General features: G+C 43.8%; 1 protein-coding gene across 1 annotated transcript; it reads right to left on the reverse strand.

Moving 5' to 3' along the window:
* Positions 1 to 7,628: 7,628 nt before the first annotated feature.
* On the reverse strand, positions 7,629 to 59,208 carry LOC143986891 (uncharacterized). Its single transcript, XM_077485297.1, has 8 exons — positions 59,116 to 59,208; positions 36,368 to 36,496; positions 36,106 to 36,240; positions 35,893 to 36,013; positions 35,679 to 35,776; positions 35,469 to 35,589; positions 28,289 to 28,375; positions 7,629 to 9,409 (listed from the first exon to the last, which is right to left on the reverse strand). Exons 1-8 carry the CDS (start codon positions 59,206 to 59,208, stop codon positions 7,932 to 7,934), a joined length of 2,262 nt encoding a protein of 753 aa, XP_077341423.1. The 3' UTR covers positions 7,629 to 7,931.
* Between the last annotated feature and the right edge of the window lie 1,740 nt (positions 59,209 to 60,948).

A 60,948-nucleotide genomic window follows, 5' to 3' on the forward strand; every position in this document is an offset into this window, starting at 1 on the left:
GTAGTATAGCCGGGGGGAGAGTTTTGGGGGCTGTGGCTCAGCCGTAGCCACCAGTCTGCATTGGCTAAATGATTAGCACATTAGGGGTGATGACAGGGTGGCTGCGGTGTGGCCCACCTTAAGGGTAATGAGGTAGGGGCACCGGGTTCCTTCGGATCTGATGGAAAAAGGGGGGGGGGGAGTTGATAATTTAGCCACCAAGGTTGGGTGGACCAAGATGGCTAGGCCAGAGCCCCGGGCTTTCCTAAATCCACGTCCCGGGGCCTGGTACCAATGAGGGTCGGGATCCGGGGGAGCCGAGCGGCGTGTGAGCCCGGGTCTGCCGTGGCTCTAGGATGGGGTGCACAGCGGCTGCCAGGTAGAGTGAGCGTAGTACGGGCCGGACTAGGCCGAAGCCGCTGTGTTGCCTAAGCACCTACCCGGAGCGGGTGGCGGGCAGTCCGCGGCCGCAGCAGAAGACTGAACGGGAGGTGGATCGAGTGGCTAGGGGGGATCGTTCCTAGCCCCCCGTGCCACTGTCCTCACTGAGTCCGGGTGAGGATGCTAGTAGCTGGTGGAGTCCCGGGGGAGAGCGGGGAGGGCTGAGGGGAGATCTGTGGCTGGAGCTGGGACGGAGCCTCTGTCGGCACGTCTGCTCTGCTCAGCATCTGCTCTGCTATAGTGCCTGCTTTCTGGACAATTACTTTCATTGTCGCTGACCACGTCCCTGCCTGCTGCCTGGACCAATGCTCTCCTCTGGGTACAACTGCACTACTAAAACCACAGGTAATCTTTTGTTTACCCTTTGCTCATCAGAATGTATTTTGAGGTGAAATTCTTGGTATGTGCACGCTATGTGTTAAAAATATGAATGTGGCCAGGCTGTGTAAAAATCTCACATTTGGTATCGCCATACTCAAGAGGAGTAGCAGAATGTATTTTAGGATGCAATTTTTGCTATGTGTTGGACATTTCTTATAATGGACATGTAAAAAAAACGATAATTTCATTTTCTTAACAGTTTCTGAAAACCTGACGTTCAACATACTCATTGTGTCTCATAGAATATACGTTGGGGTGTTTTCCTTTCAAAATTGAGTCATTTTGTGGGCGGTTTCATTGTCCTGGTGCTCCAGGGCCTTCAAAAATGTGATCAGTAGTCAAGAAAATGGATGTGTAATTTATGTCTCTAGAACAGTGTTTCTCAACTCCAATCCTCAAGGCGCGGCAACAAATCATGTTTTCAGGATTTCCCTCAGATGAAACAGCTGTGGTAATTACTAAGGCAGTGAAACTGATCAAATCACCTTTGCAAAATAATGGAAAGCCTGAAAACATGACCTCTTGGTGGCGCCTTAAAGACTGGAATTGAGAAACACTGCTCTAGAACACCTGACAGCGCTCCTTGGATGTTGGGCCTCTGTGTGTGTAAAAGTCTCACACATGTGGTATCGTCATACTCAGGAGGAATAGCAGAATGTACAGTGGTGTGAAAAAGTGTTTGCCCCCTTCCTCATTTCCTGTTCCTTTGCATGTTTGTCACACTTAAGTGTTTCGGAACATCAAACCAATTTAAACAATAGTCAAGGACAACACAAGTAAACACAAAATGCAATTTGTAAATGAAGGTGTTTATTATTAAAGGTGAAAAAAAATCCAAACCATCATGGCCCTGTGTGAAAAAGTGATTGCCCCCTAAACCTAATAACTGGTTGGGCCACCCTTAGCAGCAACAACTGCAACCAAGCGTTTGCGATAACGTGCAATGAGGCTTTTACAGCGTCCTGGAGGAATTTTGGCCCACTCATCTTTGCAGAATTGTCCTAATTCAGTTACATTAGAGGGTTTTCGAGCATGAACTGCCTTTTTAAGGTCATACCACAACATCTCAATAGGATTCAGGTCAGGACTTTGGTTAGGCCACTCCAAAGTCTTCATTTTGTTTTTCTTCAGCCATTCAGTGGTGGACTTGCTGGTGTGTTTAGGATCATTGTCCTGCTGCAGAACCCAAGTTCGTTTCAGCTTGAGTACACGAACAGATGGTCGGACATTCTCCTTCAGGATCTCTTGGTAGACAGCAGAATTCATAGTTCCTTTTATCACGGCAAGTCTTCCAGGTCCTGAAGCAGCAAAACAGCCCCAAACCATCACACTACCACCACCATATTTTACTGTTGGTATAATGTTCTTTTTATGAAATGTAGTGTTCCTTCTATGCCAGATATACTTGGACACACACCTTCCAAAGAGTTCCACTTTTGTCTCATCGGTCCACAGAATGTTGTCCCAAAAGTCTTGGGGATCATCAAGATGTGTTGTGGAGAAATTGAGACGAGCTTTGATGTTCTTTTTGCTCAGCAGTGGTTTTCTCCTTGGAACTCTGCCATGCAGGCCATTTTTGCCCAGTCTTTTCCTGATTGTGGAGGCATGAACGCTGACCTTAACTGAGGCAAGTGAGGCCTGCAGTTCCTTGGACGTTGTTGTGGGGTCTTTTGTGACCTCTTGGATGAGTCGTCGCTGCGCTCTTGGGGTAATTTTGGGCGGCCGGCCACTCCTGGGAAGGTTCACCACTGTTCCATGTCTTCGCCATTTGTGGATAATGGCTCTCACTGTGGTTTGCTGGATTCCCAAAGCTTTGGAAATGGCTTTATAACCCTTTCCAGACTGATAGATCTCAATTACTTTCTTTCTCAGTTGTTCCTGAATTTCTTTGGGTCTCGGCATGATGTGTAGCTTTTAAGGATCTTCTGGTGGACCTTACTGTGTCAAGCAGCTCCTATTTAAGTGATGCCTTGATTGTGAACAGGTGTGGCAATAATCAGGCCTGGGTGTGGCTAGAGAAATTGAACTCAGGTGTGGACAACCACAGTTATAGTATGTTTTAACAAGGGGGGCAATCACTTTTTCACACAGGGCCATGATGGTTTGGATTTTTTTTCACCTTTAATAATAAACACCTTCATTTACAAATTGCATTTTGTGTTTACTTGTGTTGTCCTTGACTATTGTTTAAATTGGTTTGATGTTCCGAAACACTTAAGTGTGACAAACATGCAAAGGAACAGGAAATGAGGAAGGGGGCAAACACTTTTTCACACCACTGTATTTTGGGGTGTAATTGCAAACATGCATGTGCCATGTGAGAGAAATAACCTATTACTATGATAATTTTGTGTCAAGAAAAAACAACAACTTCATTTTGCAAAGAATTATGGAAAAAAATTACAACTTCAAAAAGCTCACCATGAGCTTTTTGAAGGCCGTCAGTACATCAGGTGTCATCAATTTTCAATGACTGGCACCATAGCTTGTAGATCCTGTAATTTTCACACCGACCAAATAATATCCACCAATTTGGGTTATTTTTGCCAAAGAAAAGTAGCAGTATAAACTTTGGCCAAAATTTATGAAGAAACATTACTAATTTGATAAATTTTATAATAGTAACAAAGATTTTTGGTAATTTTTTTATTTATAGAACAAAAAATAAAAAGCCCAGTGGTGATTAAATACCACCAAAAGAAAGCTCTATTTGTGTGAAAAAAAAAATTGCATAAGGGTACAATGTTACATGTCTGAATAATTGTCGTTCAAAATGTGACAGCACTAAAAGCTGAAAATTGGTCTGGGCAGGAAGGGGGTATACGTGCCCAGTAGGCAAGTGGTTAAAGCGGAGGTCCGGCCGCCCCTTTAAAAATTAAGTCAGCAGCTACACATTAGACATGAGCGCCGTCAATAAATTAGTTTTGTTCTGTTCCGTTACGGTTCGTATTAAAATTAATTCGTACTTCGTGTCCGAAATTCTATTTCAATTCGTACGAATGTCGCTAGGCTCGTTAACGTGTACAAACATTCTTTACGATGAATTTAAAGGCAAAAATATACCTCAATATGACAGTCGATGTTGATGGAAGTTTGGTTTTCATCCAAAACACGAAATTCAGTTGAAGAATTTCCTATCCGAAATACTAATTTTCGTTAGATGAGGGGCTCCCACCATCCCTGTGCTGTGCTAACTTCCTCCTGGGGTTGTACTCCTGCTGTGCTCAGTATGTCAGCACAGCACTGGGATGGTGGAAGCCCCTCATAATGAGCACAGCAGAGGTACAGCCCCAGGAGGAAGTCAGCATAGCACAGGGATGGTGGGAGCCCCTCACAATATCAACAACTGGTCCGAAATTCGTAAACAAAATTTCGTATTGCGTACAAAATTCAGACGCATGGCAATTCGTATTTCGGATCCTCCCGAACGTACGAATTTAGGGAAATTCGTAAGAATTTGAGATTGGTACGAGACGAACCGCACATGTCTACTACACATATTGTAGCTGCTGACTTTGAACATTAGGATAATTACCTGTACTGGAGTCTAGCGATGTCGGCACCACAGCCAATGTTTACATCAGCCATCAGCTAGTCGGGTGCTGTCGCCGCCATTGCTGATAAGGGAACCCGGCAGTGTAGCTTTTTGGCTTAACGGCCGCGTCCATACTGCACATGTGTTAAGCTCGCTGTGCTCTCTCATTGGCCTGGCAGAAGAGAAGGGAGGAGGAGGGGGGCCGATCTGCTGACGTACTTCACTGAGGCCTGGTGTCTCGCAAGTGAGGAAGGGGACCTGTCAAAAACAGGTCCCCATTACCCCCCATGCCCCGGAAAGTTGCCAAATGTGGCACTGGAGGGGGGAAGAAGACGAAAAAGCAAAAGTTTCATTTTTGGGTGGAACTCTGCTTTAATTTGAGTATAATACACAACGTGTTACATTATTATAACAAAGTATTGTAGAAAAGATCACACCATAGAAAATAGGGGAAAGTGGAAAATAAACCCGGATATGAAGGTGACATTTGTGTACGAGGAACACCTTAACACAGGGGTCTCAAACTGGCGGCCCTCCAGCTGTTGCTAAACTACAAGTCCCATGAGGCATTGCAAGGCTGACAGTTACAAGCATGACACCCACAGGCAGAGGCATGATGGGACTTATAGTTTTGCAACAGCTGGAGGGCCGCCAGTTTGAAACCCCTGCCTTAACAATTACCACCATTTTATTCTCCAGGGTCTCTGCCTTCAGAAAATATATGTTTGGGGGGGTTTTATCTAATCTTCAGGACCAAACTCTGCATTTTACCATGTGAGCAAAAATAATGCAAAAACAGATCTGGCAGTGAAGGGGTTAATGTGAGCTATATGGGATCACTCTACTGTGGTCACACTCTAAACATTAGAGCTCCCCCTAGCTGCAGCCTGGTAATAGCATTGCTAGGAGGTCTATTCATTTATCTGCTACATACTTTCCATCTTTATATAAACGTCTCCTGACATTTAGGGGTCTGTTCATAAATAATTTACAGAGCAATTCTCCCACTAAAAAATGCATGTACAGTGCACCTGCAAATTTACAGCGCTTAACTTTTTCCACATTTTGATATTCCTTCATAAAAGGCACAGGACAGCCTACCTGGAGTTTTCCAAAAGGCACCTGGAAAGACCCTCAGACCATGAAAAACAAAAATCTCTGGTCTAAATGGCAAGCGTCATGTCTGGGAGGAAACCAGGCCCCGTTCATCACCTGGCCAATACCATGCCTACAGTGATGTATGGTGGTGGCTGCATCATACTGTGGGGATGTTTTTCAGTGGCAGGTACCTGGGAGACTGGTCAGGATCAAGGGAAAGATGAATGGAGCAATGTGCAGAGACATCCTTAACAAAAACCTGCTCCAGAGTGCCCTGGACCTCAGACTGTGGTGTCTTCCAACAGGACAACGACCCTAAGCACACAGCCAAGATAACAAAGGAGTGGCTACAGGACAATTCTATGAATGTCCTTGAGTGGCCTGGCCAGAGCCCAGACTTGAACCCAATTGAACATCTCTGGAGAGATCTGAAAATGGCTGTGCACCGATGCTCCCCATCCAACCTGATGGATCTCGAGAGGTCCTGCAAAGAAGAATGGGAGAAAATGCCCAAAAATAGGTGCCCCAAGCTTATAGCATCATAGTCAAAAAGATTTGAGGCTGTAATTGGTGCCAAAGCTTCCACAAAGTATTGAGCAAAAGCTGTGATACTTGTACATGCGATTTTTTTTTTTTTTTTTTAATACATTTCCAAAGATTTCAAACAAACTTCTTTCATGTTGTCATTATGGGAAAATAATTGAATCCATTTTGAAAAAAGGCTGTAACAACAAAATGTGGAAAAAAGTGAAGCGCTGTGAAAACTTTCCGAATGCACTGTACATTCCTTGTGTGTGAACGGGGGTAAAAAACAAAAACAAATGTTATTAGACTATCTGTTGTGCTGGTCAAATGTTTGACATTGATTTAAAATTGAAGATGTTGCATTCAACCACCAGATAGCATTCATTTCTGTTATACTTAGTGCCATCTATTGGACAAATGTGGTATTTTCTGTTATAAATCAATGTTTGGTTTAAAATGGTTGGAAAAATTAATTTATGTTCTCCGATTTCTACTGTATTCATTAAAAGAGGAACTAAAGGCAAAAAAAAAAAAAAAAAACACACCCTGTAAGGCAAAGGCATAATAAGCTAGTATGCATTGCATACTAGCTCATTATGAATAACTTGCCTGAGAACGAAGACCCCCGAAGCAGTCCTCCGTCTTCCTCTTCGCTGCTGCCATGTATCCTGGAGCGACTTCCGGGTCTCGCTGCTCTGGCACTGTGATTTGCTGAAGCCGCGATGACGTCACTCCCGCGCCTGGGAGCCGACACTCGCGGCATATCGCCGCAATCTGCAGCCTGCCCAGTGCGCCGTAGACAGCGGTGGCTGTCTTTGGGTAAATATCTCCTAAACCGTATAGGTTTAGGAGATATTTCTTGGACTTACAGGTAAGCCTTAATCTAGGCTTACCTGTAGGTCAAAGTGGTTTGTAAGGGTTTACAACCACTTTAACCACAAAAGGAAATTAAAGGTTCTTTTTATAAAAAAAATAAATAAAAAAAGCTGGAAGAATGTCACATGCATTTACCCACCAAATATGACAAATTCTTCCGTGATTTCCTATGATCATCAGATCCATCTAGCGGCCATAATGTGGCATTTTTCTTGAAATACATCATTCAGAAAGAATAGTGCAATACTGCACTATGGACACTAGATGGAACAAAAGATCATAGGAAAGTACTGTATGAAGTAAAATATACCCAACATTTGTCAAGACTAGATGATTTTTCTCACATTTGTACACAAATAATTTTAAAAATAGACCTCTGAGGGCCTGTTCCCACTGGTGCAATGTCCGAGATCAGATGTGATTCATGCCGCACTGCAGTGCAAATCATATGTGATCTCTGTGCAATGCAATTTCAGACATACATATAGTAAGGCTGAAATCGCATTCAGACCTTTTTTGGTCTGCAGCAGAATCAGATAAAATGGGTGTGAACACCCATGCGATCCGATTCCTGTCCGAATTTGAAGTTCGCACTGTGGTATGCAAACTGATTTGGGGATGTCTGGAACTTTCCCTTGACACTCCTAGCAGTTCGCAAAGGGCATTTTGAACTGCCACTGGGAGACATGCGATGCGGGAACCCGCAGTAGATTTGCAGGTTTGCCACATTGCTGCAGTGTGAACCGAGCCTAAGTGCTTGTAAAAGCTTACACCACAAAATGTACTCAGCCAATGAAAGGTAATGACTCCATTTTTATTTTTCTACTGCTATCAATGGTCAACACGGTACAACACTTCATCCATGTCTTTGGTGATCTCTGATCTCCTTATCAACTGTTTCTTCCATGATGAAGATCAGCCATGGAGTATATCTGAGGTGTATATCAGGGTGTGCTTCTTCCCCACATGAGAGCTGTGATGTCCAGCAACATTCATATACAAGACATTCCCCACACTCAAGGCACTAATACACCTCGAGGGTTGTGTGGGACCCCTGATGTACAGGAAGGCAGGACTTCAGTGAGGAACAATTCCCTCACTCAGGACAGGAAAGTGGCTTCTCCCCCGTGTGAGATCTCTGATGTTTGTAAAGATTTGACTTCAGCGAAAAACATTTCCCGCACTCAGGACAGGAATACGGCTTCTCCCCCGTGTGAGATCTCTGATGTTTGTTAAGATCGCACTTCCGTGAAAAACATTTCCTGCACTCAGGACAGGAATACGGCTTTTCCCTTGTGTGAGATCTCTGATGTCTGACAAGTTCTGGTTTTATTACAAAACATTTTCCGCACTCAGGACAGGAATACGGCTTTTCCCCCGTGTGAGATTTCTGATGTCTGACAAGTTCTGATTTTACTACAAAACATTTTACGCACTCGGGACAGGAATACGGCTTCTCCCCCGTGTGAGATCTCTGATGTGTGTAGAGACTGTACTTCTGTGAAAAACATTTCCCGCACTCAGGACAGGAATACGGCTTCTCCCCCGTGTGAGATCTCTGATGTGTGTTAAGATGGGACTTTACTGAAAAACATTTCCCGCACTCGGGGCAGGAATACGGTTTCTCCCCCGTGTGAGATCTCCGATGTATGTAAAGATGGGACTTATGTGAAAAAGATTTCCCGCACTCAGCACAGGAATATGGCTTCTCCCCTGTGTGAGATCTCTGATGCTGGTAAAGATAGGACTTCACTGAAAAACATTTCCCGCACTCAGCACAGGAATATGGCTTTTCACCCGTGTGAGATCTCTGATGTCTGACAAGTTCTGATTTTATTACAAAACATCTTCCGCACTCAGGACAGGAATATGGTTTCTCTCGTGTGTGAAATCTCTCATGTATGGAAAGACTGGACTTCCATGAAAAACATTTCCCACACTCAGGACAGCAATACGGCTTCTCCCTCCTGTAATCTGCTTTTTCTACAGACCATTTCCCGAATTCAGGACCAAAATACAGATTCTTCCACGTGTGAGTTCTCTGATGTGTGGAAAGACTGCTCTTCTGTGAAAAACATTTCCCACACTCAGGACAGGAGTACGGCTTCTCCCCTGTGTGAGATCTCTGATGTATGTAAATTTGGGACTTCTGTGTAAAAAATTTCCCACAGTCAGGACAGGAATACGGCTTCTCACCCGTGTGAGATCTCAGATGTTTGGATAGATTGGACTTGTCTGAAAAACATTTTCCACACTCAGGACAGGAATACGGCTTCTCACCTGTGTGAAATCTTATATGCACATTAAGATGGAATTTAGAATTGAAACCCTTCCCGCACTCAGTACAGGAAAATCTCTTCTCTGTTGGAAGGACGGCACCGTCCCTCACAGTCTGAGGTTCCTCAGGATAAGAGGAATACGATGGTCCATCTACACTGTGTGGTGCCGGATGGACATTTGAGGTAGTCGGGTTTTCTCCTGGACTATACTGTGTGATGTCCTCATCTTCTACTTCACAGTCTGGAGACAAAGTGAGACAATCCTCTGAGGTTTTCCTCATCTCCCGTCCATCTACTAAAATAGAAATAAAAAGATTATTACTAAACATGAGCTGATTGGTTCCCCTAAACCAGGACTCCGCCCACATCAGGCGTTTTTGTCTCTGAGGATCTTACAATTCCCCCCTCAAGGTAACTAGTAAATGGGTCCTCTGATCTCCTACCAGATCATTTCTTTATTCATGGACCTTAGTCAGAGAGAGAGGAAACAATGAGAACTGTCTTTTATAGGAGTGACAGTGATGAGGGGATTATAGGACGAGTGTCCCCTCCCCCTCTATCACTCATTGCCATCTTCCCAACACAAGAAGTCCTGCACTTCCTTATTTAGTCCATGATTTAGTCATGAATAACAGCGGGGCTGAGCCCCACCAGAGGTCAGAGAGTGAGGATGGGGGGAGGACAACCAAGATGAAGACTGGACTGATCCTGAAGACCACCATCATTGGGTTATTGACTCCTCCCTCATTATCACTTTCTGTTTAAGGTTCCAAGGTTTGAGGATGTTATCACATTATTATCAACATGTAAAAGTCTGTGCTCCAATCAAACCATCAGATAAAATGTCCAGCTGGTAGGAAATGGGTGTAACAAAAGAGAATACATATTTTGTTTATATATAGCAGTGGGTGGAGGGGAGAGAGCAGAAGTCAGGACTATGTAATGTACACAATATTGTATAAGATACAGCAGATAGGATTATATAGAATCAGAATGATGTAATGAACAACAGAGTATATAGTGCAGGGGTCAGGAGTATGTAATGTACAATATAGAGTTCAGTCAAGTCAAGTTGTAGGGGTCCCACACCGCTGCCTACCATCTACTGAGACTGCACTCATTGACTATACCCGTCTTATTCTAGGCTAATAAGAACCCAGGACAAGCAGAGGAATGTATTTAGTGATAATGACTATGTTGAGTTTGATATAAAATACGTTTTATTATAGGACTGGAACAGCATTCTGGTTTCACAGATACAGAACTTCTCAAATTCTGTTGCATACAATGGGAACGTAGATACCATTGTGGTATTCAATTGACAGTTTGAAGAGTCTATTGTCTCTATAGCTACAGTAAACAGGTAAGAGAGTATATCTCAAACTGAAGGCTACGGAGATGTCTGTTAGTCGGTTTGTTATGGTAAATAACCTGACATACGTATAAAACGACTTATGCCTTAAACACGAGGGACTTCATCATGAATTAGAACCAAGGACAGTCTGTAAGACCAGAAGACTTGCATCATGCCTTAAGACCAGAAGAAGGACAATATGTAATCAGCCAAGAAGAAGGTACCTGATCTCCTAAAGAAGAAGAGTCCTAGTTGTCAACGGAGATCACAAACACACAGTAACCGGAGTTAAGTAACTTTTAAGCATATTTTTACTGTTACAGAGCATAGTTTATTTGCTAGGCATTTTTCTTGTTATAGATATCTGTCAGCCTTGATGTGTATTTGCTATAGATATATGTCAGTCTTGTACTGTATTCCTAATATTGTAATAGTTTTGTATGTACAGCATTTTTGTTTAGTAAAAGCACATTTACACACTGCAGAGGTCTGAGTTTCCTTGCTTACACGGCAATATCTAAGATCGATGACCTAGAGAATAGGTCTCGCAGCTATAACTTCAGGATTAGGGGGCTCCCAGAGACTGTAACGGATGTCCACGTGGTGATTCATTCTCTCATTCAAGATTTAATACATAACATACCCATCCACAGATTGGAATTGGACAGAGCTCAGAGCACTGGGCCCACCCCGATCAGATGGACTAACGAGAGAGGCTTTTTTTCCTAGTGATATCAAGAATATTATGCTTTTTTTTTTTTTTTATTTGACCAAGTTACCATTATCCCATAATTTTTAAGATCAAAGATACAAATATGTTGGTGTCCCTTGTCAATTTTACATTTTTTTAAATGTAACTGCCTACTTCCAAACTGCCATTTGAAGCAAAACACATAGCCAAGTATTATTCTCCACAAGTTTTTTATTGTGCATTAAAAAAATAAAATAAAATTAGACATGCCATCTGCCAATAGAACGTAACCAAAAAGTGCATTCTATGCATCCAAAAATATAGAAAAGATACCAAATCAAATCATTAGTCAACCAAAAAAAGTCAAAGCAATAACTCCAAGGCCGAACATAAATAACACGTTATCTCCTCCAATTCCGCAAAACATGTATGGTTGACGAACAGCCGTTCAGAAACAAACTGAAAAGCACAAAATGAAAAGCGCAAACTGAAAAGGGCTAAAAGAAAAGTGCAAAAAAAAAGCAAATCAACACTCAAACTTCTACTAACACGAAATTAGCAGAAGCAGCCCAAAGGGTGGCGCTAAAGAGCTAAAAAAAAAAAACACACCTAGTACGTCACTACGTTCGTAATTGTTGGCCAACAATTGTGTGGCCATGTGTATGCAAGACAAGTGTGGGCCAATGTCCTTCGGACAAAAGTCTGCGCTTTTGTTGGCCAACAATTCAATCGTGTGTATGAGGCTTTAAATCGCTCCACTCAGTGCTAACACAAAAGGACATAAAATACTGGTGGCTATTTTGAAAAAAAATAATAATTGTGGCTATTCCCCTTCAATCTTAAATTCACCTATAAGAACAAATCATACACATTTTCCAAATTTACAGATGGGAGAAGCTTCTCCTCTGCCTGGGCCTTATCACTCAGAATCTGCCTACTCAACAACCTGGAACCAACTTGTGATCCTCCAAAAGACTGATGCACACTAGCCCGCTTAATTCAGTCTGGCAAAAACCAAAGCCCAAGAGGTCCAAGGACTATGAACCTACCTGAAAGAACTGTGCCTATACAGGAATCCATTAGCTCATCAAGCACACGGTTCACCGGAGACCTGACTTTTTGAATGCGACCTACATATGGTCTCCCCGAGACTCTTGAACTTCTCTGCTTCTCCCCCCTGTTTTTTGTTTCTTTTTCAGGTCTGTGCATTGGTGTTTTGTAGGTATGGGCCATAAATGGCGCACCCATTTGCCCTGTTACCTTAGCACAATATTATTCTCACTGAGGTCTGGAAATTTAGTTATTGAACAACCCTTATTGGTTTAACCTAGTGCTCCTCATCTACAAGGGGTTTATATTCTCTCCGGTGAGTGGTTGGTCCAGTCCACCCTGGTCAGTACTTGCCAATCATTGAACACTCCTCAGAGCCTCTAGATTGGTTCTACTATAGTACCAGGCTCCGAGGCCTGGGCATGCGGTCAGTGAGATTTAGACTCCCCTAGGAAGCTTCCCAGGAGGGAGGGTAATAGGGGCTACATCATTGGTTGAGATGAGGGCCGGACAAATCCAGACAATCCTTTGAACCTAAGCAACCCTTATAAAGATCCAGTGCTGAATTCACATATTCGCATCCATTGCTAACACCCTGTTTTTCCCATATCCCCAACCCATTGCCCCTACACAATACCATTTACTCGATCCCCCCTCCACTAAGTCCATGGCCCCCTTGTATTTTCCCTATCAGATTTTGCCCTCATCAGGCAGTTGAGGTTAGAAGGGACTGAGAGACGGAAATGTTTTTAATATTACCATAATCAAAAGATAGATGTGATCCTGCTCCAGGAAACACACGTTCCTAGCTCGTACAACGCTAAGTTCATCCACCCTAAATACCCTTCCTTCTTCCTAGCTAACGCAAAGGATAAAACTAAAGGAGTGGCAATATTCTTCTCACGCCAATGCAAATTCACACTTAAGTCAGAGAATAAGGCTGGTAGGTTCATCCTGGTCAAGGGATTGTTATGCCCCGTACACGCGATCGGAAATTCCCCCAGCAAAAGTCCAATGTGAGCTTTTGGTCAGAAATTTCGACCGTGTGTATGCTCAGACTTTTGCTGGTGGAATTCCCGCCAGCAAAAGATTGAAAGCATTTTCTCTATTTTTCGGTCGGAAAAAGTTCCGATCGGAAATTCCAACAGACAAAAATCCTACGCCTGCTCAGAAACAATTCGACGCATGCTCAGAAGCATTGAACTTCATTTTCTCGGCTCGTCGTAGTGTTGTACATCACCGCATTTTTGACAGTCAAAAGTTCAGAGAACTTGTGTGACCGTGTGTATGCAAGCCAAGCTTGAGTGGAATTCCGTCGGAAAAACCATCCAAGTTTTTTCTGACGGAAATTCTGCTCATGTGTACACGGCATTAGACCATAAACTACTCATTTATAGCATATTATGCCCCTAATCGAGGCCAGGCAAAATTCTTTGATAGTATGTTAAAAAAGTTGGGGCCATTGATCGAGGGCACTGCCATACTTTGGGGAGACTCCAACATGGCCTTTGACTCGGAACTTGACAAAAAGCACCTGCCGGGTGCACAAACAATTCGTCCTCACAAACAAAGCCTCCACATAGCTAGGACCATGCATCAATATGGCCTAACAGATATATGGAGGGAACTCAATCCCCAATCCTTCTCTAGAATTGATCACATATTTCTATCAGCGACACATATACCCTTAGCTCACAAATATTTCATCAGAGATACCTTTTTGGTTGGACCACTCTCTAGTATTTCTCCTAATACAAAGAACTCAAGACCAAAAAGGAAACAGTTATTGGAGGCTTAATGAATCAATTCTTAGTGATCCAGTGCGGAATTGAGAGAGCCATCAATGAATATTCCCCTCATAAAAACACAGAAGGTGTAACTCCAGAAACTCTCTGGGCAGCTCGTGAAGCTACCATCAATGGTAAACTCATCCAGATCTCTTCTCAAATCCAACGAGCCAAAAGACGGATATAGATAGGCTGTAACAGGAATTCCTAACTATTAGCAAGCAGCATAAGAAAGATCCTAAATCTACACCAGCAAATAAATTAGATGAGGCCAGACTGGCACTGAATCTTATTCTCACCTCAAGGGCAGAAAAGAGTTTGAGTTGGAGTGGAGCTCGCTTTTAGTATGAGAGACAAGATGGACTCAATGCTAGCATCAGGTCTAACTCCCAAACCCCACTCTCATGCGATACCTAATATTCACCTCCCAAACGGTTCAGGGACTAGGGATGAGCCGAACACCCCCCAGTTCGGTTCGCACCAGAACCTGCGAACAGACCTAAAATTCACGTGAACTTTAGAACCCTATTAAAGTCTATGGGACTCGAACGTTCAAAATCAAAAGTGCTAATTTTAACCACTTCAGACCCGCAATACGTCTATTGACGGCATGGGGTTTCGGTGGTTATATCTAAATGATGCCTGAGTCCACAGACATCATTTAGGTATTGCCGTTTTCAGCCGGCGATTCCCTACACCATAAGAACGATCATAGCGGCTGTTCCGCCGCTTGATCGTTCTTACGGGCGGCGGGAGGGGACGCCCCCCCCCCCTCCCGCCGCCCTCCGGTGCTTCTACCGACTCACCGTTTCCATCGGTGAGTCGGTCACAGGATCCGCCGGCCCCAGCATGTGATCATAGAGATTTCCGGTGGACTAGATTGTCCCCGGAGTCTCTATGATCGTTCGGAGGCCGGGCGCGATGTTATGACGTCATGCCCGGCCTCGTTATTCAAATTAACGGCGCCAATCTGGCTAGGAAGCCAGGATCGTTTTTTTTTTTTTTTTTGTTTTTATTCTGCCCAGCCTAGAGGTGAGATATGGGGTCTTATTGACCCCATATTTCACTGTAAATAGGTCCGATCGTGCCATATTCCTATTACAAGGGATGTTTACATTCCTTGTAATAGGAATAAAAGTCATCAATTTTTTTTTTTTTTTTTTTTAAGTGTAAAACGAAAAAAATACAAATAAAATTAACAATAAAAAAGAAAAAAAAAAAAATTTTAAGCGCCCCTGTCCCCGTGAGCTCGCACACAGAAGCGAACGCATACGCAAGTCCCGCCCACATATGAAAACGGTGTTCAAACCACACATGTGAGGTATCGCCGCGAACGTTAGAGCGAGAGCAATAATTCTAGCACTAGACCTCCTCTGTAACCCAAAACATGTAACCAGTAAAAAAATTTAAAGCGTCGCCTATGGGGATTTTTAAATACCAAAGTTTGGCGCCATTCCACGAGCGTGCAATTTTGAAGCGTGACATGTTGGGTATCTATTTACTCGGCGTATCCTCCTCTTTCACATTATGCAAAAAAATTGGGCTAACTTTACTGATTTGTTTTTTTTTTTAGCATGAAACTGTTTTTTTTTCTGAAAAAAACGTGTTCGAAAAATTGCTGCGCAAATACCGTGCGAGATAAAAAGTTGCAATGACCGCCATTGTATTCTCTAGGGTCTTTGCTAAAAAAACATATATAATGTTTGGGGGTTCTATGTAATTTTCTAGCAAAAAAATTAGGAATTTTACATGTAGGAGAGAAATGTCAGAATTGGCCTGGGTGGGAAGTGGTTAAAGGCCAATATGCAAGTTATTGTCCTAAAAAGGGTTTGGGGACCCGGCTCCTGCCCCAGGGGACATGTATCAATGCAAAAAAAAAAAAAACTTTTAAAAACGTCTTTTTTTTCAGCAGTGATTTTAATAATGCTTAAAGTGAAACAATAAAAGTGTAATATTCCTTTAAATTTTGTACTGGGGGGTGTGTATAGTATGCCTGTAAAGGGGCGCATGCTTAGAACTGTCCCTGCACAAAGTGTAATTTCTGCAAGGAAAAAAAGAGTAATTTAAAATCACTGGCGGCTATAATGAATGGTCGGCTCCCCGTAATACAGTAAAAACAGTCATTGAATGTCATTGATAAAAAAAAAAAAATGGGTGGGGCTCCCCCCAAATTCAATTACCAGGCCCTTCAGGTCTGGTATGGATATTAAGGGGAACCCCGCATCAAATAAAAAGAAAAAAATGACATGGGGTTCCCCCCAAATATCCATACCAGACCCTTCAGGTCTGGTATGTATTTTAATGGGAACTCCACACCAATTTTTTTTTTTTTAAATGGCGTGGATTTCCCCCCAAAAATCCATACCAGACCCTATTCGAGCACGCAACCTGGTAGGCCGCAGGAAAATATGGGGGGGATGAGAGAGCGCCCCCCCTCCTTCCTGAACCGTACCAGGCCACATGCCCTCAAAATTGGGAGGATGCTTTGGGGGTCTGTTACACCTCAAAGCACCATGTCCCCATGTTGTTTTTTAACAATTTTTTACACTTTCTTTGTGAAATGGTAGGTACAATGTACCCGTTACCATTTCAAACGGGGGGGGGCGGGATCTGGGGGTCCCCTTGTTAAAGGGGGCTTCCAGATTCTGATAAGCCCCCCGTCCGCAGACCCCCACAACCATCGGCCAGGGTTGTGGGAATAAGGCCCTTGTCCCCATCAACATGGGGACATGGTGCTTTGAGGGGTCACAGACCCCCAAAGAAACCTCCCAATGTTGAGGGCATACGGTTCAGGAGGGGGGGTACTCTCTCGTCCCCCCTCTTTTCCTGCCAGGGGGCCCTGCCAGGTTGCGTGCTCGGATAAAGGGTCTGGTATGGATTTTTGGGGGGAACTCCATGCCATTTTTTTTTTTATTTGGTGTGGAGTTCCCCTTGAAATCCAAACCAGACCTGAAGCATTTAGAAGTCACCCGGACATCCATGGGGTACGCTGTGGCCCACATACGCACAAGTGTGCGCTCTTTGCTGATGATCTACTCCTCTTCATCACATCTCCACTCATGTCTGTTGCCTATTGGCAGACTTTGGAAATATATCAGGCCTCAAAATCAATCTATTAAAATCACAAGTCCTCAACATAAATATACCAGATCCACTAGCTTATAGTCTAAAAAAAATCACTTTATTTTCACATGGAATGACTCCACTATTCCCTACCTAGGGGTGAACCTGCCATCCAAGATAGATCACATATATACTACAAATTATCCACCAACTCTTAAAAAACTGGAATTGGACGTGCAAGACTTAACCTATCATGGCTAGGAAGGGTGCATTCAATCAAAATGACTTTACTCTACTATGCCTATAGTATACTATACCTTTTTCGGTCCCTACCCATCAACACAACTCACTTGAGACGCTTCCAGGCAAAAAATTATCGCTTTTATATGGGGTTCAAATGAGCACCGACTAGTCAAAGGGGTCCTATTTAGAGCCCGCAAAAGAAGGGGGCTACGGTTACCAAAGCTTCTCTGGTGCTACCAGGCTTCCCAGTTAGCCCAGATATCAACTTTCTACTGCCGACTAGTTAAGTCTGATTGGGTACTTATGGAAAGGGAAGCAGTTCCACAATTCACACTAGATTTCCTGATGTGGATGCACCCCAAAAAATGGGCAACGTTGAGAGAACACAGGGGAACTGCTAAAAGAGCCTCTTCCCATTGGTCCTCCTGAAATGCTCCGATGTCCCTCTCCAACTTTGATATGATGCCTGCAGTGTTGTCAGGGAGGAATTTGCTGAGGAACATGGAGTAACTGCATGAAATGAAACCTTAAAACGAGGTTATTTCCCTCATGTTATTAAAGATCGGCGTGGGACTCTGTATCCAGTCTTCTCTATCCGATTATTTTACAAATACCATATTTATCGGCGTATAACACGCACCCCAAGTTTAGGAGGTAATTTTAAAGGAAAAAAAGCTTTTAGGATGGACTTTTAAAGAAAAAAATCAATGCAGCTTTATCAGTGTCCATCTGCAGCCTTGTCAGTGTCATTGCAGCCTTGCCCATCATTTGCAGCCTTGTCATGCATCCTTGCCCATCATTTGCAGCCTTGTCATGCAGCCTTGCCCGTCATTTGCAGCCTTGCCCATCATTTGCAGCCTTGTCCATCATTTGCAGCCTTGTCATGCATCCTTGCCCATCATTTGCAGCCTTGTCATGCAGCCTTGCCCATCATTTGCAGCCTTGTCATGCAGCCTTGCCCATCATTTGCAGCCTTGTCCATCATTTGTAGCCTTGTCATGCAGCCTTGCCCATCATTTGCAGCCTTGTCATGCAGCCTTGCCCATCATTTTCAGCCTTGTCAGGGTCATATGCAGCTTTGTCATGCAGCCTTGTCCATCGTTGAATTCTTGTCAGTGTCATTTGCAGCCTTGCCCATCATTTGCAGCCTTGTCATGCAGCCTTGTCCATCATTTGCAGCCTTGTCATGCAGCCTTGCCCATCATTTGCAGCCTTGTCATGCATCCTTGCCCATCATTTGCAGCCTTGTCATGCAGCCTTGCCCGTCATTTGCAGCCTTGTCATGCAGCCTTGCCCATCATTTGCAGCCTTGTCCATCATTTGCAGCCTTGTCATGCATCCTTGCCCATCATTTGCAGCCTTGTCATGCAGCCTTGCCCATCATTTGCAGCCTTGTCATGCAGCCTTGCCCATCATTTGCAGCCTTGTCCATCATTTGTAGCCTTGTCATGCAGCCTTGCCCATCATTTGCAGCCTTGTCATGCAGCCTTGCCCATCATTTGCAGCCTTGTCAGGGTCATATGCAGCTTTGTCATGCAGCCTTGTCCATCGTTGAATTCTTGTCAGTGTCATTTGCAGCCTTGCCCATCATTTGCAGCCTTGTCATGCAGCCTTGTCCATCATTTGCAGCTTTGTCATGCAGCCTTGTCCATCATTGAATTCTTGTCAGTGTCATTTGCAGCCTTGCCCATCATTTGCAGCCTTGTCATGCAGCCTTGTCCATCATTTGCAGCCTTGTCATGCAGCCTTGCCCATCATTTGCAGCCTTGTCCATCATTTGTAGCCTTGTCATGCAGCCTTGCCCATCATTTGCAGCCTTGTCCATCATTTGTAGCCTTGTCATGCAGCCTTGCCCATCATTTGCAGCCTTGTCATGCAGCCTTGTCCATCATTGCACCCTTTTCAGGGTCATATGCAGCTTTGTCATGCAGCCTTGTCCATCGTTGAACCCTTGTCAGTTTAATTTTCAGCTTTGCCTTTTAAAAATGGCGCCGCCGAGATACAGAGCCAGATGTCCTGTGTATCTCGGCAGCGCTCGGTAGTTCTCGGCGGCTTTTGGCTGTTCTCGGCAGCTTTTGCCCTTGGGCCGATAGCCGTCAAGATCGCTAAAAGCAGCCGAGAAGGGCCGAAGGCAGCTGAAAGCCGCCCAAGGCCCCCCAACGGCGGAGATCGGCGTATAAAACACACACCCTCGATTTTCCCCTGATCTTAAGGGGGAAAAAGTGCATGTTATACACTGATAAATACGGTACCATGGTTTGGTCCTCCTTAAAACTTCTTGTCCCTTCCCCGCTTGTTTCCTAATCTTTTGTTAAAGTAGCACAGTTGTGGAGGTACCCTGTCCACATGGACGAATTGTTCTTTTTTGCTTGACACTGTCAATAGTTTTAGAACCATCTTTTATGCACTTTTTTGAAATTGTCTATTGGCAAGGGATCAGGATTTCGGACAAATGCTTTGATATCAGTTACCCGAAAATATTCTTGTATGTGCTTCAAGGTCAGTCTATTCAGACTGAATGGGGTACATTCGCATTTTGGTATGCTAATAAAGCGTATCTGGTTAAGGCAGTGAAGGCTGTGGTCAGAGGTCATGCAAAATGGACCGCTGTCTACATTCATTTACCAGAGAAGCCAGTCTGTCTCAAGCAGTACAGACTTCCTGTAGCCCACAAAGAAACTGGGGAGACTATTCAAGAACTGTTGAGAGTAGGGATCCTTATGCCACATACACACGACCGGTTTTGCCGTCGGAATAAACTCTGAAGGTTTTTGACGGAATTCCGGCGGAATTCTGCTCAAGCTGTCTTGCATACACACAGTCACACTAAAGTCCGACTGTCAAGAACGCGGTGACGCACAACGCGTACGACGGGACTAGAAAACGGAGGTTTAATAGCCAGTAGCCAATAGCTTCCATCTCGTACTTGCTTCAGAGCATGCGTTTTGGTGCGTCGGAACAGCATACAGATGAGCGTTTTTTTCAATAATAATTAAAAAAAATATAGAACATGTTCTCTATCTAAGTCCATCTAAATTTTTGATGGAAAAAGTCCGCTGGTATACACACGGTCAGAATATACGATGAAAAGCTCCCATCGGACTCTTTCTGTCGAAAATTCTGCTTGTGTGTACGCGGCATTAGACCTGCTGTAAGTCCTTTCTCGTCCCCGGTGTTCCCAGTAAAGAAACTCGATGGGACATAAAGAATGATTGCGGATTACAGAGGTCTAAACAAAGTGGCTCCTCCATTGAAGTACGCTGTACCTAATATGATCTCAGACATTGAGAAAATGGCTAAAGAGGCAGGATATGCTGTGATAGACATTAATGGTTTATTTTCTATTTTGATAGACCCATAGTGTCAGAATTGGTTTGCCTTTGTGTGCGACAACCACCAGTACACTTTCACCGTGCTTCCTGAAGACTATGTTCATTCTCCAAAGATTTGCCACGGACTAATTGCCCGAGATTTAAGTACTCTGAATTTAAAAGTCCCAACGTTGATGACATCATGATCTCTGGAATAAAAGAAGATGTAGCTGAAGCACTGCACCTGCTAATAAAGTACATGGAGAACAGAGGGTGGGCTATCAACAGAGATAAGTCCAAGGACCTACCACAGAGGTGAAATTCCTGGGAATGATGTGGGCTGAGCCACAGAGGAAAAGTCCAGAGACAGTTGTGCAAACAATCCAGTCACTGTCGCCCCCTACTACCAAAAATGAGGCACCGAAGTTCATTGGAGTTGTGGGATTCTGGAGATCGTTCATCCCACATCTTGGACGGATTCTGAGGCCTATATACAATGTCGAAAATGAGATACTAAGCCGCGCTTAACTTGTACAAACGACTAATTGTGCAAAAAATTGAAATAAATAGTAAACAAGGTATAGCGACCATATATAGATTAGTGTATATCTATAACGTGCGTGATATAAAATACACATAAATTAATAACTCAAAAACATAGAGATTAACCCTTACAATAAATTTCCATTCCGTAAACCTATATCAACATAAAAAAGGATGAGACAAAAACACCCAGTGTATGAACAATAAGTCCGTATACATGAACCACCAAACTGATTGTCACAAAGCTGTAAATAAAGTCCTCTGAAAATGAGCCACAATATTCATAAAAAATCCGCCACTAAGTCCAATGGGAAAAGGAGTGTTCAATCCACCACCAACATGTGATAAAATTTGCCGCTTACCAGAAAGCCATGACCCCCCACTACAGAGGGTCACACGAGACTTGTGAGAATGGATACAACTTCCAGCCAAGGGGGGGGGTCCTCAGTGTCCTAGTTCCACCGCTCCAGTGGGGGTTGGAAAGAAGACTTACTCCCGGGCGTCTTCCTCAAAGGTCCAAAAAGGGACTCAAAAGCAGGGACATCGAAACCATAAAGGGAAAATAAAACTCGAAATAGTGTAAAACCCTTTATTATTAAAGATAAAAAAGTAAAAATGCACTTACAAATGTGTAGAAGAAATTAAGCCTTAAGCCCGTTGCGCCGGCCGGATGCACACAGACAGACCCGTTCTCCTGGCAACCGTCACAAACACGAGGTGATATATAGCGTACCGCTCAGCCCTACGCGTTTCGCAACAAAATTGCATCATCCAGGGGCGCAATTTTGTTGCGAAACGGACTTAAGGCTTAATTTCTTCTACACATTTGTAAGTGCATTTTTACTTTTTTATCTTTAATAATAAAGGGTTTTACACTATTTTGAGTTTTATTTTCCCTTTATGGTTTAGATGTCCCTGCTTTTGAGTCCCTTTTTGGACCTTTGAGGAAGACGCCCGGGAGTAAGTCTTCTTCCCAACCCCCACTGGAGCGGTGGAACTAGGATACTGAGGACCCCCCCTTGGCTGGAAGTTGTAGCCATTCTCACAAGTCTTGTGTGACCCTCTGTAGTGGGGGGTCATGGCTTTTTGGTAAGCAGCAAATTTTATCACATGTTGGTGGTGGATTGAACACTCCTTTTCCCATTGGACTTAGTGGCGGATTTTTTATGAATATTGTGGCTCATTTTCGGAGGACTTTATTTACAGCTTTGTGACAATCAGTTTGGTGGTTCATGTATACGGACTTATTGTTCATACACTGGGTGTTTTTGTCTCATCCCTTTTTTATGTTGATATAGGTTTACGTAATGGAAATTTATTGTAAGGGTTAATCTCTATGTTTTTGAGTTATTAATTTATGTGTGTTTTATATCACGCACGTTATAGATATACACTAATCTATATATGGCCACTATACCTTGTTTACTATTTATTTCAATTTTTTGCACAATTAGTCGTTTGTACAAGTTAAGCGCGGCTTAGTATCTTTCATTTTTGTCTGTTCTGTATTTATGTGACACAGTGAAGCCGCAGCTGAACATTTATCCCTAAAAGCATTACACAAGAGTTTATACATCTTATACCTTTTTTTTTCACCTTAGCGCAGTTTTTTCCCCATTTTTTTCTATATACAATGTCACAAGGAAAAAGACTGAGTTCTCATGGGGTTCAGAGCAGCGGACCACATTCCTTGCTGCTAAAGAAGCCATTTTGCAGCATCAGGGATTAGGACCTATGAGACAAGGAGTACCATTTCAGCTGGATGTAGTAGAGCAGGATGGTACCATATCTTGGCGTCTGTGGCAGCCAAATGAAAAGAAAGGCCTGAGAGCAATAACCATTGGATTTTGGTCCAAACAACTGACAGGGGCACAGAAGAGATACACACACCTAGAGAAGTACCTGTTTGGGGCCTACACAGCACTTCAACATGTAGAGACCGTTATAGGAAAGGACACAGTCACCACCCATACTGCATTGTCCATAGCAGGATGGGTGAGAGATAATGGACTGACCACTAGGGCAGACGTAGCCCAGAACAAGACACTGATGAAATGGAAGTGGTACCTTCAAGAAAGAGGGGGTATTGCAGCTGGGGATGACAGAGACATTTCAAAACAATTGGCAGTCATCCCCCATTCAAGAGGCTCCCCCCTTTGAGTCTCTGTCAGAAGACATGAAGGAGTCAGCATGGTTCACTGATGGTTAAGCCATAGTTGCCTCGTCTGGGTATAAATGGACAGCAGCAGCCTACAACCCAAATACAGACACAGTCCTGCAGGAGACCGGAATCAGAGGGTCCAGTCAGTATGCAGAGTTTAAAGCTGTAGAGATGACTCTTCAGGAGGATCCTTCTTCCCATGTCACTACTCTGACAGCTGGACGGTCTTTAAAGGACTGACAACTTGGACGCCCACATGGAAGTCCAATGAATAGATGATTCATGGAAAGGTGGTGTGGGGAGGCAAGGGAGTCAGGAACTACATCTGGAAGGAAGCTCACTCCTGCACCATAAAAGTAGAGCACATTGACGCACATGTGCCCCTAATCCCAGACTTTGAGAACTAGAACAGAGTGGCAGATGAAATTGCCAAAGTGAATGTAGTTGTGCCAATTGATCCTGTCTTTATGAACTTGGCCAACTGAGCCCACAAGCAATCTGGACATGTGGGGCAGAAAGCAACAAATGAATGGGCACAGCGGAGAAGATTGCCTATATCCATGGACACGATAAAGACTGTAATAGGGAACTGTACAATGTGTGGAGTAGTGCAACTATGGCCATTGCAAAAGTACTCCACCGGGTCGATTAAGAGGGGTGAGAGGCCTGCAGAGATCTGGCAGATTGACTTCATCTGTCCCCTGCCCCTGGGGGAAACAATGGACTGGGATATTGTTGAACTGCAGTGGACACCTATTCAGGACTTTTGCTTGTTCATCCTTCAAAGGTACAGATCAAGCTGCAACGCTTTAACTGCTCCAGAAACTTGTCATTGCTTATGGTTGTCCCAAACAAGTCCAAAGTGATAACGGCTCACACTTCACCGGATCAACAGTACAGCAGTGGGCCAAAGATTCTGGAGTGTACTGGTTGTGCCACATCCCATACCATCCACAGGCAGCTGGTTTGATTGAAAGATACAACAGGCTATTGAAGGACCAGATACCCAAGTTTACACCTACATATACACGAAGGGGGTGGGATCGGGTCCTCACACAGGCAGTCATGTTGTTAAATTCTAGGCCAATAGCCAAAAGCACACCATATGAGAGGATGGTGAGGGCTGGGGTGCAGAGTTCAATATTTACATAAGGTTCCTGAAAGAACAGCCAGTTACCAGCTGTATAGAAGGGACAGACTGCACCTAAATGAGGAAGGTGCAGATCTGCTGGGAGTGAAGATGGCCGAAAAGTTAGAGGGGCGTTTAAACTAGGAGAAGGGGGAGGGTCAAGAGATAGAGCTAGTCCGCGCGGAACATATTCCAGAGGGTAGTATTGGGGGCATTAGTGGTAGGTTGACTAAAGCACCTAAACCAGAGGTAAGTATAGTTACAAGACCTTGCAACCCCAGAGCACCCAATGAGGAGATAGTATACAACCGGTCTAAACTACGTGGCATGCTCACCAATGCCAGGAATCTGGCGGACAAGATGGGAGTACTAGAGATACTGTTGTACGAGGAAGATTTTGATTTTGTAGGAATTAAAGAAACTTGGTTCGACAGCTCTCATGATTGGTTGCCAACCATTCAAGGGTATTCCTTATGTTGCAGGAATAGAGAGAGTAAAAAGGGTGGAGGGGTATGCCTGTATATCAAAAATGATGTACAAGTGAATGTGAGAGACAACGTCACTAAGGGAGCTAGGGAGGAGGCGGAATTCTTTTGGGTAGAGCTACAAAAGGGAGGAAACGAAGGGGAAAATTATACTGGGAGTATGCTATAAGCCCCCTAACCAGAGGGAGGAGGCAAAAGCGGATCTCCTATCACAATTTGGATTAGTGGCAAGAATGGGAAGTGTCTTTATAATGGGGGATTTTAATTATCCAGACAGACTGGATGGAAGGAACTGCGCATTCATCTAAGGCTTGCTAGCTCCTAAATGTATTGCAGGACAATTTCATGGGTCAGTTGGTAAATGCACCAACAAGAAACAAAGTGTTACTAGATCTACTGATTACCAACAATACAGACCTGATCCCGGATGTGGAAATATGGGGCAATTTAGGAAACAGCGATCAAAGGTCAATTCATTTTAGTATAAATCACACAAATAGGAAACATAAGGGTAATATAAAGACACTGATTTTCAAAAGAGCCAACTTCCCTAAACTACGATCCTTGCTAGAAGATAATTGGGATAGAATCTAAAGCTACTTTCACACTGGTGCGTTGGGAACGTATTTTTAGCGACGCTTTACCGTAGTTTTTGCAGAGGTTTTCGGCTGCTAGCGAGGCACTTTTAACCCCCGCTTGCGGCCGAAAAAGGGATAAAACCGCCCGCAAAGCCGCGCTGCAGCAGCGCTTTGCTGCCAGTTCGGTGGTGCTGCCCATTGATTTTAACGGGCAGGGGCGCTTTAGGAGCGGTGTATACACCGCTCCAAAAGCGCTGCAAAAATGCGGCTTGCAGATCTTTTTTTACCTTCCTGGCAGTACACTGCTCCAGTGTGAAAGCACTCGGGCTTTCACATTGGAGTGAGAGGAAAGGTTCTTTACAGGCGCTATGCAGGTGCTATTTTTAGCGCTATAGCGCCTGTAAAGCGCCTCAGTGTGAAAGCAGCCTTAGAAACAAAGAACACAGAGGAAAAATGGGTATGTTTAAGAGCATATTAAATAAAAGAGCATTAGCCAGTGCATCCCAATGGGAAATAAATTTAAAAGAGCTAATAAAAGTCCTGGGTGGCTTAACGCCAACGTAAAAATGCATATAAAAGCAACGGAGAAGACCTTCAAAAAATACGCTAATGCTGCGTACACACGAGCGGATTTTCCATCAGAAAAATCTTGGATGGTTTTTCCGACGGAATTCCGCTCAAGCTTGACATGCATAAATGCAAACACACGGTCACACAAAAGTTTGCTGAACTTTCGACCATCAAGAACGCGGTGACGTACAACACTACGACGAGCCAAGAAAATGAAGTTCAATGCTTCCGAGCATGCGTAGGAATTTTGCGTGTCGGAATTCCTACAGTCGATCAGAATTTCCGATCAGAACTTTTTCCGACCGAAAAATTTAGAACATGCTCTCCATCTTTGGCTGGCTGGAATTCCGCCAGCAAAAGTCCAATGGAGCATACACAAGGTTGCATTTTCCGACCAAAAACTCTCACCGGTCTTTTGCTGGCCAAATTTCCGATCGTGTGTACGCAGCATAAGGGATCATCATCAGCATTCCAACTTTACAAAGAATGCAACAAGAAGATATTGTCCCATCACATTGGTCACATAAAGAATGATGAAGGGAATCTGGTTACAAAGGATGGGGAGATAGCAAAGGTATTGAATTTATTCTTCTCCTCAGTCTTCATGAGGGAAACAGGGGACTTCAGTAACCAAAACTGCAGTGTTTATCCTCATGACACATCATAGGAAGCACCCTCATGGCTAACAGAGGACAGAATTAGAAATAGACTTGAAAAACGTAACATTAATAAGTCACCGGGACCAGACGGCTTGCCCCCAAGGGTCCTTAAGGAACTCAGTCAAGTAATTGCCAGACCATTGTTCCTAATTTTTACGAACAGTCTACTGACTGTAATGGTACCAGCTGACTGAAGAAAAGCCAATGTAGTACCAATATTTAAAAAAGGGCCAAGATACATCCCTGGGAATTACAGATCAGTTAACCCAGGGGTAGGGAACCTTGACTCTCCAGCTGTTTTGAAACTACAAATCCCATCATGCCTCTACCTCTGGGAGTCATGCCTGTGATTGTTAGGGTCTTGCTATGTCTCATGGGACTTGTAGTTTCAAAACAGCTGGAGAGCGACGCTCCCTACCCCTGAGTTACCCTAACATCAATTGTATGCAAGCTCTTGGAGGGGATGATGAGGGACTATATACAAGATTTTAGTAATGACAATGGTATCATTAGCAGTAATCAGCATAGAAGCATAGATTCATGAAGAATCGTTCTTGCCAAACCCATCTATTAACTTTCTATGTGGAGGTGAGCTGCCATCCAGATAAAGGAAGGCCCGTAGATGTTCTGTATTTTGCTAAAGCATTTGATACAGTTCCCCATTAATATAAACTGTACAAAGTAAGGTCCATTGGCATGGACCATAGGGTGAGAACATGGATTTAAAAGTGGCTACAAGTGCGTGTTCAGAGGGTAGTGATAAATGGGGGAGTACTCAGAATGGTCTGGGGTGGGTAGTGGGGTCCCCCAGGGTTCCGTGCTGGGACGATCCTATTTAATTTATTCATAAATGACCTGGAGGATGGGATGAACAGCTCAATCTCTGTATTTGCGGACGATACTAAGCTAAGCAGGGCAATAACTTCCCCTGAAGGATGTAGAAACCTTGGAAGAAAATTGTAACAAATTAATGGTGTGGGCAACTACATGGCAAATGAGGTTTGATGTAGAAAAATGTAAAATAATGCATTTGGGTGGCAAAAATATGAATGCAATCTATACACTGGGGGGGGGGGGGGAGAGACCTCTGGGGGAATCTAGGATGGATAATTCTCCCGCTCTACAAGACTCTGGCCCACCGAAACTGGAGTATAATGTCCAGTTCTGGGCACCAGTCCTCAGGAAGGATGTACTGAAACTGGAGAGAGTCCAGAGAAGGAAACAAAACTAATAAAGGGTCTGGAGGATATTAGTTATGAGGAAAGGTTGTGAGCTCTGAACTTATTCTGTCTGTCTGAAGAGAGACGCTTGAGAGGGGATATGATTTCAATGTAAAAATACCGTGCTGGTGACCCCACAATAGGGATAAAACTTTTCCACGAAAGGGAATTTAATAAGACATGTGGCCATTCACTAAAGAAAGAAGAAAAGCAGTTTAACCTCAACTACTTCAGCCCAGGAAGATTTTACTCCCTTCCTGACCAGAGCACTTTTCACAATTTGTCACTGCGTCACTTTAACTGACAATTGTACGGTCATGCAATGCTTACCCAAACTAAATTTGCGTCCTTTTTTTCCAACAAATAGAGCTTTCTTTTGGTGGTTTTTGATCAACTCTGCGGTCTTTATTTTTTGCGCTATAAACAAAAAAGTGTGCGTCAATTTTGAAATAAAAGCAATATTTTTAACTTTTTGCTATAATAAATATCCCCCAATTAAAAAAAAAAAAAAAAAATGTCTTCATCAGTTTAGGCCAATATATATTCTTCTACATATTTTTGGTAAAAAAAAAATAAATAAATAAAAATCACAATAAGCGTATATTGATTGGTTTGCGCAAAAGTTATAGCATCAACAAACTATGGGAAAGATTTATGGCATTTTTATGATTTTATTTTTTCTACTAGTAATGGCAGTGATTTTTAGCGGTACTGTGACATTGTGATGGACAGATCGGACACTTTTGACACTTTTTTGGGACCATTGATAATTCTACAGTGATCAGTGCTATAAAAATGCACAGATTACTGTGTAAATGTCACTGGCAGGGAAGGGACTAGGGGAGCGATCAAGAGGTTAACTGTGTGTTCCCTCAGTGTGTTCTAATTGTGTGGGGATGGGAGTGACTAAGAGAGGAGACATATTGTTTTTTTTCTACTTAGTAGGACCAAATGATATGTTTCCTCTTCCTTGACAGCACAGGGATTTGTGTGTTTACACATACAAATACCCCTGCTGGTGCTCGTGCACACGGTCATGCGTGGACGTCGGCGATCGTGCCTGCCAGCCACGAGCATCGGGTCCCCAGACGTGCAGTGGGTGTGTGCCCTCTGGTGGCCGAAAAATAGGATTTTTTATACTCACCGTAAAATCCTTTTCTCTGTAATTCACGACTGACACAGCTCCTCTCTTTAGCCATTGGGTTGTTACGCCACCTTTAGGAGAGGACTGGGAATAACATGTTAACATGTAATGAAAAAACTCAGAACTTCTAGTTCCGCCCAAGGGGCGGTCCCTTAGGTAACAACCCCTCAGCCTGCCACACAGCTTCAGTACGTCAACAAGCAGTATAACGTAAAGAAAAATAGGAGGGGCGGGTGCTGTGTCAGTCGGTGAATTACAGAGAAAAGGATTTTACGGCGAGTACAAAAAATCCTATTTTCTCTTATATTCACCGACTGACACAGCTCCTCTCTTAGCCATTGGGACGTCCCCAAGCAGTGCCAAAACGAGGGGTGGGAAAACAGCATAAACTTCACCCACTATGGCATGTGGGAACTAGTATAAACTTTACCCACAAAAACGACAGTGTGTGGGAACAACTAAACTTTTTTTTCCCCCAAAAAAAACAGGGTGCTCCTCAGCAGAGAGGCACTACCTTCAAACTGCACCAGAACTGCGGTAACAAATGCAACAGTACATTCACCTAAAAGTACTGCGTTTTTACAAAAAAAAAAAAAAAAAAAACAGGAAAAAAATGTATATGCATTTGCAATTATACAGCCGCTTGCAAAACTTTACGTCCAAAACAGGCATCAGCCGATGCACTGACATCTACCTTGTAGAATTTTGTAAAGGTGTGAACAGACCACCAAGTAGTCGCTTTACACACTTGAGTGGCAGACGCTTAATGTCAGAAGGCCCAAGATGTTTACGATTGCCCTTGTGGAGTGGGCCATGACCGGAAAGGGGGGCACCTGCCCCTTCAAGGCGTAGGCCTGTACTACAATCTGTCTGATCCACCTGGAAATGGTGGCCTACGAGACCGCCATGCCTTTTTTCCGACCAGCCACCGAAACAAACAAGGAGTCTGACTTCCGAAAGGGAGCCTTGGCACACAAATACACCCTCAGAGCCCGGACCATGACCAGGGAATGGAGGGCCACCTCCTTAGGATGTGTCGGCTTCGGACACAGAGATGGTAACACAATGTTACCAGGTGAGAGCCCCCCCCGGAGAGCCCCTGCATCTGACACACACACCGCTCAGCAGCCTCATGCAGCATTCCCCACAGGGAGGGAGGGGGGAGGAAAGATAGGGACAGGGAGAGAAGAGAGGGAAGTGAGGGACCCCAGAATCGACCTCCCAGGGAATGCCCAGCTGCTCAGCCCCACCGAGGCAGGGAGAGCTGTACTTACCAGTCCTGCAGGGCTGGGAGACATTCCATCACAGACCCACTCTCCAATCAGTATGGGGTGGCTGTTGGCCCGGCACACTGTGACGCAGACATCAGTAGCCCGGTCATATGTGTTTTCCCCCAGAGCATTAACACTCACGACCACCTCTGGAGCTGAGGTATGTCGTGGCCGACCCAGCACGTAGCTCTGGTCTGCACACGCTCGTCACCCAGCCGGCTGTTGATAGCAGATTAAAGGATCTTTAGTCTTACGCAAAAAGCAAAGCTTCTGCAGAAAAAACATGGACTGATGGGCCCGCAGGGTTCCTAGGTCCTTCTCCTTCACTAGGCAAAATAAAACTGAAGCTGCACGGCAGGCTGTGGGGTAGTTACCTAAGGGACCGCTCCTTGGGCGGAACTAGAAGTTCTGAGTTTTCTCATTACATGTTAACATGTTATGCCTAATCCTCTCCTAAAGGTGGCGTAACAACCCAATGGCTTAAGAGAGAAGCTGTGACAGTCATTGAATATAAGAGAAAAGGGTAGGACGTAACTGTACAGGATTTCACCCAGGGGAGCCATTCTGCTGCAGTATATCTACGTGAGCTGGTCGGGAACCGGTTAAACAGCGTAGAGGGTTCTTTACTGTAAGAGCAGTTAGGATGTGAAATTCTCTTCCAAAAGCAGTGGTTTCAGCAAGGAGCATTGATAATTGTCAAAAAACTAATAGATAAGCACCTGAACGACCACAACATACAGGGATATACAATGTAATACTGGCTGGAAGGTTTGAAGTTATATTTGCATTGGCAGATGAGCTTCAGGATAGTGGCTGGGACTCCGTTTGGTTAGTGGATACCTCTCAGCCAGAGTGAAAAGTGAGGCTGTATAACAGTGATGGCGAACCTTGGCACTCCAGATGTTTTGGAACTACATTTCCCATGATGCTCAACTACACTGCATAGTGCATGAGCATCATGGGAAATGTAGTTCCAAAACATCTGGAGTGCCAAGGTTCGCCATCACTGCTGTATAACATCAAACCTTCCAAAATAAACAGCAGTGATCTTCTGGGAAATATCAGTATATTTCCTCTCCTCCGTATTGATGTTCTTTGGGGGGGTCAGAAGTGGATACAGGCAGGTGGCAAAGTGTTGGTCAGAGATCCAGGCAAGATAGATGGAGACCAATGTACTGTTGTCGTGGTCTCATGTAAAGTCCCAACCTATTCTTCTTTAATTGAAAGTATTAGGGATGGAAACACACACACTATCTATCTTACTTACCATATTTATTGCTGTTGTCCCCCATCAAGTGCCGATATATTCTAATTGTTTTATTGGAATTCCTGTATTTTATTTGTTTAATTATCATTTCGGTGGGAGTAACACCCGGGGGTCGGTTTTTCATCCACTCCCAGGAGCTGCGACGCGCACCGGGTCTTTTCCTCCCCACCCCCTCCATTGTTGTGGGGTTGAGGTGATCCGGCCCCGCTGTGCGTAGACGCCACACGCCAGCACTTCTGACATCAGGGACGCAGCGTGCTGGCGTTGTTGTTTTACTTCCCTGGCGTGCACATGACGGAGGTACCAGTGGCCTATATTAGGTGTCTGTCGCCTGTGTATGGTTGCTTCCGGCTCCTCCTTCCTAGCACGATCCGGCGTGATGTTGGTGCACGGAACCTTTAGGTTTCTACGGATTTCACCCCTATGCACCTTGGTTCACCAATTTTTTTTTTTTTTTTTTCAAATAACATTTTATTTATTTTCAGTTGTTGCATAGGAGGATAAGCAGTACAGGTATACAGTGGTAACAGTGTGTCTGCAAGACTGTGCAAGGTCAAGGATAAATATGCAGTATGTAGTAACGGATCGCGTGCATATACAACAGTTTTTAATAAGTTGGTCGGCAGAGTGCTGGGGGACAGGAGACACCAAAAGTCAGCTGTCCGCTCCAACACCCCAATAGCCCGGCAGGATCTGCTTTGCGACCTATGCAAAACACTTGAAACGTAGTAGAAAGAGTCTGCTGTAGAAACAAAGAGGGTTAAGAGGAAAAAGACAGAGAAAAGAAAAGAAGAAAAAAGCCAGAAATCCATGTTGCCATACCTAACTCAGATCGCCCTTAGTCCTCCAGCAGCCGCCATCTCCCCAAGACCAGATCAAATTCCTCCAGCCTGTCCCGTATTCTAGCAGTCATTTTTTCCATAAGTTCTATGTCCTTTATCCAGGAGTAAAGGGCTTCCATAGTTGGGGCCGTTTGACTCTTCCAGTTAAGGGCTATCAGGCATCGGGCTGCCGTGAGGATGTGCCGCAGAAGCTTCCGGGAAGGCTTAGGTATCTTTGGTTGGGACAGGCCGAATAGGAAGAACTTGGGTTCAAACGGTATAGGCACCTCAAATAGACGGATAAGGAGCTGTCGGGTCAGGTTCCAGAATGGGGATATCAGAGGGCAGGTCCAGTATATATGGAACAGGGTGCCCCTGTCTTTTAGGCAACGCCAACAACGGTCAGAGATGGAGGGATATGGTTCACCAATTCTTTTATTCTCCACGGTTTGGTGTCTGTCACACTTATGTATATTCACTGTCTATCCCTGACTATTTTGGTGGAGTGTTTTTCTTCTTTTCCTAGCCCCTGCACAGTCTTAGCATGTCTCCATAGGTGGTTGGGTTCCACATTTACTTCTTTCCTGTTTTCTTTGCCTCATCTTTTTTCCTTTAATCTTTATACTTTGGGAGTGTTTTCTACACTTCCATCTTACTATCACTCATTATTATTATTATCATCCCAGCTACCCTCTCAGGTTCCGAGTCTACACTAATCCCTATAGGGCTATTTCTTCAATCACTAATCTTATACGTGGTTCCTGTTCTGCTACGCCATGTTGCCGCTTGGTCACCTCCTCAGCTCCTGGGGTGATGTCCAGCCTCCCCATGGGTGCCTCCCACCCAATGAACAGCAATTTTCTATGCCTCAATACCATCATACTATCTATTTAAGGGTAAGAGCGCTAGGACTAAGGTTTTTGCTCCTCCTCTTCCCGATGTAATTAATTACTAATTTATATTATATTTAAGGCACTTCCAATAAACTGCTCCTGATGAGTGGACAATGTTCCACGAAACGCATCGAGCCTATATACATGCTGCCATGCCACAGCATTATTATATTCATCATGGGTGCCTAATATTTGAGTCATTAACCCTACTTTGGTTTTTCTTTATTTATATGTTGGGGGTAGTGTTTATGTTATTATCAATGATCAGGTGCTACATTGTTTACTATGCTACTATTTATTATTAATGTGATTTAAATAATACTATGTTTTACTGTATAATATATGTATGAATTACAATGTTTGTATCATCAAATGCACTATGCTCCCATAGGGTATTAATAAATATCCATCTTTTTTTACCCTATGTTAATGACTCATTATGCCATAGTGTTGTGTTTCATGTAAAGTCCCAATTGCCCCTCTTGCCCCTATTTCCCATCCTGATCTTAAGATAGAGGAGAGATTGTAGCTGAAGGGCCAAGGTCTACTGTTTATGTATTATTAGAAGGAACAGAAAATCTGCTTTGTTTTCCACTCCACAGGCTGTCTCCAATTTGATCCATAGGAAGACCAGAGAAAAGTGGTTACACGATGGACAGAATTATGGAAGGCCACAGGAGCTGTGGACAGCAAGGCCTATGATGTATTACAAGCCTGGACTTGTTTTTAAAGAGCTTTAGAATAGACTTTCTAATGATCTTTTCGCCAAAGACTGAAATACCTGTTGCTAACGCCCCCCTGGTCATTCTCAGTGGCAGAAATATGGGAGAGGGTTGAATTCAAGGAAAATTTATGTTTAGTATGAGTTTTCTTAGTAATGAAGTGATTTTTCTGTGTGCAGTTTGACAGGGGGAAAAAAATCAAGGGCGGAATGTGTTGTGTTTGATATCAAATATGATTTTTTATTCAGCATTCTGGTTTTACAGACACATAAACTTCTCAAACAAATGCTGTTGGATACAATGGGAACATGGCTACCATTGTTATATTCAATTGACAATCTGAACAGTCTATTGTCTCTATAGCTACAGTAAACAGGTAAGAGAGTGTCTCTCAAACTGAAGGAACAGAGATGTCTGCTAGTCGGTTGTTATGGTAAATAACCTAACATATAAAAGGAGTTGTCAGGCATAACCACAAGGGACTTCATCATGCATTAGAACCAAGGACAGCCTGTAAGACCAGAAGACTTGCATCGTGCTTTAAAACCAGAAGAAAGAATCTGTAATCAGCCAAGAAGAAAGATACCGGATTTCCAAAACAACTGCTTAAGAAGCCTGAGTCCTAATTGTCAATGGAGATCATGAACATACAGTAAACAGAGTTAAAGTGGTTGTAAACTCTCCAGGTTTTTCACCATAATGAATTCTATGCATTAAGGTGAAAAACCTTCTGTAGTGCTGCAGCCCCCCGTTTTACTTACCTGAACACTGTCATCCTCCGTCTGGGAACGAGCATAACATCTCTAGCTGGTGTCTCATGTCCTGACTGGATAGATTGATAGCAGCATAGCCATTGGCTCCCACTGCTTTCAATAAAATCCAATGACACAGTTTGGGGGGGTGGGACCGAGTCCTGTATTCTGTGTGAATGGACACAGATGTGGGACTCTGGAGTGTGCCCGTACGGGTGTCCACCAAGGAGAGCGCTTCTCCAACGTGGACACTCGATGCGGGGAGGAGCCACCAGTACCGCTGAGGACCCCCAGAAGAGGAGGACTGGGGCCACTCGGTGCACAACTAACTGCATAGTGGAGGTAAGTATGACATGTTTGTTATTTAAAAAAAAAAAAAAAAACAACAAGGGTTAACAACCCCTTTAAGTAACTTTTAAGCGTTTTTCTACTGCTACAGACCATAGTTTCTGTTTATTTGCTAGGCATCTTGCTATAGATATCTGTCAGTCCTGATTTTTATTCCAAATATTGTAATAGTTATGTATGTACAGCATTTTTATTCAGTAAAAGCACATTTAAACACTACAGAGGTCTCAGCTTCCTTGCTTATACCATAAAGTAACCTTGCTAGATAGACGCAAGCGAAACAATGACTCACCTGTGCTGATCTCTGAAGGAGTCCCCATTATTCTATCCTCCTCCATAGACTGCTGATCATCCCTCACATACCTCTCTTCTTCTGCTTCACCCCCAACTTTAGAATCTTTCAGGTTTCCACTCTGAATATATAATAAAAATGACATCAATGGACACAGTGCAGATAATGTACAGATCGTAATGATACTATCAGTGATTGTTCCTCATCTACCTGATAATGTTTTGCATAGTTATGATCTTCCTGTGTCGAATCCCAGGAATACAGAGGAAGGGGACTTCTCTCTGGTGGGTTCCCATCACTGGATCCATCTGTAGGAAACACACACACTGACTGAATACATTGTTTCTATGTGTTTATCAGATGATGGGGGATCTAGGTGGACTCTCTGTACTGCTCTCTCCTTTACAATAAAGTCTCCTCTTACCCGGAGATGTGAGGGGTGGCCGATTCTCCATTATGATATCCTTGTAGAGATCCTTGTGTCCTTCTAAATACTCCCACTCCTCCGTGGAGAAATCAGTGACATCCTGACACCTTGTAGGAAGCTGGCACACACAGATACACAGATACAGTCACCATCCAGACACATCCCTTGTCTGTTACTGGATAATGTCCCAGAATTCCCAGCACCGCTCACCTCTCCTGTCAGCAGCTCCATCATCTTCTTGGTGACTTCTAGAATCTTCTGCATGTTGTGTCTTTCGGGTTTTAGTGAGTCACATGGAGGCACTGTGATGGTCATATGATCACCCGACTTAAGAAGAGGAAATCTCTATATTGAGGAACAAATAGGAATATCATGTTAGAATCCCAAAATCCACCTCACCTCTCCAGTCAGGTCTGTGTTATATTAATAGAGATAAGAGTGATGTCATGTGACCTCCCAGAATCCTCCTCACCTCTCCGGTCAGCAGGTAGATGATCTCCAGGGTGAGGTTTAGTATCTTCTCAGTCATGCAACTCCGGTCCTCCTCCATACTCGTTGGTGCCATCATTTGATCTATACAGGTCTCCTTGTAGATGGATAACTGGGAAATGAAAGTAAGAATTATTTGGATGTTATTGGTCACACAATAATAGGATGTGAGGGGGTCAATAAGAGGGTTGTTGTAAATTTAACAATGACTGCCCCCATTCATTTGCACTGTTTAGTGTTTGCTAGGTCTTCAATGTTACGGGACCCTCTTGTCCTGCCGGATTAGAAATTCCCTTTTCTCTGTTGGGTTTCTTTGGTTTATTTTTTTAAACTCCCTTCTGCAAAAAAGTTTTTTTTTTCAATTTTTTTTTATTGATTTTCTTTATATCCAATATATCAAAAAATAAAAACAATTTCAGTCACAATCACATTTTACATATATTATAACCCACCCGTCCCTCCCTATCCTCTCTCGTCCTACCTTTTATTCCTTGCCGTCTCCCGTTTCTCCCTGCCTCTCCCCTTCTTCTGCTACCATCACTTTTACATATCTCCTTGAACTCTGTCCAAACTTTCCACTTATTTTCAAATCCCTCCATTCCCTTCTCTCCACTACATCGTAAGTACTCCATGTTATACATTTCTTTTATTTTTTTTTACACCAACTCCCCATTGTGGGGCTTTCCATCTCCTGCCACTGTTCGAGGTATTAGACTTTAGGCTGGGTTCTCGTATCGTATCTTTTCAATATTTTTTAATTGTTGGGTATGCCCACCTTAAGTGGGCCATAGTTCCCACAACGTTGCACCCGCGGCAGCAAAGCCGTGATACCCCGTTTTGGTATTTATGTGCTTTATCTGGCGTTATATACCAACGTCATAGACATTTGTAATTAATTTCTATAGTGTTACTATCTTTTGCCATGCTATGTACCATCTTCAATATTTTCCCTAGATGTGGATCTTTCTCTCACTTTCCCAATTCTTCTTCCCATTTTACTATGAATGACAGTATTTCTGGGCCCTTCATTCCCATGAGTACTTTAGATATCCGTGAGATCCCGTTCTTTGTGCTTGCTGCTGACCATAAACGCTCAAATGGCAGAAGATTCTCCCCAAATCTTATTGGTTGTGGCAGAAAAATGTTACAAAATGCTTCAGCTGGGAGTACTGCCATTCATCTATTACCATGAAATCTTTTTTGTGTTTTAGTTCCCGTATAGTGTATATTTTCCCTTTATCCATTATATCTTTTTAATTGTGCATTTTCTTTTTTTTATCCATTCCCGCACAGTTTCCCTTTCACTGGTGGAAAATAGTTAGTTTATCTTAACGATATTAGAGGTTAATTGAATTCCAATTATTCCTGTGGGTGCATAAAATCCCATATTGTAAGTAGGAATGAGCCGTTCCCCCCCAGTTCAGTTCACAGCAGAACATGCGAGCAGGTAAACAAATTTGTTCGAACACACGAACATTGTTAAAGTCTATGGGACACGAACATGAAAAATCAAAAGTGCTAATTTTAAGGATTAATATGCTAATCATGTTTTCCAATTTAACCCATTTTCCCCCCATTATTTTCTACCCATTCTAACACACCCGTGACAATAATATTGCGTTGTAGTAATTTTTGAGATCCGGTACCCCCCCAGTCCCCCTTGCGTTACCATTTTAATAATATTTATTCTTCCTATCCAGGAGCGATACCTTGTTGCAGTTTTATTTAGTTATGTTTTTATTTTGTTCAGTAGCAGGATGACATTTATTTGGTATATTGTCTCTATGGATGGTGTTATTTTTACTCCTAGATATTTTTAATTCTGTTTTTCTCCAGAACTCTTGTAAAATCTGCTCCTCCTGTTTCCTCAAGTTAATATTCAGGATCTATGATTTAGAGGGGTTAATTTTAAGATCTGATATTTCTCCATAGGATTTTAATACCTTCATTAGGTTGGGCAGAGTTAACCTAGGCCTGGTTACATAGAACAGTACATCATCGGCTTATGCTGCTATTTTGTGTTCTTCTTGCCCTATCTTAATCCCCCTTATCTGGGTTCTTTCTAATTCCTGCCAAAAGCGGTTCCGGTGATAATACAAACAATTAGTGGGACAAGGTGCACCCCTCTCTCGTTACGATATACATCTCAAAGGGCATTGATGATGTTCCATTAATCTTTACCCTAGCTGTAGGATGGTTATATAATGCTTTGATCCAATGGGTCATCTTTGGGCCTACTCCCATTACCTCAAAGGTATTCATCATAAATCCACAGTCTACCCTGTAAAACGCTTTTTTGGGTGTCTATTGAAAGGAGTAATTACCGTAATTCCAACTTGTTCCCATCCCATTCATATAGGAGCATAATTTGGGGATTAGGGTTTCCTTAAACTTTTTATAATAATATGTCGTAAACCCATCTGGGCCTGGACTTTTCCCGGATGTTGAAATTTTTAGCGCTCGACTAATCTATTCTTCAGTTATAGGTTGTTCTAGGGCGCCTAGTTTATCTTCTGGAATCTTATTTACTCTCACTTCCTTAGCCTTCCTGACGATATTCCCGAGTATGGCTCGGGGTGGATTTTCAGTACCAAAAGCAGTAACCCCGAACCACACCCAGGACCACATCGCAGGATCCAGGAAGAGGTTACTTACCTTGTCCCCAGGATCCTGCGATGTCTCCCTGCACTGTGTGCGAGATGTTCTCCACCAGATCTATTACAGTGCCGAGCTCCGTTCCCTGCGAGCATTGTAACGTACAGAGACGGAGAACGGCGCCAAATTCAAAAAGTAAAAAACACAATACATATACAGTACACTGTAATAGAGGTCGACCGATATGTTTTTTTCTCTGGCCGATGCCGATATTTAGAAATCATGGCGGCCGATAGCCGATATATGATGCCGATTTTTTTGGGCCGATATGTTAGGCCAATTTTATTTTATTTTTTTAATCCCCCTTGATCTAACACACCTTTCCCACTGGGGCGTTTTTCAGGCGCTTTTGGGCTAAAAATAGCGCCTGTAAAGTGCCTGCAAAATGGCTCCCCTGCAGTCTGTGTGAAAGACAGAGTGCTTTCACACTGAGGCGATGCGCTGGCAGGATCTTAAAAAAAAAGTCCTGCAAGCAGCACGTTTGGAGTGGTGTATACCGCTCCTCCACCACTCCTGCCCATTGATATGAATGGGCACCACTGCCGAAGCGCATGCAATGCGATTTGGCAGCAGTGCTTCATGGGCGCATTTAACCTCTTCCTTGGCCGCTAGCTGGGTTATATGTGCCCCACTAGCAGCCAAATAGCACCGCTAAAATGATGGTAAAGAGCCGCTAAAACTTGCGTTTTACCATCAACGCCTGCCCGCTCCAGTGTGAAAGCAGTCTTCATAAGTGATACAGAAAATTTCTTACATTTAAACATTTATTAAACAAAACAAACCTCCAATCAGTTTACTTGTATGTATGATTTAGATAAAAAAAAAAAAAAGCCTATATATTAAAAAAAAAACAGGTAGTTAAAACTTTTGGACGAAAAAAAAAATGGGCTAACTTTACTGTTTTTATTTTATTTTTATTTTTTAAATAGTGTATTTTTTTCCCAAAAAATGCATTTGAAAGACCTCTGTGCAAATGCCGTGTGACATAAAATATTGCAACAATCGCTATTTTATTCCCTAGGATCTCTGCTAAAAAAAAAAAATATATAATTTTTGGGGGGTCTAAGTGATTTTCTGGCAGAAAATACAGGATTTTTACTTGTGTAAGGAGATTCCATAATACATTGCATTATTGATTGTTGATTCTGATTATTGCTTTTATGCTTATCTGCTTAAGTGATTTAAAGAAACTTTTCTTAATACAATTTAGAAAATCTATCTCATGACAGTATTGCTTAATACTGAATTATCTCATGGTCATGTCTATCTATTTTCTGTTAAATGTCTTCATCTTAAAGCATCTGTTTGTGGTTTTCCTCTCTGTACACTGTTACTGGGTATGGAAAGGCTAGACTTGGTTTTTAGGAAGTTGTGGCTGGCACGTCATGGTCAGCAGACGGTAACAGAAAGTAAGGAATTATTGAACTGGGATAAGCTTTGAAATACAGAGGTTAAGGTTAAGGTCACAAGACATTACAGAATAATGAGCTAATGAACAATGTGAGCTAATGTGTATAATTTTGATTGGTCCCCAAAATTGGGGCAGAGTCTTGTAAAAATAGTATAAAACGGCAAAACCAGAATTAAAGATTGTAACCATTTCAGCATACCAATTGTGTCTGTATGATGAGTTATGAGTTACCCGCCGGCGAGGACTTCCACTGAGCCATCTCTAAGAGCCTAGGCCATAAGGAGAAGACGGGCGACCTAACAGTTTTGGTACCAGAAGTGGGGTCTGGCGTTTGTTTGAACAGGTAAGACACATTCTGCTCCTTTTTACCTATTTTTGGTGAACTGGTGTTGGTGCTTGCCTTGTTCAAATAACCTTGTATATCCACCCACTTACATAACTGTGCCTTCGCAACGGGCTAGGCTGGCCCCTTGGAAGGTTAGAGGGGCTCGCAGGTATTTTGGTTTTTTTTAGAGTAGTCTGACTAGGCTGGTCTGACTGTATTGAGTATGTTAGGTAGAGGTAGAGGTATATATAATAAGTGTGTTTAAAACTCGGGAAGTATAGGATACGCCCGCAGTATAAGGAGTGGCTGAGTGGACGCCCAATCTTTTTGGGGGAAATATAGTGCACTTATAATAACATGTTGATATAATGTAAATTTGTTTGGCCATTGTATATATATATATAAGATTTTTTTTGCTTGTTTTTCTTTTAGGTACCACCGTAAGTATTTAGGGTGTATAGAGAATTAGAGATAAGTGTATGGTATATATATGTATGACAACTGAATGTAAAGTATTGTATTGATTTGAAGGGTTTTATTAAGGCATTACACATATATGCACTAAATGAACAACATAAATCAGGAACCCGATTGTAGTGAGATAGCGCCCGCCTGCCCACGTTGCACCTTTGGTTTACTGTTCCTTAGTGTTGACAGGACGTGGATCCTGCTAACTACTAGACCAACTGGGTTCTCATACCGACTTGGTGCAAGGGGAGTATATCCTACCACGAGGAGGGGTTTCCTATACCGAGTACTGAGGGTTAACCTTCATAGCTATATCAGCCCCACAGCAATAACAGACGAGGGGACATATTCACAAGTCAGGGAACAGATTATAGCACAAACAGGTTGCTTTCATCTCTGTCCCTGTACTAGACACACCCTACCAAGGTTATTAGATGGGGAATTCTGCAGCAACCCAGACCACGGCCAACCCATCCCCCTATGAGTATGTTAAAAACACACTACCGGGGCCACAGGTAGAACCTTTTTGGACACAGGTCAGAGAACGGTGCCAACAGCTGGGAATACATGACCCAGGACCACTAGGTCCCTGTTCAGAGGATGAATGGAAAGAGGTGAGCAAGGTGTGTCAGGTGCACAAGCACTCTTATCCACCTGGGAAATGGGAAGACACCCAGTACATGAAAGATTGTTACAAAACATGGAATAAATGCTTAGCCAAGTACAAAACAAAGTATGTAACTAAAGTCCCCACAGTAAAGCCTGTAAACTCACCCGCCCTATCTCAGCAACCTGAGGCACCACCACCCCCCCCTTATGTGATGGTTAAACAGGAAGATAGAACATTGGGTCCATGTCTTTAGCTGTATCCATCTTTAGACTCAGCAGTGTTGGCCACCATAGTGTATGGGGCAGCTGATCAGGCACAAGTTACACGATGGGAAAACGAAAGTAGAAGCAGGAAAGAGGAAGTCCGGGCAGAAGGTATACAAAGTAGGGAAGAAGAGAGGATTAGAAAAATGGAAAGGGAATTAGAAGAGAAGTTAAAAGAGCTTAGAGAAAGAAAGGAGGAAATAGAGCAGAAAATGTCTAGAAGGGAGGAAGAGCTAGAAGAGTACAAAAGAGAGCTGGATAAGAGGGAAGGTGAGATGAGAGAATATTCTGCGATAACTAAGGAAGAAAGGGATGGAAAGACCCTGAAAGAGGGGGAAGAGGAAGGAGTCGGGAAGTTGAGCCCCAGGGAAAAGGAATGGGAGGAGAAACAGAAAGAATTTAATAAGAGACAGCAGGAAGAGGAAGAAAGAATACAGAGGAAAAGGGAACATTTAGAGGTATACGAAAGGATACTAGATCACGAGAAACATCAGGGGTATTTGAGCAGAAGGGTGGCATTTTTCCCTCCCTGACACCAACCCAGACTCCGCCCACCCACATAATGACAATGCAACCTTATCCACCAATGCAATCTTATCCCCCAGATCAGGCTTACCCACCAGACAAGGGATGCTTTAACTGTGGGGAACTGGGACACTGGAAGTCCCAATGTCCCTACAGAATTGGAACAAACGCTCAGAGAGGAAGAGGTAGGAATCTAAACACCACCGCCCCACATCGCCTTCAGGATATCAGGTATCCTCACCCACCACAACCCCAATACCAGCCTCAGCCTCATAGACCACCCCCACGCATCCCGATGCAGTGGCCATCCGCTCGGCGGACCCCACAATAGGGATGCCAAGAGAATGTCCCGTCCCTCAGCCTTGTGTGTTATAATCCATCGTGGAAAAGTCTTCCGCAGGTACTATTGCGGGTAGACAATCACCTGATATGTCTATTATTAGATTCAGGGGCTACATTCAGTAGTTTGAATGATGCCATATATGACACACCGCACTGTACTGAGGGAAACTCTATTGGTATAAATGGGACATCAATTACCCACCCCATCACTCCACCATTGCCCGTGGCTACTCCAGAAGGGCAGGAACTATGTACCCAGAGTTTTGCTGTCCTTGTGGATTGTCCAGTATCTTTAATGGGGAGGGACCTACTCTCAAAACTGAATATCACCATTAAATTTGACAGAGGGGGCTCCCTCACTGCCAGCTCACCATTTTGCGATTTACATGCTCCAAAGAGACACACTTACAGGGGACTCTTTGCATCATTACCACCCACTCTAGAAACACATGCCATATGGGCAGAAAACAAAGGGAGTGTGGGTTTTATTAACTGTACACCTTACACACCACAAATGCGTCCAGACGCCAAAGTACAATATCATAAGCAATACCCCCTGCCACTCGAAAAAATTGAAGGCATCACACCATTAATTGATGATTACATAGCAAAAGGGATTCTGAAACACATTATAAGCCCCTGGAATACACCAATCTACCCTGTGAAAAAGGCGAATGGGGAGTGTAGGCTTGTACAGGACCTAAGGGCCGTCAACAAGCAGGTTATACCTCTGCCACCTTTGGTGGCAGATATTTCTTTCATTTTTTTGAAAATACCTGCTGATTCCCTTTGCTACACAGTAGTGGACCTGGCAAATGCATTTTTTAGCATCCCGATCGATGAAGGGGTATTGCCCATGTTCTCATTTTCATGGGGGAAAAAGCAGTTGACCTGGTCAAGATTACCGCAGGGGTATGTGGACAGTCCGGCAGCCTTCTCCATGGTCCTTAATGAGACAGTTAAGTCATGGACTGCTGAGCGCGGGTCGGTACTAATACAGTATGTGGACGACTTGCTCCTGTGCAGTCGATCTGCTGAAGATTGTGCGGTCGATTCCACATCTCTGTTACATCACCTGGCCAGGTCTGGCCACCTAGCATCGCGGAAGAAGATACAATGGTGTCAAAGTCAGGTAGAATACCTGGGATGCATTTTGAAGGAGGGAACCAGGCTAGTATCCCCCAAACGTGCCGCAGCCCTGCAGGCTCTCAGTCCTCCGAGAGACAAAGCAACCTTGCTGTCATTCTTGGGCGCAATCGTATATTGCCGCCAATGGATCCCAGATTGTTCATATTATGATGGCATTCTGAGGGAGGCTACCTTGTCCACCGCCCCAAAGACAATAGATTGGACAACAGAAAGGCTCCATGCTTTTCAGGCCTTGTTAAAAAGTCTGACTCAGGCCCCCGCCCTGGGATTGGTAGAATATGGCAAACCTTTTCAATTATACTGTGTGGTGTCGAGAAATTCTTTTGCTGCGGTTTTGACACAGCAACATGGAACCGGGTACCGGCCAGTCTCCTATCTCTCAAAAAAGTTGCCTACCCAAGTACAAGGGATGCCATCTTGTTTACAAAACCTTGCTGCTTGTGCAATGGCAGTTCAAGAAGCTAACAAATCAGTATTAGGCCATGAGCTGACTCTCTACACTACTCATTCAGTGACTCACCTCCTGCAAAACATGAACACGCAGCATATGACAGCACAAAGGCTTAGTGGGTATGAGATCACACTTCTGAATACTGATAACCTCACCCTCAAACACGCACCACCAAGTAATCCCACTGTCCGCCTTTTGCATTCTTTGCTCAGGCTGCCACGAGACCCTGATCAGAAACACAATTGTGTTGAACAGGTTGCAGCAATAACCAGCCCTCGCCCAGATCTCACTGATATTCCCCTGCCAGGAGTACAGGACGTCTTCATAGACGGCAGCCGCTCCCGCCCCTCTGATGCAACATTCCTGACAGGGTACGCCATTGTCCAACTCCCTGATGTGGTGTTGGAAGCAAAAGCTTTACCACCCTCCTCGGCACAGGTAGCAGAATTGGAGGCGCTCACAAGAGCTTGCATACTTTTCTCAGATCAGGAGGTAAACATCTACACAGATAGTAGGTACGCTTTTGGGGTCACGCATGACTATGGCGTAATATGGGCAAATAGAGGATTTAAAACTGCTGACAACAAGCCAATTGCTAACTCTACGCAAATTAAAGCACTCTTGCAAGCGATTCTTCTCCCAAAGCGGATAGCGGTCATCAAGGTAAAGGCCCATTCATCAAATAACAGCAGAATTTCCAAAGGAAACGCGCTGGCAGACAGAGAAGCAAAAAAGGCCGCTGCCCTATACATTGGTCAGCCAGCCCCCACAACAATGTTCTTCAAAGAACATTTTACATCACCCAACTTTAAAACCATTGTGGCACAAATACAGGGATTAGCTACAAAGGAGGATGTTTCTTTTTGGGTCAAGGATGGCTTGACCAAGGACCAAGAAGGTCTTTGGTCAAAAGAGGGGAAGATATTGGGCATACCAGAATCAAGCAGTGTGCAAACATAGAGCTGCCCCTCTTAGATCAAAACACTGACATTAACATCTATTCCCAACAGGAAATGTACGTGAAAAATCTGGTAAGTATGCTACAGGAAATGAACGAACATGTCTCTGTCACCTTTTCTCCTCTTCCCACAGAGCCGACACACCCCTTCATCCCAGGAGATCAAGTGCTAGTCAAGCAACTGGCCCACAAAAAGAGGATCGGACCAATCTACTCTGGACCTTGGAAGATAGAGAAGGTTTCCAGAACTGCTGTACTGACCGATCTAGGAAACACCTGGATCCACGCCAGCCGGCTAAAGAAGTGTCCACAGCAACCCCAGACCCCAGACCCGCCTCCAGCACCCCAGGACTCCTCTGACCAGGAACAGCAACCAGATTTGAAGCAAATCTCTCTGAACAACGAGACAAATCCCTCACCCACAGGAAGAAACGAGTAGCAGAACTTTGTACACAGTACCTGACAAAAATGATTTCCACTTTTGTGTCAGGAAAAACATTATGCTTCTGGACATGTCTGATTCTGATAGTATTCATACCTGTTTGGTTAATAGCAAATTGTGTGTACCATCCAGAAGATTCAGGGCTACTAGAAGGCATATGTGGGAAAGCACAGACAGCCAATGCACCACCTAGTTTAAAATATAAAAGAAGTATACACCCCACTGAACCCCCTTCAGGTTTCACCGACAGGATGTTGTTGTTAAAGTTTAAGTACAGTTATGCACAAAAGTCTGGTTTTGAGAAATGTTGGATATGCAGCAAACTCCACCCTAGTACAGCCAGAATCCCATTAATGGCCATTCCCTTAAACATCACTCCTTTCCTGAATGGAACACCCCCTATTGTTCTTGTATGCATGCTTCATGTTACTCAAATGCCTCTGCAGGAAGGGTAGCGAAGCACGTTCTGAAACCATGAAGCTGACTTCCATTTCCAGAGATCCCACGGTATGGTATGAGAGTCAGGAACATGAGGCCGGAGGATATGAATCCATGAGGCCTAACAAAAATTAGGTAGAGAATGACCATTTCGATGATATCGAATGGTCAAAGGGAGGATTGTAAGGAGATTCCATAATACATTGCATTATTGATTGTTGATTCTGATTATTGCTTTTATGCTTATCTGCTTAAGTGATTTAAAGAAACTTTTCTTAATACAATTTAGAAAATCTATCTCATGACAGTATTGCTTAATACTGAATTATCTCATGGTCATGTCTATCTATTTTCTGTTAAATGTCTTCATCTTAAAGCATCTGTTTGTGGTTTTCCTCTCTGTACACTGTTACTGGGTATGGAAAGGCTAGACTTGGTTTTTAGGAAGTTGTGGCTGGCACGTCATGGTCAGCAGACGGTAACAGAAAGTAAGGAATTATTGAACTGGGATAAGCTTTGAAATACAGAGGTTAAGGTTAAGGTCACAAGACATTACAGAATAATGAGCTAATGAACAATGTGAGCTAATGTGTATAATTTTGATTGGTCCCCAAAATTGGGGCAGAGTCTTGTAAAAATAGTATAAAACGGCAAAACCAGAATTAAAGATTGTAACCATTTCAGCATACCAATTGTGTCTGTATGATGAGTTATGAGTTACCCGCCGGCGAGGACTTCCACTGAGCCATCTCTAAGAGCCTAGGCCATAAGGAGAAGACGGGCGACCTAACAACTTGTAAGCAACAAGTGTCAGAAAAGATTTAGTCTTTAAATGGTTAAACTGAGAACTTCTACACACTGAGATGACTTCATTCATTCAAGTGTAAACATTGTATCATTCTGTTCTTTTCTTGGCAGCCTGCCCAGAGAGGAGGAAGACGTTTCTATGACAACTCAGGCAACTTACACTGACTTCTATTACAGAAGTCATTTCCAAGTCCCGCTGTTCTAAATCGGCTTTTTATCAGCACAATCGGCCGATGCCGATTAATTAAAAAACTGCATATATCGGTAGACCTCTACACTGTAATCTTACAATTTACATTACTGTATCAATTTACTTCACATACCTTTTGTCCCTAGTGGTTTCTCCAGTGCCCTGCATGCAATTTTATATTATAAATACTGTTCTTTCTGCCTGGAAACTGGAGATTGTCCATAGCAACCAAAAAGTGTCCCTTTACATTAAAAGTGATTTTAGACCAGCTAGAAAACAGTGATAATAAATTGGAATCACTCGCAGAATTGAGCGATAGCGATTTGTGGGGAGATCCATCAAATACTGAAAGTAATGACAGTGACAATTCTGCAACTGAGCAAATTTCAGTGTTTTTGATTTGATTACATTATTGAATAATTTTTATTATCATTAATGTTATTATTTGTTCTAATTATTTATAGTTATTTATTATATTTTCATTTATGATTTCCTTTTTCAAACTTTATCATACCCGGGATGTCTACTAGACTCTGGTTTGAACAGATTTAAGTGTGATATTCCTAAGAATTACAGGACTACAATATAAAACGCCAAATTTTCATGCAAAATAATTGTACCGTTTTAAGCATCAAAAATCGGACATAATCATACCGCCAGGGAGGTTAAAAAAGTCTTTTTTTTTCCCCTAAACTCTCCCTTTCAGAGTCCTGTTTCTCCTTCTGTTTTACTGAATACAGTTCCGCACAGTATTTCTGGAAAACCCCTGCTATTTCCATTGTTGTATATACCATTTCCCCAGTGCTATTTTGTATTTTCTAATTATAATTTGCTGGGGTTTTTTTTATTTTTTATTTTTTATATTTTAGCCAAATACTTCCCTGTATTGTTCCCCCATTGATACCCCTCCTTCCTAATTCTATTAACCACTTGCTTACTGGGCACTTAAACCCCCCTCCTGCCCAGACCAATTTTCAGCGCTGATGCACTTTGAATGACAATTGCGCGGGCATACAACACTGTACCCAAATGAAATTTTTATCATTTTTTTTCCCACAAATAGAGCTTTCTTTTGGTGGTATTTAATTACAGCTGGGAGTTTTATTTTTTGCTAAACAAACAAAAAAAGATGCAAAAAAAAAAAATCATGTTTAATAGTTTGTTATAAAATTTTGCAAACAGGTAATTTTTCTCCTTCATTGAAGTGCGCTGATGAGGCGGCGCTGGTGAGCACTGATAGGCTGCACTGGTGGGCACTGATAGGCACAGATAAGGTGGCACTGATGGGCAAAGATGGGCACAGATAAGATGGCACTGATGGGTGGCACGGATGGGCACTGATAGGTACCACTGATTGATGGGACTGATGGGCACTGATAGGTGTCACTGCTGGGCGTCACTGATGGGCACTGGTAGATAACACTGATGGGCACGGATATGTGGCACTGAGGTACAGTACTGTTGTTGAGGCAGATTGTGGGCACTGATAGGTGGCACTGATGGGTGGCACTTTTCCCATACTTTAGGTGGCACTGGCAGGTGGGCACTGATGCCCTGGCCCCAGCTCGCCGTGATCAGGACTGAAGTCCCTCTCATGGCTGCCGGTGATCGGCTTTTTTTTCTCTCCTCGCGCTGTCAGCGCAAGGAGGAAAAATAGCAGATTACCGGCTCTGTTGTGATCACATGATCAGCTGTCATTGGCTGACAGCTGATCACGTGGTAAGGGGGTCGGAATCGACCCCTTGCTCCGATCTGTGATCAGGCGAGTCTCATAGACTCGCTGATCACAGAGCACGCCGCGCGCTCCCCTCTGGGGGCCCGCAGGCCACTCGTGCACAGGACGACGTCAATAGACGTAGTCCCGGCAAAGCAGGTACGTGCTGTAGCCGTCATTCGGCTATAGCGCGGATCTCAAGCGGTTAAAGATCTTTTGTGTTTCCTGTTACAATAATTCTTTTAATTCATCCCTTTTCAGAACAGCAGCATGATATACTTCCTGTTTACCTCTTTTCTTATGCTGCTGTTCAAACTCATAGATTTCTTTCGTTAGTCCATTTTTCTCATTCTCTCCTTTTTTTCCTGCTCCCATGGCTATCAGAATACCTCTTATGTAGGCCTTATGGGCCTCCCACAACTTGGCATCTGTTATTTCTCCGGTATCATTTATTTTGAAGTATTGCTCCAATTCTTTTTTTTTATTCTGTCCTCAGCTTCTTTATCTTGGATTAATTCAGCATTTAGGCTCCATATATATATATATTTTTTTAAATTTTTTTATTTATATCAGGAAATGGGTCCACACAGACCAACAGAGTAGAAAACTTTCCACATAGTTTACAGATAGCGAGGCAGTATCTGAAGTACAACATCAATAACCTGCTGGCATTATCGCCAAGAAGAATAAACAGCAGTATGTGGATTTGGGATTTCACGTCATTCTGTGGTCTCACTTCCCAGTTTCTTTTTAACTAACTAGGTATCCCTATCGATACCACTGCCAGTGTACATGGGGGGGGGGGGGGGGGGATAGGTGAAGCAATGGGGAGGGAAGGACCGAGGGTCGACTAGAAGACAGGGGGGTAAATCGAGTATGGGATATAAAAGGGGGGAGGGAATGTAAGAAGGAGGGGAGCAAGGTGTGCTACCCAATCATGGAGTGCGCATATGACCATACTGAATTACAGATGTGGGGCCCATCCCTATGGCCCCCAGGCTCAGCGGATCTTGGGTGCTGCATACAGTATCACCCTTCTGTGTCCACCCGTTTCAGGGCCTGGCCCTCAGTCGAGTATATGAACGCAGTCCAACCTTGCCAGGTTTTAGTGAAAGTCTCCTCTCTATTTTGCGCGGTGAGGATAAGATCCTCCATTTTCCTAATGTCCTCCACTTTACGCAGCCAGAGGTCAATGGTCGGCGGGATGGGCGATTTCCAATGGAGTGGTATGCAGGCCTTAGCCGCATCAAGTAGGTGGCGGATCACCGATTTCTGGTATTTCCTGTCGGGTACGTCGGAGGCATGCAAGAGATAAAGAGCTGGGTCGTCTGTGAGAGGCAGGGCCGTGAATTGTTGAATTGTCTCCCGCACCACTTTCCAAAAGTGTGCGAGTTTCGGGCATGACCAAAAGATATGCAGAGTCCCTTTGTCTGCGAGGCATCGCCAACACAGGTCTGATGTATTCGGGTAGAGCTGATGGAGTAATGAAGGGGTCCTACACCAACGTGAGATAATTTTGTAATTTGTTTCTTGGATCTTGGCACAGATGCAAGATTTGTGGGCAAATCTGAGTATACGCTGTCTCTTGGTGCTGTTGAATTGGCAATCTAGCTCTTTCTCCCATTTAAGTAGGCCCGGAGGAATAAAGTCTGCTGAGGGAGAGTTTAGAAGATTATAAGTCAGTGAGAGTGTGTGCGACAGGACACCCGCGTCAGTGCAGAGCACCTCCAGGGCCGTGAGCGTCTGAGCGTCTCCCCGGGGGGGTGGGATCGTTGAGAGGAAATGTGTGAGTTGGAGCGTCCTCAGGAAGTCTAGTCGGAACGGGCCCTTAGGGTCTAGTAAATCTGCCGTCTTCCAGCGCCCCCCTGCCCTAAAGTGGGATGCTTGATGTAGTCCCGCCTCCCCCAAGTTCCGAAGACTCCCATCGTAAAGGCCTGGAGTAAATAATGGGTTGCCTATGATGGGGTACAGGGGCGAGTTTGGGGAGGAAAGGGGCGTTTGCGAAACTATCCGAGCGCAGACCTTCGCAGAGTTACCAATCAGTGGGTGACGTTTGATCACACCCGGCAAATCCGAGTAGCACCATGGCATCCTCCGGAGTGGAATCACACTTTGTGCCTGTTCCAGCTGGGCCCACAGCTTGGTGTCCTGATGGCGGCACCAATCTATGAGGCTTCCCAGATGAACCGCCTGATAGTAGGCTCGAATATTTGGTAGGGCTAAACCGCCATGTAATTTGGGGAGCACCAAGAGTTTGTGAGCGAGTCTAGGTTTTTTTGTCGCCCAAACGAATTCTGTGAATGCAAATCGAACCCTTTTAAAGAAGGCGGAAGGTATATGTATAGGTAGGGCCTGCATCAGGTAGAGAATTTTCGGGAGGACAGACATCTTTAAGATGTTACAACGTCCCATCCAGGAGTGCATACCCGACTGCCATTTGGACAAAAGTGTTTTTATTTCCAACAGTAGCGGAGGGAAGTTATACTCATACAGTTTCGAGAGTGTATGTGGGATATACATACCAAGGTATTTCAGAGCCGTGTTCGTCCACTTCAGGGTAAAGCTAGCTTGGAGGTGGGTAAGCTGCGCCGCCGGTATCCCCACGCCCATCGCCTCAGACTTGGCAAAATTAATTTTTAAATTTGAGAGCGTCCCGTACGTTTCGAATTCCCGCATCAAATTTGGAAGGGATACCACTGGGTTGGAGATTGAGAACAACAGGTCGTCCGCGTAGGCCGATACTTTGCCGAGATGCCTGCTATGTTCGGATTTGATCTAATGTGGCAGAGGAACGGTTCGAGGGAGATCGCGAATAAGAGAGGTGAAAGCGTCCCGTTCGTGATCCGGAAAGGTTCGGACGGCACCCCATTGGCCCTAACCCTGGCCGATGGTGTGCTATATATGGCCTGGATCCACCCTAACATGGTGTTGCCCAGTCCTATGTGGCATAGTGTGGCAGACATAAAATCCCAGCTAACCCTGTCAAAGGCTTTCTCAGCGTCCGTGCTGAGAAAGACACTTGGCCTGTTCTCCATGTTAGCAGTATACAGCATGTTCAAGACTTTAGTGGTGTTGTCTCTAGCCTCTCTGGTGGGTACGAAGCCTACCTGGTCAAGGTGTATCAGATCGGGGATGTATGATTGTAGCCTCATGGCTATGATCTTAGTGAATAGTTTGAGATCCGTGTTCAAAAGAGAGATTGGGCGATAGTTCCCGCATAGGGATGGGTCCTTTCCTTCTTTAGGGATCACTGCTATATGTGCCTGTAATGTGGCCTCATAGAGCTTGCTCCCCTTAGTAAGGTCATTGAAAAGGTGTAGCAGATGATGTCCAAGGGATGGGAGTAAGGTCTTGTAATATTGTAGTGTTAGGCCGCCCGGGCCCGGGGCCTTCCCTCTCTTGGTGTTATGAATTGCCTGTTGGATTTCGGACAGTGTTATAGCTTCCTCCAAAACGTCCTGTATGTCCGTCGACAGGGTGGGCATGTTGGAGGAGGCTATATAGTCAGTCTCCATATATTTGCCCTATTTTGGCCCCTGGATATATTCTCTTTCATAGTCACTGGGGCATGGTCTGAAAGAAAGAGTTGTAACTTCAATGTTTGTACTAATCACTGAATCCAATAACCTATGTTCTATCAATAAATAATCAATTCTTGAGTACAGCCAATGCACAGGGGAGTGGAATGTGTAATCTCATATTTTAGAATGTTGTATTCTCAATACATCCATCAATTGATACTGATGTAGCTTCTTTTTTATCATCTTCAATTGTACACTTCCAGTCTCCTGTGCCTGGGACATGCTATCTATCCTAGGTTACATACAGAAGGTAAAATCTCCTGCCATGACTAATCCTCCCTTCTTAAAAAGAGGAAGTAAACCCTGATGAGTTTACTTCCTCTTTCATTCCCTGCAAAGGTAAAGCATAATGGACTACTATGCATCACATAGTAGTCCATTATGTGTCACTTACCTGACACAGGAGCCAGCGAAGTCACCGCTGTCCCCTGTAGTCCGGCGCATCCATCTTCTCGGTGGGTCTCGCTACTCCGCCATTGTCATTCGGCGAAGCCGCGATGAAGTCACTCCCGCGCATGCGCACGGGAGCCGCAACTCGTGGCATATCGCCATTGACCGCGGCACGCTCAATGCGCCTGCACGCCGCTGTCTACGGCGCATGCGCCGTAGACAGCGGTGCCTGTCTTTCGTCAAATATCTCCTAAACCGTGAAGGTTTAGGAGATATTTCTTGGACCTACAGGTAAGCCTTAATCTAGGCTTACCTGTAGGTCAAAGTTGGTTGTAAGGGTTTACAACCACTTTAAACTCCATTAGTTTTTCCATAACTGCTCTCAAATATTTAATTGTGTTTTTGTTGGGGCTAACTGTTGGCGCTATATAAATCGTGAATAATAATAATAATAAATGTGCCAGAGTGCAGTCCATGTCGCATAGTCTCCCCCTCAGGAACAGATAGCGACCTTCAGGGTCTACCATTCTCTCCTCCAGGGTAAACCTTACTTCTCTGGCAAGCCCTATGGCTACTCCCTTTTACCGTTTTGTTGTGGAATCTCCGTAAAACTATTTTGGGAAATCTTTTGAGTTTAATTTTATATTTGTTTCATAGGAGATATGTGTCTCTTGCTGGAAGACTACCTCTGCAGCATATCATTTAATCTCTCTTAATCTGTTGAGTCTCTTTATAGGAGTACTTAGCCCATGCACATTATATGTTAAAAAATTTAGTGATGTCATCTTTGCTCCTTGTACTCCCCTCTCCTCTTGCTATCCCGTTCGTTCAGCCCTACCCCTGAATTGGATTGATTATACCCGATTCCAAGGGGCATTTGTCTTGATAGGTATAGAGTGAGCAAAGAGGAGTCATCAAGTCTACGGTAGGCCTTTGTTAATTTGTGAGAGCTTTCCTCTGCGGGATCCAATGGCTGCACTGCTATCAATCAATCCAATCAAGAGTTGAGAACCCCGGGCAGAGGGACAGCGCGTCCCCACCAGGTGAAGTTCCAGGGCTCAGGTAAGTAAAACGTGGTGCTGGGATGCTGGTCACTGCCAGGTGTTTTTTCACCTTAATGCATAGGATGGGTTTACAACCCTTTTAAGGGTGCTCCTGAGCCCGCTCGGCTCCCCATGTCCCGTTTTCTGTTCTTTACATTTTTCTTTTCCTCCCTCCCCCTCCCATTCCAGTCCCCTCTTCTCCGTTATTGTTCTTCTTTTCCATCTATGTTTTCTTATTTATTTATGCTTTCTTCTTCTTTGGGACCAGGTACCATTGTTGTTGTTCCTCACTATTTGTTGTTTTTTCCACCAGCCAGGGATCTCCAATATTGGCATATCCATTTTTTTGCAAAATCTTTCCATTTCTTCTGGAAACCTTAATACTGCTGAGCGGCCCTCCTTTTACCCTATTAGGCAAGCTGGGAAGCTGCAAGAGTACTGGATATTATAGGTCTTCATTTGTTCCAATAAGGTTTAAGTACTCTTCTCCTTGCCAGAGTTTCTGATGCAAGGTCTGGGAAAATATATAGTACCGTTTCTTCATACTTTACAGGGTGTTTGGCTTTTAAACCTTGCCATATCTGTTCTTTATCTTTTATAGTAATGGAATCTTGCGATCATATCTCTCAGGGTTTCTCCAGCCATATCTGCTGGTTTTCTAATTCTGTGTATTCTTTCAAAAACTTTATTTTTTCTGTTGTTGATCTTCCCAGCAATGAGCCAAATTTTATCTTGTAAATCTTCTTCCTGCATTTCAGGTAGGCCCCGGATTCTTAGATTTTTCCTTCTATTGCAGTTTTCCTGATCTTCGACTTTATACCTCATATTCCTCTGCTCTCTCCGTATCCTCTCCATCTGTTCTTTAAGTTATTTTATTTCTACCACTTGTATGTCCAGGTTTTCCTCTGTTTCTTCCACTCTTTTTAATATTTGGTTCAAATCTCTATGTAAGGTTGTCATATCTCCTTTTAAGGATTGTTCCAGTCTCAGAAACATCTGCTCCATTTTGCCTTTCGTTGGGAGTTGGCTTTTTGTTTTTAGATCTCCTTCATTATATTCCTCCTGCTCTTCGTTTACATTCATAGAGCTATTTGCTCCCACGGATTGTCTACTTTGCCCATTTTTAAGAGTTCCCTCTGTTTGCTCTTTGTCCCCAGTTGTCTTCCAGGGCTTTCCTTGCCCCCTTCTTGTGTCATGTACTTCTTTATTGTGCCGAGGCTAGCATTTACTTTAGGGGGGTTCTCCTGCTCCTCTGACTGGTTTACCTCTCATATTGTTCTGTGTTATGGGGTATTCTACGTTGGGAGGGTTCTGTATGTACTGTCTGCGATATCAGGTTTTACTGTTCTCTGGTCTTCTAGTACCTTCCATGGCTTATTATTATTTACCCCTGGGGAAAAAGTACCCTTTTAATTTCTCCAGTGTAACATTTTATGGTCGCTCATCAGACCAGTGCCGCTGTCTGAATACTGAATCTTTTTACATATATTTTCTGTTAAATAACCACAAGCGATATATTTTCAAGCTGAGGCTCAGTGCTTACTTGTTTGTGTCTCAGACTCTCTTTTCTTCTATTTCCTCCTTTTTACTTCATTCTGGTATATGTCTCTGACGTCCCTCACACAATATTTATCTCAAATCAAAACCACGGTTCAGACTTTTACTTTCTTACTGTCCACACAGTCCTCAAGCCCCTCCTCTTTCGCTTTTCTTTTTCCTGATGCAGATGCAGCGGGTATATGGGGGGCATAAAAGGGAAATCTGAGGGGGGAGAGCGAAACTAGGGAGTATCAGTCTGTTCAATCCATTAAATTTTTATGGTATCCTCCTGTCGAGCTTCCTTAGCCTCTCTCAGTCTCTCCTTATTGTCAGTCTCTCTCACAGACTGCCTCTTGGTAGCAACCAGGCATAATTTTGGGGGTATACCACAATTCAAGCATGTAGAGTATACAAAAAAGCAAGCTTGACTCACCCCTCTTGCAGTTCAGTTTTGCTGGTACAGGGTTCGGGGCTTGCTGCCAAAATTCCAGTGGGTCGTCCGCTTGTTCCACCTGTCCCACTTGTGAAGAGGCTAGGGCCAGAGGCCCGGGCTTAGAGCCAGTGGCTGGGGTCCTGAGGTTGTATCTAGGGACCAGAGGCCATGCTGGAAGCCGGTGGCTGAGGTCCTGGTGTTGTAACTAGGGACCAGAGGCCGGGCTGAGAGCCGGTGTCCGGGGATCAAGGTTGGGAACCAGCCCTCTGCCAGGGCCACTGAGCATCTCCCAGGTTGTGCCTGTGCTCGTTTGTTCCCTTACCGCAACCACCGGGAGCCACACGCCCCTCTCCTCACTCTCGGTGTCTCTCTCCCCCAGCTCTGAGACCTCTCTGGATTCCCCTGCACTCTCCACGCCTTTTTACTTCGGCCTTCCGGACTAGCACTTCCTCCTCTCTCACCGTCCTGCTGACTCGACTCCTGCAGCCCATTGCTCGCAGCCCATCCCCACGCCAATTTTCAGGGGCTTCAACATAGGTAAAGTCCACCATCCTTCACAGAGGGGGCACCAGACATGGGATCTCTGGGGGTGTGGGGGAGTTACGCGAGGATCCCAGGCAGCTTAGCCTGTTAGCCGCATCCGGGTAGGGGCCTCACAGGCTCAGCATCGGCACCTGACTGCAGCCATCACCAGGTTCCTCCCTCCTCGTTCCAATCACAAGCGATGACAAATGTAAACAAACCACAGACAACTGTCTTTTACCAGTCTTGTGTGAGGAGGAGATCAGGGGAATAGTGAGTTACAGATTACTATATGTACTACTGTGCCCAGATTGCCCCTCCTGAATAAAGAGGACCCATCAGCATACCATCTGAGTACCTGTTTGTGAGCTCACCTGAGTACCTGACATCCCATGACATCCTGTGTACCTGTCATCCCGTCTGTGTACCTGACATCAGGAGTACCGATCTCGTAAGCCCATCAGGAGTACCTGTCCCGTGTACCAGTCCCGTGAGCCCATCAGGAGTACCGGTCCCGTGAGCCCATCAGGAGTACCTATGTAGAGAGGCTCCTGCGCTCTATGGCAAAAAGAACAATTTTGGAAGTGGAGTGAAAAAGTAGTTCTAATCGGAGCAGCAGACACTTTTATGAGTGAACTCTCAATAAAAATAGACAGAACAGGGGGGGGGTGTGTTGCGCTTCCTTAGATACCAAGAGAAAAATAAACAATAAACTTATGTGATAAAAAGTGACTGTCAATACTTCACAAAATATGAAAAACAGGTGCAATGGTGCTTAGTATGTGGTACTATAAAATTGCATGGAAATGAACATCTGATATAAAATATTAATAGTGCATCATACCAGTGTCTATACAATTAGAAAAAAAGGGGGTCTCCAGCTATAAAGTGCAAATAGTGAATTGCAATAACTATATAAAAAGGAGTGAAACGTCTAAGATAAAACACAAAAAGAAAAATTCAAACATCTAAGATAAAACGAACGATTTATTTGTAAAACAAACTATATCTACTCACAAACAGGAGCGAATAAACAGGCACACACAACTAGACGGATCAATGGATGATACGAACGTCACTTCCGATTTCCTACGCGTTACGTCATGAATGGACTTCAACTGGTCCATTCGTGACGTAACGCGTAGGAAATCGGAAGTGACGTTCGTATCATCCATCGATCCGTCTAGTTGTGTGTGCCTGTTTATTCGCTCCTGTTTGTGAGTAGATATAGTTTGTTTTACAAATAAATCGTTCGTTTTAAAACTACTACACCATGGAGGATATCTTTTACTTGTTATTTTGAGCATTGTTGGTCGACCAAAACTACAAGGAAGAGCGGCACTGTCAGAAGTCCCAGTCACAGCCCATCTGATCCCCCGGAATTTTCCCTGCAAATTTACTTTCTTGCTGTAACCTTACAGCTGTGAGGTAATTATTTAGGATTATCCACATTAACACGGGATACCGCTTGGAGGAGAACTACTTTGGCACATTTGCACTTTATGTTTGGTTGTGAAATTACACTTTAGATCTGCACGATTGGACTGTGTATGGGACACTATCGAGATTCACTAGCTGTCGCTGCTATTTTGCTGCTATTTTATTTCCTTTTTACTAAGGATTATATTGTTGTTTTTTATGTTCTTTTGCACATCTAAACCATCCATAGAATTTTTTTGGATTATTTGCTACACTAATGTATCGGTACATAATTTTTGTAGTTTTATCTTAGATGTTTGAATTTTTCTTTTTGTGTTTTATCTTAGACGTTTCACTCCTTTTTATATAGTTATTGCAATTCACTATTTGCACTTTATAGCTGGAGACCCCCTTTTTTTCTTATTGTATAGACACTGGTATGATGCACTATTAATATTTTATATCAGATGTTCATTTCCATGCAATTTTATAGTACCACATACTAAGCACCATTGCACCTGTTTTTCATATTTTGTGAAGTATCGAGTCACTTTTAATCACATAAGTTTATTGTTTATTTTTCTCTTGGTATCTAAGGAAGCGCAACACACCCCCCCCTGTTCCATCAGGAGTACCTGTCCCGTGAGCCCATCAGGAGTACCTGTCCCGTGAGTTCATCAGAGTACCTGTGTAGCCAATTACTACTTACATGCAGCCAATCACTACCTATCGTGCAGCCCATCAGTTTCACCTGTCATACAGCCACCATGTCCAAAAAAGTATACACTCCAAAAGAGGCCTATCAAATCCTAAGCCTGACCGATCAGAGCAGCGGGGAGCTCTCCCCACCGCCCAGTTACAGTTCTGATTCCAGTTTGTTTTTAGGCCTTACACAGGGCTTACAAAACAAAAATAAAAAAATCTGAAGTGCATGGATATTGGTCTACCAACCCTATCCACCACATGCCAATTTTTTTTAGCTGTCATGTCTAGGACCCGGGGGGGGGGGGGGGGGGGGGGTTTACTGGGTGTAAATAGAAAATAAGATCTTATTACCTCCTCTGCTGCCTCTTCCAGCAACGTCTCCTTTCTACTTCTCTCTGACTCACCTCTCACCTGGAACTTCCTGTCCAGGTCAGTACCTGACATCACTTCCTGTCTGTATTTCATAGAGACATCCTATCTGAGTAGAAGAGAGATCACCACCTTGTGGAGCTCAGAGGAACTGCAGCCCAGAGAAACGTCTCGTAGTGTGAACACGGCCTTCTCATTGTTGCCAAGTGTTCCTGGATGAGTGAGGACAGTCCCGGGATTGTGGGTACAGTGATATCGTGTCCTCATCTCACAGGTTCCAGGACTCAGAGTGCCGAGTGTCAGTGAGGGGATGACGGCTAGTACACCTTCTGGGTTCCATCACCAGGCACAGCAATTATAGCAGATTGTGGGGATCGGCAATCTCCTTTCTCACAGTGATAATAGAACTCCGACATCAGCAGAGAGGCAGCCGGAGTGTGTGATCAGGTGAGTACCACCACTGACCACCAATGCTGGGCTGGGGTTACACTTTATTATCACTGACACCAACAATGGGGCGTATTTTATCTCACTGACACCAAAGAAGGCACTAATTTTATCATATTGAGTGGGAGTGTGTGATCAGGGGGAGTGTGTGATCAGGTAAGTACCACAACTGACCACCAATGCTGGGCTGGGGTTACACCTTATTATCACTGACACCAACAATGGGGCTTATTTTATATTACAGTATAGCACTGACACCAATTATGGGACTTATTTTATATCACTGACACCAATGATGGGACTTATTTTATATCACTGACCCCACTGATTTATATCACTGACACCAATGATGGGACTTATTTTAGATCACGGACACCAATGATGGGACTTATTTTAGATCACGGACACCAATGATGGGACTTATTTTAGATCACTGACCCCACTGATTTATATCACTGACACCAATGATGGGACTTATTTTAGATCACGGACACCAATGATGGGACTTATTTTAGATCACGGACACCAATGATGGGACTTATTTTAGATCACTGACCCCACTGATTTATATCACTGACACCAATGATGGAACTTATTTTAGATCACGGACACCAATGATGGGACTTATTTTAGATCACTGACCCCACTGATTTATATCACTGACACCAATGATGGGACTTATTTTGTCTCACTGACACCAATGATGGGACTTCTTTTATATCACTGACACCAATGATGGGACTTCTTTTATATCACTGACACCAATGATGGGACTTATTTTAGATCACTGACACCAATGATGGGACTTATTTTAGATCACTGACCCCACTGATTTATATCACTGACACCAATGATGGCACTTATTTATATCACGGACACCAATGATGGGACTTATTTTATATCACTGACACCAATGGTGGGACTTATTTATATCACGGACACCAATGTTGGGTCTTATTTTAGATCACTGACCCCACTGATTTATATCACTGACACCAATGATGGGACTTATTTTAGATCATGGACACCAATGATGGGACTTATTTATATCACTGACACCAATGATGGGACTTATTTTGTCTCACTGACACCAATGATTTATATCACTGACACCAATGATGGGACTTATTTCATATTGCGGACACCAATAATGCCACCACATGCACAGGCAAATGGATGGGGCCTAGATCATGACATCATTGTCCGAATATGACCATATCTGGGCAATGATGTCACCACTATCCCCGCCCCTTCCTTTATATAGCTCAGGATGCTATCAGTCAGTGAGTGTTACCATTGGAGATCGCTCCTTTTTAAAAAGCACATTGAGTTTCATTATTGTTTTTTTTGTGAATGCGTAGGGGTGGT

This window comes from Lithobates pipiens, unplaced genomic scaffold, assembly GCF_037356315.1.
Source record: "Lithobates pipiens isolate NorthernLeopardFrog02 unplaced genomic scaffold, aLitPip1_a1.2 Scaffold_18, whole genome shotgun sequence".
Lineage (NCBI taxonomy): Eukaryota > Metazoa > Chordata > Amphibia > Anura > Ranidae > Lithobates > Lithobates pipiens.

Excerpts from the sequence above, each read along its gene's own strand:
- LOC143986891 (XM_077485297.1), bottom strand. The coding sequence starts at position 59,208 with ATGTCAGGTACTGACCTGGACAGGAAGTTCCAGGTGAGAGGTGAGTCA. Across the intron at positions 36,497-59,115 it reads TGGAAGAGGCAGCAGAGGAG|TTATCCATCTACAAGGAGAC; the intron begins GTAATAAGATCT and ends TTCATTTCCCAG. Across the intron at positions 35,777-35,892 it reads GCCACCCCTCACATCTCCGG|ATGGATCCAGTGATGGGAAC; the intron begins GTAAGAGGAGAC and ends TGTTTCCTACAG.